Source organism: Rhinolophus sinicus, linkage group LG06 (genome assembly GCF_036562045.2).
Source record: "Rhinolophus sinicus isolate RSC01 linkage group LG06, ASM3656204v1, whole genome shotgun sequence".
Lineage (NCBI taxonomy): Eukaryota > Metazoa > Chordata > Mammalia > Chiroptera > Rhinolophidae > Rhinolophus > Rhinolophus sinicus.
This window is the reverse complement of record NC_133756.1, coordinates 13101913-13162860: the sequence shown is the minus strand read 5'-3', so window position 1 is coordinate 13162860 and position 60948 is coordinate 13101913. Positions and strand designations below refer to the sequence as shown.

The 60948-nt window shown below is 48.7% G+C and overlaps 1 protein-coding gene and 1 long non-coding RNA gene across 5 annotated transcripts; one reads left to right on the top strand and one right to left on the bottom strand.

Annotated features, from left to right (window-relative positions):
• The first annotated feature begins 8067 nt into the window (after positions 1-8067).
• RIMS3 (regulating synaptic membrane exocytosis 3) lies at positions 8068-45919 on the top strand. 4 transcript variants are annotated; one of them, XM_074334490.1, is made up of 8 exons: positions 8069-8394; positions 23558-23734; positions 27888-28135; positions 33540-33702; positions 35980-36092; positions 38048-38149; positions 38518-38657; positions 40134-45919. In XM_074334490.1, the coding sequence occupies exons 3-8, from the start codon at positions 27919-27921 to the stop codon at positions 40344-40346; spliced, it is 948 nt and encodes a 315-aa protein (XP_074190591.1). In that variant the 5' UTR covers positions 8069-8394; positions 23558-23734; positions 27888-27918; the 3' UTR covers positions 40347-45919. The 4 variants fall into 4 exon arrangements, with proteins under 4 accessions (XP_074190593.1, XP_074190591.1, XP_019592671.2 ...); XM_019737112.2 differs by having other exon boundaries at positions 8070-8394; positions 33540-33681; XM_074334491.1 differs by lacking the exon at positions 8069-8394 and adding an exon at positions 21805-21929.
• On the bottom strand, positions 20070-21756 carry LOC141572079 (uncharacterized). The gene is made up of 3 exons (XR_012497189.1): positions 21332-21756; positions 20783-21181; positions 20070-20569 (listed from the first exon to the last, which is right to left on the bottom strand). It is a non-coding gene; the product is annotated as an uncharacterized LOC141572079 (long non-coding RNA).
• Positions 45920-60948: the final 15029 nt, after the last annotated feature.

The window sequence follows — 60948 nt, the reverse complement described above, 5'->3', positions numbered from 1 at the left end:
GCCATCTCATAATTTCTTTCTGTTCCTTGGTTCAAGAGAAGCCTCTAATTGTCCTGTCTCAGATTATTGTGCTAAGCCATTAGTTAAAGGTTCCCAGCTAATATATGAAATGGTAACCTTTGGCTCTGGTGCTGGATCCATCTGCTCAAGTCTAGAGGCTGGAAGGCCCAGTGGCCCCCGACAGGGTTTGTGGTCTGGGCAGCTTTTCTTCAAAGTGGATGTGAGTTGGGCAGGCACTGTGCCATCACTGGGACCACGTGACTGGAGTCCAAGACTCCAGATTTCCTGCCCAGAACTTTCCCCATAGAATTTGTCATTTCTTTCCTTTATTTATGCAGCAGACATGTCTTAATGCCCGTTAAATGTAGTTCACTTCTTCCGTCTCTCCTCTTCCTCCTCCTCCCTGCCCTGAGGAACTTATGGTACGGTGAAGATAAAGGCAGGAAAATAATTAGACTATCTGAGTGCTTTAGAAGAAGTATAAACAAAGTAATAATAGCTCCCACTTACTGAGTACCCTCTGCCAATCACTGCTAATCACTTTACGTATGTTTTCTCATTTTGTCTTTACAGCTTCCCTGTGAAGTCCGTGCCACACTTCACACATATGGAAACAGGCACAGAGAGGGACACACAGATAATAAACAGCACAGCAGGACTCTGATGCCAAAGCCTGCTCTGTTAACCACTGTGCGATGCAGCCTCTCTCGTGAGGTTCCAGCATGGAGGACCATCTCGGCCTAAGGAGGAAGCAGGGATAACTAAGGAGAGCAGTAGACTTCCAGAAGGAGGTGGTATCTGAGCTGAACCTTGGAGCAGTACGAGCTTTCACCAGGCAAATGGGGGTAATGACTGAACAGCAAGGTATGAGCACGGAGGAGCCCCTGAAAGGCTCGAGTCAGGGTGTGAGCTGGGAGGAGGGCCGGGAGAACATTGCATGCCCCTGAGAGTAAGTGCCTCCCTAAATTTGTGCCCTACGTATCTCGTTTACCCCACCCTTGTCCAAGCCCTGGTGGGTAGTGAGGAGTTGAGGCCAAGAGGAGAAATGAGAACAAGGACGTGGAAGAATACACATGCAACAGACCTTAAGAAATTTAACTACTATCGTCTAGGCCTTTGTTCCTGAAATGGACTCAAGGTGCATACGTAGAGTCCTGAGTGAAAACCTCAAAGGAGATGAAAATCTTTAAAATACCCAAACAAACAACAATCACACTAACAACCCTCCCAGGCCCAGATTTTCCACAGCTTTCTTCTGCCTGATTTTCAGGTCTTGACTTTGATGTTACTTCCTCTACAAAGCATTCCTTGGTCTCCCGAGCTTGCCTTAGGGCACTTGGTTTTGACAGAGTGGTTCAGGGGGATTTTTTTTCTCTCTGATGAGAGCCATATCTGTGGGGCTTGGCAATAGATTCCTTCTCACTCACAGCACCTCAAGTATCAGTGTGCAGATCACACCCAATCAGTAGGCCCTGAACTGTTTCAGCACCGGGAGTCTGTGCCCCAACGCTACATATTCAGAGGGCACTACAGCCACCCCAGATCTACCTCGATGGTCTACAGGGTACATTGCTGTAAATTCTTGGTTGAGGACCTAAGATCTTGTACCAGGACACAGGCCCACAGGAGCTGCCTGAACAAGTGTGAAGCGCCACTGCCACTTTAATAAAAGCTTTCTGTGGTCATGTGCAGCCAGCCTGTCCCTGGACTTTGGAAATATTTTCACATTGTAATGATGTAAAGCATAAATATGTTTTATTTCTTCATCAGTTCAATGCCAGAGAGAGCCCTTTGTGCCAGGTAGGGTCAATGGAATCAAAACAAATTTCCAAAATCAAATTTTTGGGTCCTCAGTTCTATACCCTCTCTAAGTAAAAGACAATCTGGCTCAAATATAAAGGAGGTTCTTTTTTTTTTTTTAATGAACCCCACACAGTTCCTTAATCTGACCATGGCTCCAACACGCAATAGCCAAAACCGCACTGCCGTGACAACCCCCTGTGTTCCTTTATCTCTCCATCTTGGTTTCTTATTCTTACTGGTCCTCAGGCCACCTTTCATTCCCTGCTGACAGTCACTGTTATGGGGATCTTGGCCGTACCCAGCCGGTTTCTCCTCCATATTTCCAATCTATCCAGCCCACTCCCTGTTCATGGAGCTGCACTGACATCTTCAATATTCTATTTCTGACCCTGTCGGAAGGAAGCAGGGGGAGGGTTTGTGGGACACTGTTTATAAAGTGGAGAGCAGTGGACAGTCCTGTCCTGGACCTTCACATGCACTCACCACTCATTCACTGACTCACCCAGAGCAACTTCCGGGCCTGCATGCTCCATCCATGGGAAGTGCCCTATACAGGTGCATTATTTTTTATCTTTTACACTGTATTTTTACTGTAGCTTTTTAATGTTTAGATACACAAATACTTATCATTGTGTTACCATTGCCTACAGTATTCAGTGCAGTAACACACTGTACAGGTTTGTAGCCTAGGAGAAATAGGCTATACCATACAGCCTAGGTATGTAGTAGGCTAGACCATCTAGGTTTGTGTAAATGCACTCTATGATATTCCCATGATGACAAAAATCACCCAATGATGCATTTCCCAGAACATATCCCCATTGTTAAATGGCACATGACTGTATTCTTATAATTGCCCTTTGCCTTATCTGTCTCCCCACCAGGCTGTGAATACCCTGACTGCAAAGGATGGGCCTTGTTGGCCCTTCCATCCCCAGTAGAGCACATGGCTTATAGTAGCTGCTCAGTAAAAGACAGGCAGATGAAGGAATAATAGCTTCCAAGGAGCCTCTGCCAAGTTTTTCAGGCCACATCGATTTTTCTATCTGTGTCTGGGGTCCTACCAACCTCAACACTTCAAATCCTACACATGTTGGAGCCAGGAGAAAACTTCCTCCTGCCATTTTACATATGGGATGATTGAGGTCCAATTTGCATGTATTTGCCAACAATCTCAATTTAATATCTCCAGTTATAATTTCTCCTCTTAACTCCGGCTCTGGTCAGCTGTTTCTGCAGCCCCTCATCCAGGATGCCCCCACAGTACCTGTATCTAAACACATCCAGAACTGGACTCAGCTTGTCCCCAGGCCTGGTCCTCCTCCAGGCTTCCCTAACTTGGTGAAGAACACAACTACCCACCCTGCTGCTGGGACCAAAATGCTGGGAACCCTCTTGCCACCTCCTTCATCCTCCTACCACCAATCAGACACCAAAGCCAGTAGTTTCTACAATCTAAATCACAAAATCTATTCAAGTCCTCTCTGCCTCCTTAGTTTAGATGCCCCACAGCACTCAGTTGACCCCTGCAAAGTCTCCTCATTAGTTCCTCTGAATCTGCTCTTTCCTTGTTCTAATCCATGCTCCTCACTGCAGCTAGAGTCACCTTTTAAAAATGCTACTTTCTCATTTAACTCTTTTGCTGATAGGCCTTCAATAGATCTCTACTTTAAAAAAAACTAATAATAATAATGATAATTATTGTTATTATAGCTAATACTAATGGAAATTTTATTACATCCCAGGACCTGTTCTAAGGACTTTATACATATTAACTCATTTAATCCTCACAACGCTAATTATCCCCATTGTATAGATGAGGAAATTGAGATTCAGAAAAGCACCTTCAGAGCTTTTGCATAAGCTCTTACCCATCCTTGACTCTTTGATCTGGTTGACTACTGTTCAAACTTCGGAAGGTGGGCTACCTTGGGGAGCATTCTAGGACCTCCCTGACTAGGTCAGGCCTTCTATGGCATGTATCCCAATTTGTAACTACATATTATTTTGGTGTGTGTGTGGGGGGGGTCACTTAATTGGTGTCTGCCACCCCAATAGGTTTTACATTCTATACTTTGCTCATCATGTATCCTTAGTACTCGACATATAACAAATGCTTGCACAATATTTGTTGAATGGATCAATGAAAAAAGCGCTTTTAATAGGAGAGGAGTTGTGGTCAAATTTGCTTTAGAAGGGTTTCTCTTGCGTGAAAGTTTCTCTTGCGTGAAAGTGAACCCAAGTCACTGCCAGCAGCTGGATCCAGGAGTGAGAGGAAGGCAGTCTTCATGAGGGCAGTGGCCATGGGGACAGAGAGCAGTAAATGAACCTGCGGAATATGTAGTAGGTAGATTGGGCAGGCCCTGATAATTAACTAGATGGAGGTGAGGATGAAGGGGGAGTCCAGGATGACTCCCAGGTTTCTGGCTTAGGCAACTGGTACCTTGAACCCAGGTGGGGAGCATCTGTGAGGAAAGAGGCAGGTTGGGTAGATAGAGCAGGTGGCCACTAGACCAAGTCAACAAAAACATGGAAAAGTTCTCAGAATCTTTGTACCCAAAGTTCTCTGTGGCCAAACTCTAACTTGGTCCTGGTGTACTTGTCCAGCCTCACCTTCAACTTAGCCCAGACCGAGGGCACGCAGACCACCGCTCCTCCCCTAAGACCCACTCTTCCTCTTCCCAGGCTTGTGAGTGCTATCCTGCTCTTTCACCCCTCCCTCAAACTCCACAAAACTCAGCTTGAAGGACATCGCTGGGATCCCTTTCCCACTGCCCTCACCCCTTCCTGAGGTTAACATGTCCTCTGCTGTTTCCAGAATTCACCTTATCAGAAATGTTTCTCTCTGCCTGTCTCCTCTACTGGTTGTTTCTCTAAATTCTGAATCCCTAGAACCTGGGACAAGGCCTGGATCAAGATGAACCTCAAAAAAAAAACTTTGTTTTATTGGCTTCCCCCACATGAAGAGTGGGGCCAGGAGTCAGACACTGAATTCAGATGCCACCACTTAGGGTTTGGAAAGTTGCTTGTCTCTCAAATCCTGTTTCCTTGTCTGTCAAATGGAGACGGTCCTACCGACCGTGGACCCACCTAGAAGAGTTGTTTTGAGGATCAAATGAAATACTCTGTTAAGTGTTTATCACAATGCCTGGGACGTTGTTAGCTCCCTCAGAATTGTTGCTGTTATTTATCCTAAGAAAAAAAAGTCCCGCCTTATCGTCGGGAAGATGCATGAAGCTGGAAACCGAGGATTGCAGTTCCCAGGATGGCCACACGAGAGAAGTGGCGAGCAGCCTCAGGGCGGACTCTGGCTCCGCTGTGCTAAGGCACCTGCTGTGGACCCAGATGGCCTGGCGGGGATTCCCGGGGCTTCCCGCCCCTGAACAGGTGGGTGACGGCCAGGGCGCCGTGGGAGGAGCCTTGGCGAGGTGCTCAGCCTCAACTCTCACAGTCACCGCCGTCCCTTCTGTTCATTCCCTTCTCAGCTACAGGGAGGGGCTGGGAGGCCAGAAGGTGCAAGAGTAGAGGGCAACTGGGATTTAACCCCTCCCGCTTGTTACTTGTCTTTCAAACTTAAGTATGATCACTTCTTCTCTATAGCAGTTTTTATAGTCAAATTTATTGCTGTTTTCCCTTTGGCGTCTAGGTTCATCGTGCTTAGAATGTCTTCCATCTCCAAGATTACTAGAACATTGCATGTGTTTTCTTCTGGTATGTTATAGCATTATTATTTAAATATGCACTCCACCTGAAATTTATTTCTAGGTAGGAAAAGGACACAGCTTTCTTTTATTTTCCCAATGACTTGCCAGTTATTCCACCCATTTGTTGAAAGGCCTATATTTCCCCGTTTACCTGAACTGCTGCCTTTCTCATACACCGAACTCCCTTGGGTAGTTGTCCATTTCTATACTCCACTTTGTTCCACTGATTCCTCTAAGTCTACTTTAATACATATGCTTTAAGTACATTGACTTTATGTTTTAATATCAGGTAAGGTGAATCCCTGTCCATTACTTTTCTTTCTAGATGTTTAATTCCTGCATGTTTATTCTTCTATATGCCCTTAAAAATCAACCCCTACCCCTAACACCACCTGCCTCCACCCAACCCTTCTGGAAGCCAAGATGGAGCTTTGAAGTCCCTGAAATTATATAGAAAGTGTACATCTGTGCGTTTCTCCAGAGGGAAAGCCCAAGTTTTCATCAGATGTGCAAAGAGGCCAGGAGTCCAAACGGAGCCCCTGGTTTCCATGTCTCTGTGATGGGATGCCTCGCCTCACGTCTTGATTCCTCCCCTCTCTCTCCTGTCTTCACAAGCTCTGTTCACTGCATCCTTCACCTCCACCACTGTGCCAGCTACTTCCCAGGCCTCCTTCTTGTTCCCCCAATCTAATCCCTTTGTTGCTCCAGAGCAATTGTTCTACAATACAGACCTTAGTTCTAGACCTGATGGAGATTAGATAATAATAAAAGTTTAGTTAATACATTCATAAAATTGTGTGTCCCACCCTCTCATTCAGGGGTGTATCTTCACTGGTTGGCTCCAGGCTGCCTGGACCCAGGCCCACATCACCTTCTCTGGACAGCTCTGCCTTGAGAAGTGGGCTTCTTCCAGTATCCTAAGCCTGGAAACCCAGGGAAGGCCCACAGCTCCTGTGGTGACCAGCCGTAGGACCAGATGTGGGCTTTCCACACTGTTGGGTCTCAGTATACCCTTCTCATAGACGAGTTGAGAAAAGGGAAGAGATAGGGTGAGGGGTATGTAGACGATACAGCTAGCTATCCCAAGAGTGTCATTTAATCCCAATCATTTTCCTTTTCCCCACACCTTTCCACTCCCCATTCACATTTTAATCCACACCCTCACCAGCGAATGCTATTTGTTTTGCCTGCCTCCAGCAAACAATTGGGAAGGCAAATAAATACTAATAATATTGTCTCCTCTGTAAATGAGTGGAATTAAGAACACTGGAGTCCCAGAGCGGAACTGACCACCTAAGCAAGGTTAAACACAGCAAGATGGGGGCAGACATGACCCTCGTAGACACTTGATACAGCATCCTCCTCAGGTCCCAGTTGCCAAGGAACTCAGGACTCAGGGAACTCACTTGGAATTTCGTTTAGGCTGATGCTAAGTCCTACAGCAGGGCTTCTCAACCTTGGCACTATTGACATTTGGGGTCTGATAATTCTTAGGTGTGGCACTTTTCTATGCATTGGAAGATGTTTAGCAGCATCTCTCGTCTCTTTTCACTAGATGCAAGTAGCAATGCCCAGTTATGAAAACCAAAGACGTCTCCAGACATCACCAATGTATGACGGCAGGGAGAGGGGGGCAAAATCACCTCAAGTTGAAAACCACTGTTATAGGGCTGGCCTGGTGACTCACTCAGGTGGTTGGAGCTCCATGCTCCTAATGCCAAGGCTGCTGGTTCAATTCCCACATGGGCCAGTGCCAGATGGCTCAGTTGGTTGGAGCACGGGCTCTTCACCACAAGGTTGCCAGTTCAACTCCCGAAAGGAATGGTGGGCTGCGCCCTCTGTAACTAACAACGGCAACTGGACCTGGAGCTGAGCTGCGCCCTTCACAACTAAGACTGAAAGGACAACAACTTGACTTGGAAAAAGTCCTGGAAGTACACACTGTTACCCAATAAAGTCCTGTTTCCCTTCCCCAAATAAAAACAAAAACAAACAACAATAACAACAACAACAAAAACCACTGTTATAGCAGAAGAAGAGACGGCAGGGGAGGGAAGTCAACTTGGGTCTCAGGACAGGACACTCTCTACAACCTTATTATATAAAAGGGACATCATAAAGTCTTTTTCCTCATAGCAGACACTTGGGCAAGTCTTTTCTCCTCTCTGGCTTCAGTTTTTCTATCTGTAAATTGGATTTGGTGTTTGTAAGTCGATTCCCCTTCTCTCACCATGTAACGTTCCTGGTTCTGGTTCAGGGTGGGACAGGGGTACTGCGGTGCCAGTTAGGCGCCCCAAAGAAAAGGAGGGATGAGTATAGAGGATGTGGTGGAGAGAGGGGACCAGGTATGGAGCAGTAGGGTCCTAAGGTTGTGGAGAGGCTCGAGGCATCTTCTAGACCCTGCCCACTTCGAGCCTTATTAGCGTAGGTCGCAACCAACCAGGCAAACCCAGACTCTCCCTATTCCCCTAGGCCCCGCCCACCACTAAAGGTCCCGCCCGATTGACCCCGCCCCTCCAGTGACCCCTCCCACCAGACCTTGGCCCCGCCCCAGCAGGCCCCGCCTCCCTCTTCTCCTCCGGCCAGCCGGGGCTTGGGCTTTGCACCCGGCGGCGGCTGAGAACCGTGGACGTTGCACAGCCGGTAGCGCAGACGGGCGGAGCGGAGCTGCCCAGCCCGGTGACGGGCGATGCCCCCGTGAGCCTCTCTCGCCGCCCCTCCCCGCCCCGCGCCCCTATCGCCTCGGAGTCCGCCGCCCGCCTGGGACCGGGCCGCGCCTACTGCCGGGTCCGCGGGGCGGGGTCCCGGGGCAACACCTGCCCCGCCTTGCAGAGCCGCCTCGGCCAACCGAGACCCCTTCCTGTCTGAACCCCAGGCCCACCTACGGGTAAGTCTGTAGGCCTTGTTCACCTGGGAGTGGACGTGGGGAGGGGCTGCAGAGGTCTGGGGGAATCACCGGAGGAGGGAATGGGGGCTCCGGCCGGGAGGCGCCACGTAGGGAACTGTGCGTGCAGGGAGGGTCTGGGGGGCGGGGGCCCGGGGGATGAGCACAGTGTGTGTGATGACTCCGGGGCGGGGGCTAAGGTATGAAAGGGGAACATGGGGTTGTTTGGGGAAGCCTGGAAAATGAGTCTTGAGTTGTTTGCTGATGCTCAAAGCATCTGGGGCCCGGTCTTCAACAGCATTGCCTCGCATGGCATTTTTGGAAAGTGCTTAAAATCCCTCCTGGAAAGGGAGCTGGAAGGCAGCTTGCCTTCCTCCCTCCTGCCCGTGCCCTGGTTGAGAAGTGGTCACTGTCCTCTCAATGAGACACCACTGTGGTGCCTAGAGGACCCCTACTCCATGAAGGAAAAGGGGGGGTGCTCCTCCAGCCCTCGGATGGGAAGAGGGGGCTTCCGGGAAGCTGGGAAAGGCAGCTTGGACTCTCCAACGTGGAGAGTCCAGGGTGCAAGGAGACTTGGCAAGACCCTTGGTGAGCAACTTCCACACTCTCTCATTCAGGGGTGTATCTTCACTGGTTGGCTCCAGGCTGCCTGGACCCAGGCCCACATCACCTTCTCTGCACAGCTCTGCCTTGAGAAGTGGGCTTCTTCCAGTATCCTAAGCCTGGAAACCCAGGGAAGGCCCACAGCTCCTGTGGTCCTAGATGGGGTGAACAATGCCATACCCCAGGCCAGAGAACAGGGGTGCTGGCTGGCACTGCCACCTGGGGGCAGTTTGGATGTGGCCCTATAGGGCTGGGGAGCCTGGATGAATGTCAGTGACCAAGCTCAGCTCCAGGGGTGTTGTCTGGGTGTGGAGAGGAAGGCTGCTGCCTCTTTGATCCTATCCTCTGCCCATGATGACTTCTTAAGTTTAGGGTCCTTGGGTTTGGGGCCTGAAGTTGTGGGGAAAGGACTCTTCTGGGCTAGGCTTGGTCACCAGGGGGTTAACTAGCCAGCCCTACAGTTGCTGCCAGCCACCAATTAGTCTGTAATCAGGCAGCTGCCAACTGTCCCTGGGGGCATGTGGGCAACCTAATGGGGCATTCTCTTGGGGGGGGGGTTGAGGAAGGGGCCTGTGAAACCTGTGCTCAAACCAAGCACCATGCCCTTCAGAGCCTGTTTAGGACCCCAGACCCTTCCCCTGCCCTCTATGCCACGCTGTCTGGCTTAGGATCTGTAGCCCTGGGTTTCGACACCTACCTGACCCTCTGTAGGATGTGAAGCCCAGAATTGGACAAACTTGGCTTCAAACCCAGGTTGTGCCACTTTCTGGCTGTCGCCAGAAATCACTTCCCCTCTCCGAGCCTCCTTCAGTAAAACAGAACCACCTTTTAGGTCTGCTGGAGGGGAGAGTAAATAAAATGGTGGATTTGAGCTACTCAGCACAGTACGTGGCACTCAGGGAAACTCAGTAAGATAACTCACAATCAACTCCTGTGCCAAGGACTTGACAGGACAGGTAGGCAGGAGTCAGGTGCTGAGGACCCAGTAGGGACCAAGGTCCCTCCCTCTGGGCATGTGGTCTCATGGGCCAGGCACTGTCTCTATCTTATTATCTTTCCCTCCCATCTTGCTCACAGATACTTCTGGTCTCTGGACGTTAATTGGATTTCCTCTGTAGAACTCAGGGCTGAGCTGCTCCTTTCTGAGCTCCCGCAATCTCTAACTAGGTGCTAAGCTCTGTGGGGTCTGTCAGGGGTCTGGGTGATGTCTGCAGCTGCAACAGCAGCTGGCCCTTTAAGGAGGGACAAAAACAATTATCCTGCCTGGGCATTGCATCAGCTGGAGCCTGGAGGGTCCCTGGGGATGGAGGGGGCAGGCTGGTGGTTGATTTCATTAGTGCCATGTGAGAACTCTCACCCAAGTCTGCCCTACTCCCCAGCCGCAGCCTTCTCCCCCAGGCAGCAGCAGAGCCCCAGATACATTGCCCCCCCCCCGGAGCACCACCTTGGAGCACTCTGTCTGTGCACCCCCAGACCATGGCATGGGCCGTGGCAGAGGGGGAGATATAGGGAAGTGTCTCTCACACTGGTCTTTGGCCGACGGGGTGCAAGGTATGCCTCCTGTGCTGGTACTTTGCTGACAATGACAATGGGGGTACCTCCCCCATTAGTGTTTGGCTCACCTGGGGGTATTTCTCCCATTGTGGCATTTTGTTGACCCAGAGGACTGACTTCTCCACTGGCCTTTACACTGGTGTTTTGCTGACCCCACAGAGCAGTTGTGCTGCCGGGGGAGTTTGGGAGCTGAGGGCATGGGTGAGAAACAGTTGCTCTCTGGTTGGAGGTGAGCTGGTTGGGAACCGTGAGTCACAGGGGCAGAAAGGACACCAGGTACTTGGGTAGCAGACAGACATGGGTTCAAATGCCGCATACGCCACTTCCAGACTCTGTTATCATTTCAGGCAGGTGGTCTCAGACTCCTCTGGAAAACAGGAAGAATGTATACCTATACTGCCTCACGCCCATTTGGAAGGTGCTCAGGGGATTAAATGTACCAACAGGATGTACAGCACCCAGCCCAGGGCTGGCAGGGGAGGGTGCATACCGTGTGATGGTTCTCTTCCCTTTGTAAGTTTGGGCTCCTCACACATGGTGTTCAAAATGCCTGGATAAGAAAAGGGGGGTTCGGGAGGAGTAGAGAAAAGGGGAGAAAGAGCGCAGGGCCCCCCTGCCTCTGTTGAGGTGCATGCATTCAGATACCTGATGTGCTCACACACCCAAGCTCTGGGAGCCAGGCAGCCCCTGCCTCTGGGAGCCTACATTCTGGCCAGGAGACGGCCCAGAGCAGGTGACGTATGTTGAAAGGAGGGAGTCAGGGAGCCTAGGGTGACAAGGACTTGAGGAGACAAAGAAGAAGGGATGAGGAGAGGGAACAGTTTGTGCTAAAATAAAGCTTTGATGATGGTGAGAACAGGCCTGGGGTGGTAGGGGGAGGACAGCAGTAGTGGAGGGAGGAGAGAGAGTGGGCAGGCATCAGAACTCCCTGGTCTAGCAGGATACTAAAGATTTGGGAATGATGCTGAGGCCACCGGCAGCCCCTAAAGGGTTTTAAGCAGAGGAGGCAGGGTCCGATTTCCAGAGAGTGCGGGCTGGGGTCTCTGGCCCTCAGGCAGAACCTTCTCAGCAGTGACCTTTTGCCCTGTGTTACCCACTCCCCTGTGCAGCAGCCCTGATCCTCCGGGAGCTGGTTGTTTACACGGCTCATCCCAGGAGGGAGGGTGCCGGTCCCAGTCCCTCCAGTTCCCTCTCTCTGGGTCTTGTTGATGAAGTTCATCCCTTGGGGTCAGGTTCTCCCTGCGGAGCCAGAGGGCACGAGGCAAGCCTTTGGCACCAGCTGGCCTATATTCACATCCCAGGTCTGCAGTTCATGAGGTAGTGATTTCTGGCAAAGCACACTCCATCTCTGAGCCTCGGTGTCCTCGGCTATAAAATGGGTTGATGTTTTATCTTTCTATGGGAAGGATAAAATGAAATTCCAAATGGAAATCACAAAACCCTATCTCAATGTCAGTTAGCATTTTTACTCTATTGCAAGGGGGCTGATAACTACTCTGGCCAGGCCCAGGGCTGGCTGGGGGTGGGGTCAGGGCTGGTTTCATGAATGTGTTTGCACAGGTCCCTGCGCTTAGAAGGACCTCACACTGGGTTTAATGTGCTGCTGTCACCTTCTTGAAATTCTTAATAATTTTGAATAGGGGTCCTGCATTTCCATTTAGCACTGGGCCCTGCATGTTATATAGCCCCACAAATTGGGTGGGGGTAGGAAGAGGCAGGGAGGGACACAGACCTGCAAATAGTTCCCAAGTGGAGGAGGTATAAGGTGGAGGATGTGACTAACTGTCCCAAGGTGGGTGGGATGTTAATAATAGTAACATTTATTTAGTGCTTACTGTGTGCTAGGTTCTCTGCTAAGCACTTTACATACTCGTCTTCAAACAGCCCTACGAGGTTGGTACTATTATTATTTCCTTTGTACAGATGAGGACAGTGAAGTTTTGTTTCTTGACCAAAGGCACACAGCCATCAAGTGGCAGAGCTGGGATTCAAACCCAGGTTGTCTTACTGGAGAACATGTGCCTAGACCAGGGACATGAGGAGGGCGGCCCCCTGAGCTGGGTCAGAAGGATAACTTGGAGTTTGCAAAGGAGGAGGGTGTTGTGGGGAAGGAAGGGTTGTCTCAGCTGGGAAGTGCCTGTGCCAAGGCGTCATGCTTGGCCAGGAAAGGTGGAACCAAAGCCAGATGCCTCCCAGGGCTAAGGGAAGTACCCTTTGGATTTCATGGTTCTGCTTTTCCAAGCTCAGAGCTCCTGGTCATCTGTTCCCAGGCCCTGCTGCTACCATGATTCCTCAGAGCTGCCCCAGCCCCTTTTTCTTACTCTGTTGCACACTCCTCCCCCACTACCAGGTAAACCTCTTGACTTTAAATATCTCTTCTGGGCTCCAGACCTGCAGGTACAACTGCCTCTGGGCTGCATTTAGATGTCCCACGGTCAGCCTTAGGTCCAAACCCAGGTCCCCAGCTCTGCTTGCCAGCACCTGCTCTGCCTCCAATGTCCCCCGCTCATCCTGCCAACACCATCCACCCACTTGTTCAAGCTGGAAAGCTGGAAGTTATCCTGGACACCTCCCTCTCCCTCACCCCCACATCCCACAGCCGGTCCTATTAGTTCTCCTGAATCTCTCTTGAATCTGTCATCTCTCTCCCTGCCCACCGCCCCATTCCAGACCACCATTAGCTCTCACCTGGACTGCTGCGACAGCCTCCTAAACTGGTCTCCTTTGTTTCTGTTCTTGCCCCACTTCATTTCATTTTTCATAGTATAGCCAGAATGATCTTCTAAACATAAATGTATCATTTCCCTGCTTAAGATCCTTCCAAAACTTCTTGGAATAAAAACCAGCCTCTGATGTAATCTGCGAGGACCTGTGTAATCTGGTCCTTGCCCACCTTTTTGTGTCATCTTACACCATTGTCCCGCTCCCTCAGCTGCAGGACTTTCACACGTGTGCCCTCGTCCTGGAATGCACTCCTCCTTTTCCTGCAGACAGATACCAGCTTGAACCTCATTTCCACAGCAGAGCCTAAAAACTGGGAACTGGATACCGCCCTCCTCCGTAGGACCTTGTGCTTCTTCACGGCACTCACCACACTTGAATTGCTTTCTCCTCGTCTCTCTTTCTTGCTAAACTGTGAACTCTGTGGGGTCAGGAATCCCATTTAGCTCTGGCACGTAGTAGGTCTGCAGTGAGTTGTTCAGTGAGTGAAGGAATAGATGGATCAATGCTGCCACATCCTCACTGGCCTCCCTGCCTCCCTCCCGACCTGCCTTCTCTAGTCCTTTCTCATTCCAGCCTCAGAGCCATCTTTCTAAAACACAGAACTGACCTTTCACCCCCTGCTACTTAAAATACTTCAGTAGCTCCCCATTGCTGACAGGAAAGGCCTCAACTTCTTAGCATGGTATTCAAAGCCCTTTGTGATCTGCACCCCACTGCCTCATCTCTGCTCCCCCACCACACTTTGAACTCCCGGCAGTTCCTCTCACACATCAGCTGTTTTGTGCCTCTGTGCCTCTGCACTTGCTGTTCCCTGGGCCTGCAATGCCTCCCCACCCCTGCTTTGTCTCCCTGGAAAATGTCCTTTGTTCTTCAAAACCAGCTCAACTGCCACCTTTGCTATGAAGCCTTTGCGGAGCCCTTCTGCCCCCTTGCCCGGGCAGAGTTAGCCCACGTCCCCTAGCCACATCTGTGCAGAGTCTACGTCACTTCCTCGTCTCCCGTTAAACTGAGCTCCTCCAGTGCAGGCACAGTGATTATTTTTCTCAAGGATTGTTCATCTTTGTATCCAGCTCCCAGCTTCTCCACTGTCTTAATTAGCTCTTTGCTTGTATACAGAAACCCACTCAAGCCAGCCTCAGTAATACAGAAGGGTTTATTACGAGGACATAAGGGATTCCTAGGAACGGCGGGACAGAAAAGTTGTGAGCTTCTGGGAAAAGGGGCGTGTAGGCCAGGAAAAATTGGAGCAGCTGTTCTCTGCAATTTGCCGGCCACCTTCACCTTTCTGTCTCCACAGACTCGGTTTGCTCTGCTTTTCCTGAGGCTGGGCCCCCTATAGTTCCTGTATTGTGTCCCTCCGTTCTAGCTACATTCCGAGCTAGAACCCAGGGCTTGACAGATCCAAGTCCCGACTTCCAGGAGAAGGTCTGATTGGCTCTGAGAGGGTCAGGTGCCCACCCTGGTCCAATCAACTACAGCCTGCTGGGAAGGATCACAAAGTCAGATACGTAAACATGGCTCTTGATCCCCTCAGAGAAAGTGGGGGTCTTTGTTACCAGGCCAAAAGCACTTCAAAAGACGTCTGCTAGAATCCTTAGAGTACCAGGGTGGGCCTGGCCCCCAACCTTCCTTCTGGACAGCATGTGGAGGAAATGGACTGGGCATTGTGTCTTAAAGGGGAGTCTTTTCCTGGGGCGGTATTGCCCAGAGCAGGCTCTGAAGAACCTGTCAGATGTCATTCAGAGTCCTGAGCAGAGAGATTGGGAGCTGAGACCCTGAGTTTTCTAACTTCTCTTTGGAGTGGTGAGAGAGGGAGGAGGAGGGCATGAGCAGTCGGAACAGTTCTCCCACTAAACTCCTATTTATCCGCTAAGACTTAGCTCATTTCCTTTCCTCAGTGAAGAACCATGCCATACCTACCCTCCCTTCCCCCAACCAGTCATTCTTTACCTGCATTAATTCTATTCTTTGTACTTTCCTAGTAATAAACATTTTTGAGCACTTATTTAGTGCCAGACACTATGCACATACTTATTTAATTTAATCCGCATACCCTATGAGATAGACACTATTATTATTCCCATTTTATAGACCAGGAAAATGAGGTTCTGAGAGGTGACATTACAAGCTAGGGACACACAACAGTGTGACTCCAGAGTACAAGCTCTTAACCTCATTCACTTGCCTAGTGGCCTTTCAGGATTGTGAGGGCCTAAGGGGAGGTAACTGAACACCATCCTCCCTCCACTCCCCACTGCCTAGATGGGCCAGCCCAGAGCAAGGGCTCCTGAGTGTGGGACAGACGGATGCAGGTAGAGTGGAAGAGGCATCTGGGTGGGAGTTGAGGGTCTCCTACTCATGGACCAATCCTGTCTAGCTGCATGACTCTGGAAAAGTCCCTTAACCTTCCAGAGCCTCAGTTTTCTCATTTAAAAATCGGGATGATAATTCCTGCTATAAGTCTAGTATTAGATGGTAGGTGTAGGGACAATTTGTAAATAGGAAAGAATTGAGAAATTTCTAAGGATTGTTATTACCAGAATGGACTGTGGCAATAGAGTGCCAGCTGGCCCAAGCTCCTGCAGGAGGCGGGCAAGCCTAGAGCTTCCCAACGTGGAGAGTGGTACCTTCACTGACCTGAGATGACTTTCAGTGGCTCGTGGACCTGCCATTACATAGCACTGGCTCTCAGAGTGAGAAAGTTTGTTCCCTTTTAACTCTATCAAATCCACGTTTGTCCCAGGGAGAACGTGTCAGTGTAGTGTTAGTGTCTCTTAAACAACTTTCCAATATTTGCTGCCCTCCCCTTTTTAACAGCGATCTTGACTGACAGGTCCATATAACTACATTTTACTACTGTATTTAACTGTCATATTCTACTTATTAAAAGTGATACTGGCTTTCTGTTTATAGTAGTAACACAAAGTTTCCACTTAAAATAAATGCATTTCAGTGAAAAGTGTAAATTTCTAAATAAATAAATAATGAGCACCTCAGAAGTATGTAGATTTGGCAGACATCATCGAGGGGCACACAGTGTTATGTAGATAATGCAAAACTGGGAGATGGTATGGGGATGGCAGAGCTATGGACCACTGGCCTAGATAATCTTTACGGTCCCTTCCATCTACCTGGAAAATTGGGAGTCTCTCCCTGCTTCCCTCTCCTCACCTTGTGCCCTGGTTTGGCTTTTTTCCGAGAATCCTGCCATGGTTGTCCTGTAGACAGGAGAATTTGTGCCACTGTCCCCTCAGCCTGCTTGAGGTGGGGGTTGGCTCTTGGAGTCGGGGTGTCTGGATGGGGGTAGGGTGTCCCCTCTTCTATGCGGCAGGGCTCGGGCACTCCTGCAGGGGCAGGAGTGCAGGCTCCACCGTTCTCCTGGTCTCCATGCACCACGGGGCAGGGCCTCCCAGAGGCTTGGATGCCCAGGGTGCACTCGGGCTGTGGGGGGTGCGAGACTGTCCCCGGAGCCTCGTGCCCCAGAACTTGGGGCCCAGGGACAGCGAAGCCAGGAGGCTTTTGGGTCTCAAAGGTCCCCTTTCACCTGCTCCCCCGTTTTCTACTTCTTTGTGTTGCTGACTGCCTGTTCCTAGGAGTTGGACATCAACCCCAGGAGGCCTCAGAGGACCCAGGATTCATCCAAAGGGCCCACGACCTGCCTGCCCCTTCCCCAGTCCCATGTCCACAGTGGGAGGAAAGGCTTTGGCTCCAGGAGGGTGGAGAGCCGGGGTAGTGTGGGGCGTGTGCTTGTGTATCCGAGATGCATGTCTGAGGGTCTCTGTGAAGGCATGCTGTGTGTACATGTGCATGTGTGTGAGTTTCAGTTTGTGTGTATGTATGTGTGCGATGTGTGTGTGTCCGTGGTGAATGTAGCTCTGAGCAATATGTCTGGGTGTCTCTGAGAGCATGTGTATGTATGTGTGGGTGTGCGTGGACATGCGTGCGTATGTGGGGCATGTGATGTGTGTGTCTGGTAAAAGCATCTTCGCATCATGTCTAAGGAGGGAGTTTTTGTGCAGCGTGTGTGGCAGGGTGTCTTGTGTCTGTGTGTGATGTGCATGTGGGTCTGTGGTGAATGCATCTTTATGTAATGTGTTTGTGAGGCGTATGGTGTGTGTGTGTGTGTGTGTGTGTGTGTGTGTGTCTAGGTGGCTTGTTTGCTGGGTGTGGTGTGTGCCTGTTGTTTGTGTATATCGTCGTATTTGTACAGCGCGTGTCTGGCTATGTGGTGTGTCAGAGTGGCTGCATGAAGATGTGTGGTGTGCACGCGGGTCTTTGTGCTCTGGAAAGGGATGGAGGGGACAGGGAGAGGGCTGGGAATGCAGAATGCATTGAGGGCGGCATCTATTTGGCCTGGGGATGCGAGTGTGCTGAGTTCCCGAGGAGGGTCCCCAGGGCTGGTGGCGGGCGTGGGTGGCGCCTTCCGGCTTGGCGCGGAGCTGGTAACCGGAGCCCCTTCCCCCATGAAATATTGATCCGGCCTAGCGGTGGCCCTGGCAAAAAAGCTGGGCAGGCCGGGAGCGAGCCACGGCTGGCCGCTGTCCTTGGTGCTGTTGTGTCTCCCTAGACCGCGGCATCGGCGCTCAGGCTGGGGTGAGGCAGGGAGGAGAAGACTTCTCCATCTACCAGCACCCTCAGCGGAGCCCCTGCCTCTGAGGGTGAGCTAGCCTGTCTCTACCGCCTGTCTGTCAGTTCTGCCACCCCATCTAGAAAGAGGGAACAGGGACCAAATGGGTATTTTGTTGAGATCCAGTATTCCCCAGAGCTAGCGTGAGCATACAGCTGGGTTTACCTGGGACAGTCCTAATTTACACCTGTGGTCTATGTGTGATTGTTAGTAGTGCCTTTGCTCACTCTCAAAATAGTCCCAGTGGGATGATAAAGTATGTGCTCCCCAGCAATAGAGCTTTGCTTCGAAGACCTTTTCCCCCACCTTCTCTGCCCTGGGGGTTCTGCAGCCATGTGGGTGTGCAAATGCCATGTGTATGTTTGGGTGGGGGCATTGTCATGCTTACGCTTGGGTTGAGCTTGAGTAAATGGTCGGGAGCCCAGGATTCTTGGGATACTGCTGCAGCTCAGACCCTCCCCGGGGGATCTAGCCCCCTTCTCTACCAGTCCAAATTCTGCTTTCCATTTAAGCTGTGCTCTTTTTCAGGCCTGGGCTTCCCCTGCCCCCCTAGGAGAGAGTCAGGGTACCCCCCACCCCTGGCCTCCCTCCTGAATCCTGGGCTGGGCAGGCCTGTCCTTGGTCTCAGTGTCAGGGTGTGGTAAGGCCTTCAGGCTGTATTCATGGCGTCTTCTCTGAGTTCTCTTACTTTCAGTCGCCAATTCACCGTCCTTCAGTGGATTCCATTTTCCTCCTACCCCTAACTGTGAGTATTACCTCTCGCCCTTTCCTCCCTCTGTACTCCTTTCTGGGTGTTCTCCTTCCTTTCCATATCCCACTTTCCCCTCTGGGGAACATGCCCAAATCCTGCTCACTCACATTGCTCTTCTGAGCACCAGTGAGTCTGCTTACCTGCCCAACAACTCAATGTGGGAGTTGCGGTATTATCTCAGACTTATCACATCTAAAATGGGGACTCATCTGCCCCTTAAGCCAACTTTTTCCTCTGGGACCATAGGCTCTGTTGATGGCACTTCTCAGCCCCTACCCTTCCTGTAAGTCCCCTTGGATTCTATTTTATTTGCTCTCCTCAACCTTGTCCCATCACTAACTCCAGGCAGCCCTCCCTGGACTTCTGGTCTGCCTTTCCTCTCCACGTGTACTACCTGCAGCAGTGCAGCCCTTCTTACCTGCCTCTTGACTGCTCTTCTTGCTGTCAGGCTTTCTTCTAATTCTGTACTCAGTGTCAAATTGATCTCTATAAAATATTACATCTAAGTCATGTCAGATTTCACTCCCTTCAGGATTAAAGCCAAGCCTCTTAGCCCTGCATTCAGAGCCCTTCGTTGGCTGTGCCAAGCCTATCTTTTCCAGCCTTCTTCCCACAGTCAACTAACCTCCTGCTCCAACTGTACTGCTCTATTTACCAGCCTCTGAACATAGACTTTTCTCTCTGGACCGTCCCATCTACCTTTTGAGTTGCTCTGCAGTGCATTCCTCGTGATGCCTTTTCTGGTGTCCCCGTCCTGAAGTGTCTACTCCTTCTGCAGAACAACCAGAATATGTTATCTTTACCTCTCAGTGCTTCAGGGTGGTTTGTGGACCAGCAGCATGGGAGATTGTTAGAAATGCAGAATCCCAGGCTCTACCTGGGACCCATGGAATCAGAATTTGCATTTCAACAAGATCCCCAGGTAATTTTTGTGCACATTTAAGTTTGAGAAGCACTGGACACTGCATTCATGGAGGGCAGGGGCTTGCCTTCTGCCAGGGTGGGTCGTGTTCTCAAGTGCCAAGTCTAGCAGCCTGTCAGGTGATAGGTGCCACATCTGACCAGATCTCATGACAGGTAGTGGATGGTAGAGATGGCTGAGAAGCATGCACACCCTGCCCGGACCCTTTCCACCTGGAATCTATGTCCCACAAGGCCCCAAAGCTCAAACTCCGTAAATCTGACTCCAGAAAGCACTCTAGCAACACAAGGAGGAATCAATTAATCAGTAAAAAAAGGAGTTATCAAGCATAGAGAAGAAGTTTTCCCTTTTCATAATACAGTGGTATAATGCCTGTTATTTTCATGTATGTTTTGCAAAGAAAAATATGTATTTTAATTTTTCTTTATAACATTAATACAGTTTCTAAAGTGGTAACTTTAGAAAATGCAGTATTTCACATGAAAATAAAAACGACTCACAATTCTACTCTCCAGCTGTAAATACCAATAATTTTATGTTTGTTTTAGATCACCATTCATTCAATAAATATTCACAAAGCTTACTCTGTGCCAGACTCGGGCCAGGCCCTGGGGATTCAGGTGAAGAAGATGGCATGGTTCCTGTTTCCAAGCAGCTCACAGCCGGGGGCACATCGGTTAGGAACATCCGTGCATTCGGCTCCCAGGGAAGCTGTAATAAAGCGCCACAGACTGGATGGCTTAAACAGCAGAAATTTATTTTCTCACAGTCCTGGATGCTCGATGTCCAAAATCAAGGTGTTGGCAGGGTTGGCTCCTTCGGAGAGCTCTGAGGGAGACTCTGTTCCACGGTTCTTTCCTGGATTCTGGTGACATCGGGCCATCCTCGGCATCCCTTGGCTTGTTGCTGCATCACTCCAGTCTCTGCCTCCATCGTTGCATGGCATTCTCTCTATGCGTCTCTGTCTTCACAAGGCCATCTTCTCAGGGCACCAGTCCTATTGGATTAAGGACCCACTCTCCTCAGTATGACCTCACCTTAGCTAATCACATCTGCAATGACCCTATTCTGAGGTCATATTCTGAGATGCTAGGGTTAGAACCTCAACATATCTTTTTTTGTGGGGACACAGTTCAACTCATAACAGGCAGAGACAGTACAGAGTCTGGGGGAGCATGACAGGAGACTAACCTTGTCTGGGAAGACTCACCTAGGAAACGACATTCACACTGGAACTGAGCAATCAGTAGGGACCAGCCAGGCAAAGGTGGCATGACAGATGGATCCAGGGGCCACAGAACATGAGGGTGGGTTGGAGAAGAGCATTTCAGGCAGTTTTGAGGAATGAAAAGAAGGCCAGTGTGACAGGATTACAGAGAAGGGGCCGGAGCGTGGGGTGAGCTGGGTCCCCGGCTCGTGGGTCTCAGTGAGGGGGTTTTACTTCCTTCCAAAGGCAAAGGGGCGCTACAGGAGGCTGTCACGCAGGAGTGATTCATTCTGCTTTGTGAGCTGTCTCTTCAGAAGACGGAGCTGTCTGAGGGCTGTGTGGTTCCTCTGTGTCCCCAGTTCTGATGGCAGATGCATGGCCCTGTCCTCAGGAGTGCCCTGGCTGAGAGAAGACACATGGCAGCCCTGTCCAAAGAAGGAAGGCATGGCTATGCCCCCAGCAGTTCCTAGTCTGACGGGAGAGGACAAGCCCTGCCCTCAGGAACCTTGTTCTGAACAGGAAAGGGCTCATCCAGCTCTGGGTCTGACTTACCCTTCGGTGTCCTGAGTCCTTGGAGTCTGGGGGACACAGGTTTGGGCCTGGCCAGCCCACTCCTTGAGGACTATATGAGAATGTGGTCAGGGCAAGTGCATGTCCCATGTGGGTCTGAGGCCAGGGGCGCCAATCCTGGGAGAGACAAGGCGCTAGGCCTTGCAGGGGCCATCTCCTCAGCACTCTACTGTCTTCAAGGGATGTCTGGATATTGCCTTCTTATGCAGGACTTTGCCTAGCTAGCGCTTAACCCGGCCCTTACCACACCCTCACAGGCCCTCTCCGTAACTGTGTGTGATGGGAGACAGCTCCCCTGCCCAAAGCTGGCTGTCCTCCCTTGCCTGGGCTGGGTGGGCCAGACTGGGTGGAGGAGAAGTGGGTCAGCTCGGTAGCCATGGTGACAGCAGCTGCTCCCTGCCAGCCTTCTCATCTCCTCACCACAAACCTCACCGATGAGCTCCTTTGTCCGGCCTTCCGGGATGGGGGCCGGGAGAGTGAGATTGGGGGCTGGAGCATGTATGAGTGTGTGTGTGCGAGCTCACACGCACCTGCTCAGAGCTGGTGTGTGTGCCTCAGCCAAGGGAACCCACAGATCCAGGTAAGACACTTCCCAGTTCCCTGCGCACTGAAGAGAGGGGACTCTTCCTGCCTCTCTGGGCTTGTCAGGGGCCAAGGGGAGGGTGTGCGTGTGAGTGTGTATGATTGTGTGAAGGCCTGAGCCTGTCCGTGTGGCTGCTTCTGTGTGCCTTTGTGGGGATGAGGACCTTGAAGGGGTGTGTGCATATCTCTGTACACATGTGATTGTGTCTTTAAGCGTGTATCATCTGTGTGAGTCTGTATGGTGTGTGATGACACATTTGAAATTCTGTGCCCTGTGTCTCTCCATGTGCGTGTGTGAGAGCCTGCTTTGGGGGACATAAAGGTTGCAGAACAGAAAAGGAGCTGGCACAGTGTTCCCCACTGGGTGTGCTCCTTCTGCCCAGCCTACCAGCCTTCCCTGTCACCCACCCGTGTGTCCCTGAGGGGGAAAAAGAAAGGCTCCAAACAAGGGAAACCTTCTCCCCTCCTGTGGATGCAGGCACTGGCCTCTGACATGGGCACAGAGTGGCATGGGTGATATGATGGACAGCCCTGGTGCTGGATCGGGGTCAGGGCTGGGGTCTCAAATGCCAGGCTCAGCAGCCAGCGAGGGGCCGGGAGACGAGATGCTGGAAAGAAAGAGCACAGCCTCACATGGCAGCTCCCACCCCACCGGAGAGGTGCCCAGCCCCGGATCCCACACTCCCACACTTCCTGTGGGCTCTGGGTGGGAGCACCCAGGGCTGGAGTGGAAGGTGGTCCCTTGGATCTCTGAGCCTTCTCACAAAGTGTTTGCACCTGGTATGCAGTCCGGACCAACAAGCATTAACACATGTATCGTCCTTCACTGTTTACAAAGTCACCATTATGAGCAGTAATAATGCAGCTGCCCAACTGAGCATGTACCAATCCTTATTTTGTACTGTTTCATCTAAGAATCCTCAGGCTGTCATCATTCTTCCCGTTTTAGACACAAGGCATGGTAGGCTGGGTTTGTTAAGGAGATGGCCCTGTCTCATATAGCTTGTAAGTGGCAGATCTAGGTTTTGCACTAAGTCTGTCTGCCTCCTAAGCCTGTGTTTTTAATCACTATGCTTTCCTGCTCCTCAGTATCTGGCCAGGGAACCCTGGAGGGTCAGGCTGGGTCCAGGTGGCCAGTAGACTCATCTTATAGCAGAGGGATGGAGGTTCAGAGAAGCTGAGTGGCTTGCTCAGGGTCACATGGCTGGGATGGAGCCAGGAGCCCCCCGCACCCCCCCCACACACACACTCCTGACTACTGGGCATGTCACAGAGTGTCTGGGGAGGGACACGGCTCCATTAATCGGGGAGGACAGAGGAAGGAAGAATAGGGCCTGGAGCTCCTTAGAATTTGGACCTGGATGAGTCGTCCCTCGTATGTTTAAAAGTTGTGGGTGGGGCCTCAGCACAAGCGACTTGACATCAATGTTCCTAAAGACAGATTAGGGGAGCCAGGAGCTTGGACAATGTTATGGAGGAGGAGACAGCAAAATAGAGACTTGAAATGATTTGCTCAAGGTCACACAGTTATCTCCAATTCTATCTTTTTACTTTACAAACTACTGGCAGTCTTGGAGGGCAGACGTCTTCTTTAGCTCCTCTCTAAGCGCCCCCGTTTCCTTCCAGACTCTCGTCACGTCACCTCCTCCTGGGAGCTACCCTGATTGCCTTCACCTCCTTTCTTGAAACCTGGTGTCTCAGCGGAAGTTAACTGAGGCCTCCTGTCGGTGTCCTAGGGGAGTGCTGTTGGGAAGGCACAGCCCCCTGTGATGCGGAACCCCACGCTCAGATTCATCAACTTTGGTGAGTTTGGGTTTTCTTTAAGATGAGATGTGAGGAGGAAGCACTGACAGGTGAAGTGGAAGCTGGGAGTTAGGAGATGGGCTGGTGCTCTGGTTTTGTCACCAACTTCCTGTGTGACACTGGTGTGTCTCTTTCACATGCTGGCCCTTGGGCTCAGGCTAGAACAGGGATGGCAAATCAGTTTTAACTCCTCAGCTGCTTCTCATCAGTTGGTGCTAGAGCACAGTGTTGAGAGGGATTGTGAGGTTAAATCTGCCTCAATGGGAAAGAGATGGATTAGTGATGTCTGCTGTGGGTAGAGGATGGGGAGAAGTGGTAAGAATGTATTTGCCATCCCTTCTGGCCTAACAGTCCATCACCCTGTGACAGGCTCCGTGGTCTTCCCTATTGAAAGTGTGGGTGGCTCGGTTCATCTTAGGTTTTTGGATGTTCTCATTGACTCAAAAAGAGCTCATCATCTGGTTAGACACTTAGTCAAAGGGACCCAGGTCCTTAGTGGACTGGCAGAGCTCTGAGACCTGCTGTTATCAGGGTTCAGGAGAGGGTGTGGGGAACCTTTGAGGTACCCCAAGGTAGAGGCCAAATATTGAGGGCAAGAAAGAAAACACTAAGCTTGTTCCTTGGGGAGCTTGGAAGGTATCTGCTGGCATGGAGCTTTGGCAGGAGTGGGGGCAGTGGCTTCCTCCCTGGGGGGTAAATCTGAGCTGCAGTCACAGATGCTATTGAGCCATACAGCGGGATCAGGAGGTCCCTGTGACCCAGTGAGGTCGGGGCAGAGTTCCTTTCCTTGGGGTGATCTGAACTTGGCTAGGAAAGGGACAGTCCTGCTCAGAGGCAGGAAATTGTTGAAGTGACTTTTGTGGAAAGATGTAGTTCACTTAATAATCTTTGAGAACAACCAGAATGTGAGGTGCTGTGTGCTGTGTCCTGCCAGCCTCTTACCACTCTGCCCCCCTCTCTTTCTGCTGCCCCTTTCCTATCCCTGTGGTCTGATGGCTCTGGGGTTGCTGTGCAGTAGGACTTCCCTCCACATAAGGGCCAGGTGGCTGGCTCTGTCTGTCTCTCTGTCTTGCCCTTCTTGAGCTAGACTGGCTGCCAGAGAAGCAACTAGAGCCCCACTTCTGAGCCTGCCACTGAAGTATGTATTCATACTTTCCTAGCCTTTGCTTTCCACAGAGATCACCTATACTCTTTTGTTTTATATGCAGATGAGGCAACTAAGGCCCAGAGAAGGTGACGCAAGGGATCTGTATGCATTCTAATCCCACCTCCTGAGTCTTAACACGTTGCGTACGGCGGGGTTTAAATCCCTCGTGAAGATTCTCGTGATCCGTACGCAATGTGTTAACTCTCCCAGACTGCCTCCCCAGGACTCCTATGCCAGGGGTCAGCCCTGAGACCTGTGGGTACAGGGTTTTGGGTTTGGCTCCTCCTACCTCCTTCAGGTTGGCCAGACAGGCTGGGTGCTCCCAGGCATTTATCAGCTCTCCAGGCCCCTGGGTAGTTAGAGATGAGAAAGTGGCTCTGGATGGTGCAGAGTCCTGGATGTCAAACCATCTGCTTGTCAGTTCTATTCATTATTCATGAGGAAACATGAGACCCTGGGTTGGCAGGGTCAGAAATTTTGTCCCTTACCCTCTTCTCTTCTTGTCCCCTGGGAGTGCCGTTCTTGAGCTTCCTATGGGCTGGCTACTCGGGGGGAGGGCTTGCTGCTCCAGGTGTGTTCTGGGTGGGAGCTCTGTTTCTCCTCAGATGCGCTCGCCAGCTGTGGGAACGTGGGCCTGAGAAGCTTTCCTCATAGTAGATGCTTCCTTATACTTTATCCAAAGAGCCCAGAGACCAGGGCAAAGCCTAAGCAGGAGGGGTGGGCCTACTTCTTTGGGTGAGTTCTGGGTTGAAGGGGCAAGGGTGGCACAGTGTGTTTGTCTCTTTGTGGAAACAGGAGACCTGGGTTTGAGTCCAGGCCTTGCTACTTCTTAGCTGAGGAGGATGGATGAGACCTTGACATCTCTGAGACTCAATTTTCTCATCTGTGACATGGAGATAACTACACACCTCACAGAAATACTTTCAAGAGTAAGTTAGGCTTACACTGTAGCAGATTCAAAGTATCAGATAAGCACTCTCCCACCATCCACCAAAAAACCATGCAGATGCCCACCTCCCCCACACACAAACTGGCACTAGAATTGGAAAGTAAAGAGAAGAGATCATCATAGGCCCAAGTCCAGGGGACTTTCCATTAGCTGCAAGGTTGATGGGGGATGGACGGAGAAATACAATCCGGGGCTCTGCACACATCACAGGGTGAACGAGAACAGTCCAGACAACCACAAAGAAGGCAAAATACAGCTTTGACTCATCCCCACTGTCAGCCTTAATTCACCAGCCCTGCAGGAGCCACACTGCCCAGGAGACCAGGAGGCTATTCTTGGCCGTCTGGGGACTGTCTCCCTCATTAGCTGGAGGGGGGCCTTCCCTTTCCCACCCCTTTCTAAGTCCTTTTGAAAAGTTGGATTTCCTCAGGGTGATAGGCCTAAGGGCAGAGGGTCAAACAAAGTGCCCTGAGCCCTGGGATAGAGAGCTGCCCTGGGCAAAGCACTGTGGGCCAGGACAGAGCCAGGAAGGGCTAGGTGCAGACCATGTGGGGTGGCAGTCTCTCTGATACTTGGCCCGAGTATCAGACTTTCAGCCAAGCTGTAGGGCCAATAGCCGGAGATCCCACCTCTTTACAACACAGAGCATACATTCCTGCTGCCTGACTCTCCCAGAGTGGCTACCAACGCCCTCTGTCCACTTCCCTAGCACTCATGGGAACTATCATTAAATATTTAATTGCATAATTAGTTATTTACTATCTGTCTCTCCTCCTGGACTGGAGGCTTTAGGAGGGCAGGATGAACTTGGCCTGGCTCACTGTTGTATCTTTGGCATTCAGTATAGGCCTTGGAATTTTAGGGGCTTAAATATTTGTTGAATGCAGTTAATGGGGGAGAATCAATTTGTGTACTTTGGAAAGGAATTTGGCAATATATTTCAAGCATCAAAAAAATGTTTATGGCCTCAATATCAGGTAGGATACTTTTGGATGGAACAGAGAATCCTGATTCAAACTGGCTTAAGCAAAGGGAAATACATTGTCTCACATAATGGGAAGGCCAGAGAAAGGCAGGTTTCAGGGTGGCCCAAGGTCCTTTCTGTCTCTGTGCTACGCTGCCCTCAGAAGCACTGGCTTCATCCTTGGGCTGGACCCTCTCAAGGGGGAGGAGTCTTGAGGGACGGAGGTGGTGGATTGAGAAAGAGACAGAGAGAAGAAAGCTGAACCTGATCTAAGCGGTAACTATTGAAATATTTAAGTCAGTTATGCTACCTCCACACAATGGACCATTATGGTGGCATTAAAACATGTATACAAAGTGTTCATGACATTGGGAAATGCTTGTGATATAACGTTAAATGAAAAATACAAGGATATAAAATTGTATTTGTAGTATGAGTTCAATTATTTTTTAAAAATGCCTAAAAAAGAGAATAGGAGGAAATAGGTTAGAATGCTTGTGGTGGCTGCCTCTCAGTAGTGCAATTAAGGGTGATTTTTGCCCGCTTTTTTATCCTTTTCTGTACCATCCCTTTCAAGCAGGAGGACCCCTGCCACAGTGTGCACAGGCTGGAGCCAGTTTTGTCCTCCCTGTTCTTGTTGGCTATGAAAATAACAGTCGCTAACGCTGATTGAATATTTACTCTATGCCTCACACTGGTCTAGGCACTTTCATATGCACTGATTTAATCCCTACAGTGATCCAATGAGGTAAGTGCTGTTATTTCTTGCTTTGCTGAGGCATTCACTGAACCCCCAAGATGTTTGGTCACAAGGTCACACAGCTAGTGTGTAGAGGCCTTTGGAATTCAAGACTGGGCCATACGATTCCTTTGTCTTTACCACCAAACCAGGTCACTTGCCAGGGCGGCCATGTGCCAATAAGAAAGTTCAATTTATTGATCCTGTTTTTATAGTTATTTGTTCATTGACTCCTCACAACCTCAGAGAGGCCAAGTGACTTGCCCAAGGTCACATAGCTAGGAAGTGGTGACTGCAGTAGAGTGGCCCTGGGGTCTGATGTGGGACCCCCTTGTCTCTTCATCTCCCCCACAGAGTTGTCTGAGGCCCTGCTGCTCCTTGGACCATGTTTAACGGAGAGCCGAGTCCGGCCTCAGCCCCAGGCCCCAGGAATGTGGTTCGGAGCTCCAGCATCAGTGGCGAAATCTGCGGATCCCAGCAGGCTGGGAGTGGGGCAGGAACCACCACTGCCAAGAAGCGGCGCAGCAGCCTTGGGGCCAAGATGGTGGCCATTGTGGGCCTGACCCAGTGGAGCAAGAGCACGCTCCAGCTCCCCCAGCCTGGTGAGGGCGTATGGGACACCCAGGGGCTGGGCGGAGCCCCTTGCAGTGACAGGGCACCTGGTGACTCCTTATGGGTACACACGCCCACACCCACAAACACTTGTGTAGTGTCTACCATGTACCAGGCACTGTTCTGGGCGTATGTGTTCTGACTCGCTGAGTCCTCATGTAACTCTATGAGGCAGATACTAAAGCACAGAGAAGTAAGATGCCTCAAACTACATAGCTAGTAGGTGGTGGATCCTAGACTCAAACCCTAGTGATTGGGCTTCCAAATTCATTACCATTCCCGAGCTGCTAACCATTGCACTCTGCTGCCTCCATGCACAAACTTACACACTAATCAGCAAGTATTTAGTAAACAGCCGTCGTGTCCCTGGCACTGTGCTAAGTGACACAGCTTCACAGACACACACATACATAAGATTCAGTCTCACCTGTAATCTCTGAGTTTCCTAAGTACAAAGAGCCACACAAGTGTCATTACACAGTCACACACGTACATTACAAAGTCACAAGAGAGACATACACAAAGACACACCCCTTGCACAGTTATGTAAATAGCATGCACCGTCGCTCAGGTAAGCCACTGCCCTCCCGCCAGGAAGGGATAGTACAGTCATGCACCATAGGTGGTCGCACATAACTCCAGTTGGACAAATCGCATGAACACAGTCCTCAGATCCAGACAGACCCAGATCACAGAAGCACCATTAAACATGCACCCCCATGGACCCTGGTCACAGAAACACGTGGCACCTGTGAACACACATGCTTCATGAAAAACCACATTCACACACCTTAACAGCTATATCCTGATAAATATATTATACTTTCTCAGATACCTAGTTATGGAATCCCTGTTATGCTCAGACAGGTGGGTGACCAACCTGGTGACACAGCCACACCTGGATGGACCCCACATCACAGGAGGCATCAGCCCTCCCCACCAAGACCTCCTTTGTGGCATCAGCCTAGACACCAGCTGGTTGTGTATTAAAATCGCTTCCTGCTTATTTTGTTCAGCGTAACAACTTCCCCAGGAAACCTTCAAATAAGCAGCTGGATGGGGGTGGTGAGGGGGCGGGGGCACCGGAGGATCTGGGGAGAATGCTCATCGAGACTCCCAGTTGGGGCTGGGGGTGGGGGACTTTTCCAGGCCTTAAAATAGATTTTTACAAAGCCCTCCACAGGAGCACGTGGGATGGTCTTTTCTAGCACTCAAGCTGCAGTGTGGTTTGTGGCTCAAGGAAGTGCTAAATGGGGAAGGGGCTTGTGGTTATCAGTTTGTCAGCATGGGCATAGCCTCTGTGAATATGCATTGTAGGTCTGACACTAGGGAGTCAGGAAGATGGGGACCTAGAGATCCAGGAGTTATGCTGGGACAGGACCAAGGGGTGTGATTAAGGTTGGGGGATTAAGATCAAAGAGGTGTTGGGCTTCAGGAGACCAAGCCCTACTGATCTCTGGCTGAGTCAGCTTCAGACCCAAAGGCTTCTTTGTGCCCCAAGTAATTTGGAGGGACAGGTCCAAGGCCAGGTTCTGCCTGGGGCTGTCCACCTACCTACACTCCAATCAGCAGGCAGGGATTGGAGTGGACACTAGGGAGACCTCTGGCCTCCAGGGGAGACGAGTGATGACGGGGCTTCTGGGTCACTTGTCTCTGTGGTGTGCGGGGCGCAGCTGAAGGCCTGGCGCCAAGCCAGGGACATTGTCCAGCTGCCCTTCTAACGAAAGGTCTCTATGAATCATCCAAGCACCAAATGTCAGAGCAGTAAGGGCCCCTTGAGATCATCTAGTGTGATGTATTCATTTTATCGATGAGGCTGAAGAGAAGGCACTTTCCTGAAGTACAACCTCAAGGTGGCTTTCGGAGTCACACCCTGTCACTTACTAGCTGGGTGACTCAGGCAAGTTACTTCACCTCTCTGAGCTTGCCTCCTTCTTTGACACTAAGGGCAATAATACATGCCTTGCAGAGTTGTTCGGGGGATTAAATGAGATAGGGGATGCAAAGGTACGCAGGCTTGTACAGCCTTGTTATTACCCATGGTCACACAGTAGGGAAAAAAAACAACCCTGAGTTCTCTGGCCTTCACAGCACTGCCCCTTGCTTGCAACATACTCCTCTCCCATCTATAATTCCTTGGCCCCATTTTTTTCTCCTAGGCCTTGAGGTTGCCAGTGTCCCACCTTGGAGCCCCGTCCTGGGTGGGAGAGGGATGTATAGGGCTGACTCACCGTGAGCATCGGCCATGGAAATTCTGTTCTGGCAAAAGGTCTCAGTAAAGTATCCGCTGCTGTCCTCAGGCGCGATGGCTCAGTTCCCTGCAGGGCTAGGCTGTGTGAAATGGGGAGGAATTCCTCCCCGGACCCAGTCTTCTGGGCACTGGATCTGCCTTCCCAGGGGCCTCCTTCCTCCTAGTTTATCCATACCTTACATTGGCTTGAGCTCTGCCCATTCCCTCTTCTCTGTTTCAAAGTCTGCACCAGTCTTCCTTCTAGTTCTCCAGTCTCCTGCCTGCCCCTTCTAGTTTATTCCTCACATTGCCCTAGAGTGGCTTCCAAAAACTTACCCTGAAACTTTAGAGGACTAGTCCTGGCTCTAAACTCCTCATGGCACCTTGGGAAAGTCACTTTCCCATTGGGCCTGTTTCCTCGGTAAAATAGAGCTAAAAACACTCTCCCAGTTTCCTTCTAGATCTAACATTCTCTAAGTTGTGGGAGCAGTGAGGAGGGTGGTCAGGGCATTGGGGTCCCAGGACACAGGTAGCTTCTGGCCTAGCCTTAGGCTGTGTCCACATGGGGCCATCTAGGGCTGTCCCAGCCCCAGCCCAAATGGAGCTCCTCTTTTCAGTACCAAGGACAGCAGCTCCTCCTTCCTGGGCTCTTAGGCTCTGGGTCAGGATGGGGAGAGGGCTCAGGATTATTCCAGGAGATGCCATGAGGAGTGCTGTTGGGAGCTGTAATTGCCTCTCCCTTGGATGTGGTAGGACAGACAGGATGGTTCCTGGAGTCTTTCACTCTGCAGGGACCACAGAATCATTGCAAGCAAGTTGGCCTGGTTCTGTAGCGAAAGGGGCTACATAGTTACTTCCCAGATCAACAGTATTTAGAGACTGGACAGGTATGACATACTAGAGGAAATTTCTCTAAGATTACAATACGTTTCTCCCAACCCAGAAGACATGTAATTTAATCTCTGCTGAATCACATCTCAAACCAATGTGGACTTGGTGGACGGGAGTGAGAAGTAGCACATCCGTAGATGGGGAGTCAGTGGGCCTGGGGTATAGCCCCAGGCTATGGATGCCTGCACCTCAGGCTCCGCATCTGTGAAATGACAGGAGCAGAGGGCTAGCCAAGATGTCTCTAACATTTCAGGATTCTGTGACTCCTCTACCCACACTGGCTTGGACAGTTCTGATCAAAGAAGGTAAAATTTTCTCCTAAAGGGGTGAAAGCTTTCCCAGGCTCTAGAAGATCCTGTGGTCAGGGTTCAGCTCCGGGTATGTGTTGGGAGGGTGGGGGGGATTTGAGTGTAGGGAGGGTAAAGTGCAGCTCCCACAGACCCCTCTGTCTGCTCACTGAGTTAGAGGGGATTGGCAGTGAGGAGCCAGGGACAGGGCAAGTCCCCTGACACCCACAATTACTGCCAGCCCTCTGTGTGTGGTGGGTCACACACCAGGGTTTGCATCTCTGTGTGTGATTGAGTGGATGGGTTCCACTCCCAAGTGTTATTGGGTGAAGGTCACATTTATATGGCAGAGTATGTCGTGTGTGTACATGACTAAAACCTGGTAGGACCACTGGTGACTGTTGTATGAACACACACATGACCTTGTATGTGAGAGCACTATCTTCATACGCATAAATATGGTTGGCAGCACTCCTGTGTGTCTTCTCATGCCTGTCCATGTGAAAGACATATGTATGAGCTAATGTGACTATGTGTAAGACAGAGAGACAGACAGACATATTGATGGTCTCATTGATTCCCGGATAACTAGCTATTCCAATATCCTGGACGCTGGGATGGTTTCAAAGAAAAGATTCCTCCTCCCCACTTAGCACTCCCAGCTGGCCAGCCCATCCACCAGGGATGCTAACCCTCTTAGCCTTCCCTCTCCCAGCGGGACTTCCTGAAAGATAAATAGGACAAAGCAGGAAGAATGAAGCCCCTCTTTTCCTGGGCTAAGATCTTAAACATCCCTTCCCTGACCCACCATTAGAGTTGGGTGGGAGAAAAGTTTGTCAGGGTAATCAGCTCCCCTCTCCCTACTGCTTTGGGTGGGGGGACTGCACTGCCTGCCCCACCTTCAGCCTCTTCCCACCCCTGTAGGCAACTTCACTCTTAATTTGCCTGGGTCTCTAACCAGCGATAGCAAATGGCTCCTTTGGTACAGTCCCTATCTGAGCACCACTTCTCTCCCCATTAAGCTCCTCAGGCAGCCAAGCTTCAGCAGGGGAAGTCCCTGTAACCCCTCAACCCCTCTTCAGCTCCTCCTGCACCCGCCTCAGGAGGAGAGTGTGTCTAGAGGGACCAGGCTGCAATGCTGAGGAGGTTGCCATGGAAACCCAGGCAGGATGGTGCAGCTGCTAGGAGAGGCAAAGTGCCCCATGTTTCCCGCAAGGCTGAGGAGAGGGGCTGCGGTCGGGGGAGAGAGGCCCTCTGAACAGGAAGCTCAGTGAGTCAGGGATGAGCTCTCCGCACAGCTTCTAGGGTTCTTACTCAGACCTGTCTCTCAAAACCAAAGTCAATTCAGGGCAGCCTAGCTGTCCCTCTCTCAGTCTTGCTTCCCTCATGACCTCTCCATGTCCAAATCCACCTTGAGAATGCATGTTAGTTTGAGAGTGGCCAGGCTTCACATGGGGTTTTTATAGGGCCTGTGAAGGCTTCAGAGAGGTGCTTTGTGAGGTCTGATTGTGATAGGGTACACGAAGGAAAGCAAATCTGGAATCCCACAGATGGAAAACTTTCCAGAAAAGAGAGGCCGGAACACAGCCTTTTGGGGCAAGGGCTGAAGTGGAGTGGGAAGACGGCAGTCAGGGTAGCCTGGCCAGGACGAGGGTGAGGGCCAAAGACTGCAGGGAGGGGTCTCTCTACCTGGTGACTCCACCCCCGCACCTCTCCCACCCTCACACCCCGTCAGGCCCCCCGCCCCACCCCACTATCCCGATGCTGCCTCCAGCCATCGTTCCAGTCTGCTTTTCTGTGTCACCGCCCTGAACAGAGCCAGGGGTCAGGCTGCAGACCGGCTCTAGAGGTCATCTCAGCAATGCCCCCTGCCTCCAGTCACAGCCCTGCCCATCATGCCCCTCCCCAGAGGCCACTTGGGGCAGAATTCTCAAGCCACATCGGTGATCTGACCTTGTTCCCTTTCTGTGCTTCGGGGGGTCACAGAAGGGACCACCAAGAAGCTGCGCAGCAACATCCGGCGGAGCACGGAGACCGGCATCGCGGTGGAGATGCGCAGTCGGGTCACGCGCCAGGGCAGCCGGGAGTCCACCGACGGGAGCACCAACAGCAACAGCTCCGACGGGACGTGCGTGCAGCCCAGCCCACGGTGGTCCCCACCCTCCTCCTCTGTCCTCTAGTCCCTGAGCCAGGGGCAGGGCAGGAAAACCTCCAATTGGGTTGTTGGCCCAGATGTCTGGGTTTCCCTGTGTCCCTGCTTCCCTGCGTCCTCTCCCCGGACAGCCGGGGGCTGGGCCCCAGTCTTGCTATTGCTTCCACTGCTGCTTCTTATCCAGATGCCGCGGGACAGTTCATCCCTCCTCTGTGTTTCGTGCCTCCCACCTCCCAGCACCTGCATACTGCCCCACTCCCGAGGGGTGGGCTCAAAAGGGAAATGCGGTTCTGAAACCCTTTCAATCTAACCATTGTTATGCCTCAGATAAAGGGAGTTCTCACAGGTAACCTTGCTTGGAGCTTAGGGAAGGAGATTGGACTAGATCCGTTTTTCAAACTGTGGGTGGTGACTCAGGCAGGAAATGAAATCAACTTAGTGGGGGGGAAACCAGCATTAGCAAAAGAAATAGAAATTCAAATGTATGTGTGTCCTTATCAAGTAAGGATGAATTACCTTGTGAACTTTTGTTTCCGGGTTTTTAATGTATGGATGCATGTAGGTCTATGACATTAACTGTGTTTCTTAAATTTGCATCTGGGTTGAGTCAAAAATTGGAAAGTCACTGTGCTAGATATTCCCTTGGATCTCTTCTAAATTATGAAACTATGGTTATATGACTAAGATTTTATGATTTGGCTTCATTAAGGTACAATGATTTCAGGATTCCCTAGCTCGGTTATTTAAGATTCTCTGATCATGTATGTCGCTAGTATGCCTATGTCCATGAGTGTAAGTAGCCACTAGTATTTATTGTGTCTTACCATACACAGGGAGTTGCTGGGCGCTTCAGATCAGTATGTCTTACTCTGGGATCTACCCAGCCGCTATCAGGCCAACTATCATTTAACACTCACAACAGTCCTGAGGGATGCTGGTACTCCCCGAGAAACAGACACAGGAGCAGGGTGAGGTACCTGACCCAAGGCCACAGCTATTAAGTGGTGGTGGACTCAGGATTTGAATTAAGACCATCTGACTTTATAACCTTCGTTCACAATCTCTACACTATCAAGCTCCTGAAATTCTGTGACCTCCAGAATTTCTTTCTTTAACCTTCTCAGATCCCACTGTCCTAAGAATGCGATATTAGGCTATAGGTGACTGAAGCCCCTTCCCGGGAGTGGGGAAGAGACACACAGGCCCTCTCCAACAGCATATGCTATCTGTCTGCCCCCTGCCTGTCACTGGCAAAGGGGGACTCAAGGCCAAGCTGTCCAACAGGATTCGTTCTGGGACAACTTTTGGTCTTTAGCCAGGAGCCTGAGCTGTTCCAGGAGCTCTTAGGACTTTCCTTGGTCCATTGTAGCCCCTGAGTAGAGCAGGGCCAGCCCTCTCTCATCTGTCCTTTCTCTGCTGGCCACACCCAGCACACCTGGGCTTGAGGACATGAACAAGTACCACTTTTCCCCTGATGATAACAATGGCAACAATAACTACCATTTATTGTTTTCTGTTTATCTGGAGCTTTTCATGCACCATCTGCCCTACTTCTCACCATAACCCTACATGAGTTGGGCATCATTCTGTTTTGCAGGCACATCTCTAACCTCTTGAAGCCTCTGCTTTCTCATCTGTAAAATTGGATAATAGTTCCTGCTATACAGAGTGGTTGTAAGGATTAGTTTATACGATGCATGTCAAGCATTTAGTGCACTGTTGGCATCTGGCCAACTTTCAATCACTGTCAGTTGTTCTTGTTACTATTTCCAAGCCCCCCCACGACCATGGACCACCTAAGATCACTCATCATTAATCTCAACCCATTTATAATTGTGTTATTTTGGTTTCAGTTGGTGTTTTGGACACCACCTCAGGTTAGTGACTTGATTTCAAACTTAGGGTCAACTAAACTCAGTTTTTGGAACTTGCTCTAGGCGTTGACATTTCTGGCCTGTGTCTCTGGTTCTTGGCATTTACATGCCCTGGTAAGGACACAGGGGTCCAGCAAGCGGTCACCTTAGGAATTCTGCAGCTTGAGGATTAAATACCATCATTATGTTAGGTGGATTAGTCTCTCTTCTCAAGTGACATCAAAGTATTTTTCTTTAATGTGCAGAGATGAACAGTTCTGTCTGTCCCCAGCCAAAGTAGTACTCTCACTATGTAGGGGGAAACTGAGGCACAGAGGGGCGTGCCCAGTGCCCCAGAGGCGGAGCCACTGCATTCCCACCAGCCAGATTCCCTCATGTGCCCCTCTGCCTACTTCCCCAGGTTCATCTTCCCCACTACCCGGCTCGGGGCCGAAAGCCAGTTCAGCGATTTCCTGGATGGGCTGGGACCAGCCCAGATTGTGGGGCGACAGACGCTGGCCACCCCACCAATGGGTGAGTCTTCTTGAAGGCAGGGTGAGTCGGGTGATGGCGGCCATGCAGCGGAAGAGGTGAGCTCAGTGGGGGCCCTATGTGACTGAAGCAGCAGAAAGGAGCCCTTACTCGGTTTCTGTGCCAGTGAGGAATGAGCACAGCACTCATGAGTGCCACCTTCCTCAGAGAGCAAGGCCACCCAGCAGCAGCTTTTCCAGCACATTCCCTCCCTTACTTCTCCACACACTCACACTGTCCCACCACCGACTGTGTGCCCAACAGTGCAAAGTGCTGGATGTAAAATGGTGAATGAGAATCATCACGGCCTTAACTCTTACGGAGTCTGTTCTATCACCAGTTCTCTGTTTGGCCTTTCGCACGTCCCTTTTTTGAGCCAATTTCCTCATCAGTAAAATGGAAATAATACCTGCCTTAGTTCTGCCATCCAACAACCATTTATTGAGTTTTTCTGATGCTTTGCATGAAGTATTTCATTTACTCCTTAGGAATTGTGTCTTATTTTCTTCTAATCATGCCTTTTAGTAATTCCTCATCCCTCTTCCCTGCAGCTAGGAAGTACTTCCTGAAATCTGTACTCGGTCCTCCGAGCTGCCATTCTGGCTCCCTCCTCTCTCTCCTTAGATAGTGGCTGTGTTGGCTTCAAGCAGCATCTCCCAGCCCCAGCTTCCCCAGAGATGCCTCCTAGCCTCCATCCCCCTGCCCATCAGTCCACTTGAGCAGCGAGTGCGTGTCTGACCCAGACATCCGCAGACCTCACAGCAAATGAGGAAGCTGAGTGCAGACAGAGTCCTGCCGTGAGCCATGCAGTGGGGCTGGGATTTCATTCCAGGCCAGGACTATTCCGACTGCACTACCCTTGTCTTCCTCAAATGTGCTCACACAGGAGCCTCTGTCTGTTGGAAGAAGGTCCCATGGGGATCCTCAGGGAGTGAGTGTCAGCTCTTCTCTGGCACTTGGGTTGGATTTTGCTAATTCCCATCCCTTGCTTGTTAAGGGCCTGGGGAGTCTGCTTTTCCCAGCCCTAGGCCCAGCCAAGGGCTGGGAGGCAGTGAGGAGTCAGCCACGTCCATAAGGCAAATGCGCCATCACAGCCTAGAACTGTGCACGTGGTGCCCTCTGGTGTCCCAAACTGGGAAGGACAGGTTTGCGTTATCCCATCTTGGGGATGTTAGTGAGACTAGGAGGAGATTAATTCCTGAGACATCCCCTTGCCCCTTCCCCTGGGAATGTTAGGCATAGCTGGAGGGAGGGGATGAATTCCGAAATGTCTCCTGAAAATAATAAATCCCCATCTTGCCAAGTATGGAAATACAAAGAAATCAGTTAACTGATAAAGACTCCACACACAGAACTTGCCCCAGCTGGATAACCTGTTTTGTGGGAGCACAGTGAGCTGTTCTCAATTCTCCGCTGCCTGGAAATCTGCCAGCCTTCCCTCTGTCCCCTGGCAAGGGTACAAGCAGGCCCTCGTTCCCTCCGGTCCCGGGCAGGCTCATCTCTCAGCATCTCTTCAAACTGATACTCTTTAAATATTTGTTTGACATTTGTTTAGGGGAGTGGCCAAGGGTTGCTGTATAGAAAGTGAATAAGAGCCACCGAGCCCACAGCCTCCGTCTTGGTGACACAGAAAGCTCTGTGCTTAAACTTATGTATTCTGCTCTGTAAAACAGAAGCCCCTCAGTTAACCAGACTAAGATGGGAGTTTGGCAGCCATTTGTTGTTCCCCGTGCATATCCCTTGAGGGTCATGCCCCTACCCCTCCTCAAGAGACTTAGCAAAGCATTTCCCAGCCTCTTTAAAGTGGTCTCCCAAGGGCAGTGCTTACACATGCAGTTTTCTCCATCTTTGCCCTTTCCAGTGCTGTGGCGTCCTCTGTAATCTGGCGTCCCGCACAGTGCCTGGCTGGCCTGCCGCTGGTCTGCCTCTGCCTAAACTATCCTTCTTCTCCCTTGCAGGGGATGTACACATTGCCATCATGGACCGGAGTGGCCAGCTGGAGGTGGAAGTGATTGAGGCTCGGGGCCTGACCCCCAAACCTGGCTCCAAATCCCTCCCAGGTGAGGCCGAATAGCTGAGAGAGGGATTTTGGAAATGGGGTCCTTCCAGTGAAGGGTATGCAGCTGAGCTCTGGGTCTAGCAAGTCCTCAGCTCCCCATTGGCCTAAATCAGTGTTCTCAACACTGGAGGCACACAGCTTGCCCAGAAAGCCAGTGAACGGGGGTGGGGTAGGGGAAGATGGCGGAGTCAGTGTTTGAGTCTTCTCTTCCACCTGCTGTCCACTGTCCGCTCGTCCTGCTCACCCTGCTCACCTCCAGCGTCACCTGGAGGTTGGGGCTGGGGTAGGTCATAGCAGTCTCTGCTGTACCCCACCCATCACGTAGTCTCTCCTGAACCCCTCCCCCTCATGCTTTCTCCTATCCCTCAGCCACATATGTCAAGGTTTACCTGCTCGAAAATGGGACCTGCTTGGCCAAGAAGAAGACAAAGGTGGCCAAGAAGACCTGTGACCCCCTGTACCAGCAGGCTCTGCTCTTTGATGAGGGGCCCCAGGGCAAGGAGCTGCAGGTGAGTGTGAGGGTAACTTGCAAAGACTGCAAGTCATAATTTAAAATTTGTTTCACTTATGATTTCTTGTGTTCCAGGCACTCACAGGTGCATCAATGCACATTGTCTATTTACTTTCACAACCTGTGAGGTGTTTTTGCCCCCCCGTTGAGTCATAAGGAGACCAAGGTTCGGTGGGGAGGGGCGGTAACTCCTTGCCCCCAGGTGGTACCACTGGTAGGAAGAAGCAGGATTTGTTTGACCTCCGCTTTCTCCTTCCACCTGGTGCTGGTGTTTACTGTACAGCGGCTCCACCCTGCTCTGTGACAGGTGCTTTCTAATCGTGACCTAGCTTTATCCTTGAGATGGTCGTGTGAAGCAGGTATGATTCTCCCCATTTGACAAACGAGGTGGCAGCCTCAGAAAGATGAAGTGACTTGTTTGAGGTTTCAGCTAGAGATTTGCAGAGCCCAGTTGAGCCCAGGTCAGGGGGACTCTCACCCCAACGACGTGAGGGTGACAGCGCCCTTCACCGCAGCCCTGGGTGGGAGGGATCATCACGCCCATTTCATAGCTAAAGCGCCTGAGGCACACAAGTTACAGAGCACCGCGGCGGTCAGTCTCTGGGTTCAGTCCTGGGGTCAGGCTCTAGCTCGACCACTTACTAGCTGTACTATGCTGTGAAGGTTAAACGAGAGATGCATGTCGAGGGCCTCACAGTGCGTGGCACAGACAGGTACTCACTACGTCTTAACGGTGGTAGGGCAGGCTGTTGGCCTTGCCTGAGGACACGTGGGTGGCAGAGGAGAGGCTGGAGCCAGGGGCTGTCTGGGCTGCTCCTCTGGGCTGAGGTGGTTCCATAGCAAGGGCCCCTGGAGTTGCAAACAGTAAGAACTGAGGAACTCTACAGTTCTGTGGGGGAAAGGGTGGTCTTGGATATAGATATGAATTCCATTTGAGAAAAGGATTCATCGATAAAACACAAGTTTGAAAATCCCTGAGCTAGTCTAGTCCCCTCTCCAACTTTGACGGGTGGGAACACTGAGGTCCAGTGAGGGCAAGGGGCTCGTGGAAGAGCAGGAGCTGTGACCCGGTCCTGGATGCTCAGTGTGCTCCTTCCTGGGGATGGCTGTCATCTGGGATACTGGGAGGCTCTGGCAGTCAGACCCAGGTTCCAATGCAGCTCTGCCACCAATTACTGTGTGTCTTTGGGTTAGTTAATTAGCCCCTCTGAGTGGCAGTTTTCTCTTTGTGGAAATAATAATACACAGCACCTCTACCTAGATGGTTGCAACAGTTGAGATGATGTATATAAAGTCCATAGGATGGAGCCTGGCACTTCCTAAGTGCTCAGTAAGTTGTTGCCCGAAATCAGTCTAAATTCCTGCTGTCTCTGTCCCATCTGTGCCCTGGCGAAACCGTAGGTTACGGGGCCCACCGCCCAGCCCTGGAGTCAGGGAGGTGGCTCAGCTCCTCTGCCTTCCTCCCCACTGGCAGGTAATCGTCTGGGGAGACTACGGCCGCATGGATCACAAGTGCTTCATGGGCATGGCCCAGATCATGCTGGACGAGCTGGACCTGAGTGCCGCCATCACCGGCTGGTATAAACTCTTCCCCACGTCCTCCGTGGCAGACTCTACGCTCGGATCCCTCACCAGGCGCCTGTCCCAGTCCTCCCTGGAGAGTGCCACCAGCCCCTCATGCTCCTAAGGACCTCAGGAAGAGGCCGGGAAGGGGGTGCCTGCTGGCCTCCCACCTCCTCCCCTGTACATAGTCAGGTCTTTCTGGCCCCCTCACCCTGCTGCATGCCTGTTGGCTACTGGGCCCATCCCAGCTGGCAGTGGAGACTGTAGTGTGTGTGCGTGTGTGTATGTGTGTCTGTGTGTGACCATGTTCTATCTGTTCATATGTCTGGTTATAGTCCATCTTGGTGACTACGTGGGCTGAAATCCATGTCTCTCTGTGTCTTGTTGGAAAGAAACCCAAAGGACTATTGTGTGGATATGACTCCCCCTCAGTCAGGGGACTGAAGAGCGGGATGTGGCCATTGGTCCATCCTGCCTGTTCCCGTGCCAGGAGAAGAGCCCACGTGTCTCCACCTGTGCCTCCTCTTGGTGGTCCCTGCTTAGTTTCTGTTCTGTTCTTTGTTCTACCTTTGCCTCTCCTAGCGCTGCTGCTGTTTTCAAGGAATGTAGCGTCCACTGCAGCTGGCCACACTGAGGCCCCTCTGGGAACCCTGACACCCCTCCTCCTACCCAAGCGTTCTGGCAGCTTTTCCCACTGAATGCATCTGCGACATGTAACACGCTCGTCTAGTACCCTGGCTAGGGCCCCGGGGAACAAAGATGCCTGGGGAGCTGAGGGCTTGGAGATGGCTTCCTCCCTTGGGCTGGAGCCACCTCCTTCCTATCAGCGAAACATGAGGCGGTCTTAGTTCCCAGGGTTGTTGGCCAGATCCCTTAGAGGGAATTGCCAGTTCCTCCGTTAGCATTGCTCTTCGCCTTCTGTCTCCCTCCAAGCCACCTCCCCTCCAACATGCCAAAGGAGCCCTCCCAGTGGACCCCAGGTGGTGTGGACTGGAGGGTCTTGACATCCAGGAAGCTGGCCTCAGAGGGGATGTAATCTGCCAAAGCAGGCCGTCCCTGGAGGCACCTGTGTCCTTGCGGGTCCTAAGGCTGGGCCTGTTCCCTGCTGGGCTCGTCCTGGCGGTCCTGGCCTGTGAGGAGGTACTGAGGGTATGACTTTGCTGGAATAAGGGGAGCAGGGCTAACTTGCTCTGAGCCACTGCTGAGAATCCTGCCTGAGCTTTGGGGATCAGTTGCATGACGTTGATCATTTGGGACTCTATTTTTTTCTTCTTTCCAGGCCAGGGTCCCTGTCTGGGAGCTCAGACACACATGGGCTCCAGCCTCCTAGCTCCCTGGACTCTAGACTGTCACAGTCACCAGCTCTGGACAAGCAATACTTACCCCTCTAGATCCCCCTGCCTCGCTGCGCTCCACGGCTACCCTCTGGAGTGGCCTGGCCTGCTTTAGGCACCAAAGCTGCCTCTGCTTTCTTTCCACCCGTCTGGTTGGAGCTTCCCAAACCCACTCAGACTGACTTGATCTGACAGCTGGGCCTCGTGGGTGGAGACCAGCGCCTGACTGGATCTCATGTCCACTAGGAATCCTGAAGTCTGGCTCAGGAATGCTCAGATTTGTCCCTCTCCCTCCTCAGGTCCAGGGTGAATGGTGAGAGGTTGCCCAGGAGACAGACGCAGCAGCCCTCGGGTCCATGTCTGGTGCAGAGGAAAGAGGTGGCCGGAGGGTCACGGTATGGGCCCAGCTCTCTCTGCCTCTTCCCCAGACATGGCTGTAATGACTCTGACCGTATATGCCAGGGCTGATCACAGATGAATGTGTCATACGGGCAGTAAAGAAACAAACACAATGAGCTGCTGGGCTCCTGTCTCCTGCTGGAGCCTCTGTTCTTGTGTCACAGACGAGAACCGTTGGGCGCATGGAGGAGGGGAGGAGGTGGCTGGATCCTGTTTTCTTTCTGCAGAAATTCTCCCCCGTTGTCGGGACTGGGTAATGCATGCATTTCTCATGTTTCTAAAATGAGGTAAAGGGCTGTGTACTATTTGATCCCAGGGTGGGAAGAGGGCGGAAACTTGCTCACATAAGGGTGTTTTTATATCTGGTCTGTGATATGTTCACCTCTAGAGACACCCTCAGGATGGTGTGAAAATACACCTTGGGGTGATGGGATTATTCGTGACAGTGTAGACATTTGCTGATGTAGCGCTGAGTGATGAGCCCCAGACCAGGCAGTCACCCCGGGAAAGGAGGGATATCATTGAGCGATATCACCCTCATTCTTCCAGGGGCCCTGAAAGACCATGAGAGAAGGCGGGAGCTGCCAGCGGAGAGGCTGCCTCTGGGTAACTGGAGGGGCTGGTGTCCTTTGCCTCTGTGGGAAGGCTGCTTAGCACAGGGGAAGTTACAGCCAGAGGTGGGGCCTGACATATTGGTAACTTGGACTAATCTGCCTGCAATCCCCAGCTGCCAAAACTGCCCAGGGCTGGGGCCACTCCACGATTCCACCTCTCTAATGGGAAGTAATTCCCATCCCCAAGTTGACCTTGGGAATTATTCTTTTTAACCCTTTGCACCAAATAAGCAATTAATCCCCACCTGGATTTTTCCCACATGGGGGTGAAGTCGTGTGAGGCTGATGTTGTGTGATGGTGACTGCTGGATTTAAAGGTCTGTTTCTCAGCATCCTGAATGTGGGGGCTTGTCTGAGAAGCCACTCTGGAGCTAGCCTGGCCCAGGAGAGGAGGGAGTTCAAGTGTGACTCATGGCCTTCCCTGGGCTGGGGAGCATCTGTCCGTTGAAGAGAGGATGGTGGGGAACGAAGCAACATAATCCCCCCGAGTTCTCCCTAACCTGGGACTAACTCACTACCAGGTACCTGGCTGCAAATGCCCCCTAACCCCAGGAGAAACCAAGAGCTGCTTGCAGGCTGGTGCTCTCTGACATTCCATCTTCTGTGTTCAGGCAGGATTCATGAAAGTGGTGGCAAAGACAGAAATGGCCCTGCAGCGATGCTGGGCTGTGGGCAGGAACCCTGACGAGTGATTCAGAGCATCTGTCTTCACACTTCTGCTCTGTTCAGTCTGTCCCACTTCCTTCATAGACTCCTTCCCTACAGGGAAGGCTGTGATTGGGTCTGTGGTGTGAAATCAGGCTCCACTCCGTGGGTCTTGGTTTGACGAGAGCGATGAGATCCTTCAGGGATCACAAGCATCTCCAAAACTACCCCCGTCTAGTCTCTGCCGCCGCTCAGCTTTCCTAGGAGAGGAGCACTTCGGTGGCTCGCGGTATGCAGGCACGGCCAGGAGAGGGCGCCCGGGCAGGAGGTCCCAGGCACGGCCAGGAGAGGGCGCCCGGGCAGCGCATCGCTCCTGGGATCACTGCCGGTTAGACACGGAGATCAAGCCAGTTCTCCCAGGGGCGGGACACCCACGCGGGCAAGCATGCCTGAGCTCTTCTTTACTGCCAGCCTTGCGGAGAGCAGAATCCACCCCCCACCCCCGCCTTTAAAGACAATAGAACCCTCCAAGGGTACTTCTTTGGAGACAAAATGTAGCACAATCTTAGACTGCGTTCCAGGAGCCCTGACACGCATCCAGGGTGCCTGCTCCGCGCCCTCTGCCCAGGAGACCTTTGTTCCTCCCCCTGGGGCTCCAGAGTTCCTAATACCTCCGATCCCCATCTTCCTTGGCCCAGAAAGCAGCAGGGCTTCAGTAAGGCTGCTCTTCTGTTTCTCTGATTGCTTCCTGCACTGTGCAAACTGCAAGACATTTCTGCCTTTGCTTGATGTAATGAATTGTCCTCCACCTGGGTGGAGAGAGATGGCCCATCCTTCAGGGCCAGGGGGTTGTCCGGCAGCCTGTCTTCAGTGGCTGCAAGGAGATGGAGAAGAGGCCCACTGGCCGGTCGACCCCTACCTTTATCTTCCTCTCCTCAGCGTTTTCTTCTCCAATATCCTAACATGTAAAGAGGGTCTTTAAAATGCTGCTTCCTGTAAGGGATTATCTTTCCCTAGATGATCAGGGAGGACATGGGAATGTGGACACGTCCCCTGCCTCCTCCCTCAGGTCTGCTTTCACTCAGGTCAGAAGAGATTGGGGCAAAACAAAACAATCATGACTGAAGAGCAGGGGAGACCCACCTGATCAGGTGAGGCCTGATGGGGGCTGGACTGGCCTAGTTTGGCTGGGAAAGGGTTATTTTGAGAGTGCCTGAGCATCTCAGAGCAATGTCAGTGATGCCAAAGAGAGCAACTTGGCCTCCTTGGGCACCAACTCTGTTGGCCTGCCTGATGGTGGGACCTTGTTCTCTGACAAAGGGCTTAATCTTTCCATGTAGCAAAGCAACTCCCCCTTCCCCCAACCCTGAGCTCGGGCTTTTGTGGGCCCAGCATGGCTGTGCCTGTGAGGGAAACCACACCAGAGAGGGAAACTCGTATTCTCTCAAGGGCCTAGACTGGCTGGGAGCAAGTGCTCGTTGAAAAGCATGAGTGCTTTGGCAAAAACCTTCCAGTGCCCTGGCTGGAAACTTGGCCAGAAAGGACAGGGGCCTTGGGCCCCCCAAGGAGTTCATGCCAATGCCCGGAAGAGTTCCTGGGACTGGGTTCCAAAGATCTTGGCTAAGAGAAATGAGCCCTGGGAACTCCAGAAGCAACCACATCCACCCCATTGGTCAGGGGCCTACAGAGCATCAAAGGCTGTTACATAAAATTTGCCAGGAACTGTGACCACAGGCAAGACTCCTCACTTTTCTGGGCCTCAGATTTCTCATCTGCAAAATCAGAGTATTTGCCAGTTGTTCCACGGTTCCCTCCAGGTTTTAAAGTCTGATCTGGAGTTGATGAGGGTTGCAAGCCTGGTGCACGTGACACCTGGTTCCATGAGCTGGTTTCTTCCAGCCCCAGGTGCCCACGCTGGGTACAGGTCCTCATCCGTCCACACCCAGATGCTGCTTCTGACGAGAACTCGGGGAATCCTAACAGACTGCTTCCACCTCTTCGTGGTTTGTTCTCGCTCTTTTATTCTTGTATAATGATAAAAGAAAAAATAAGGGGTGTCTACAATGGACAATTTTCAAGGTGCTGATGTGATGTCACAACCTCAGCTGCATCCTGTGTAGGTCAGTATCCCCACCAGCCGATGAGGCTGGGTCGGTCCTCATTTCTGCTTCTAGAATGAATCCGTGGGAGAGTTGAACATCTGAGAATTTTAAAGGAAATGCTCTCTGATAGGAAGAGAGAGGAAATTTATTTCCCTGCAAAGTATTTTCCATAAACCACTCCTCTCTCCAGAATATCCTTCACCAGATGACATCTCAGCAGGCAAAGCGGCTGCTTCCTTAGGAAAAAGTTGGCCTGATGGTTCTCTCTACTCCTTTAGAATGTAAATTCATGGGAGGCAGGAACCACTTTTTTTAGAATTTCCAAATGCATCCTGCAAAGAAATAGTGGATAGGGACTGACAAGCACACTGTTTAGATAAGAAGCAATTAGCCTTTTATATCTGTGTTCTATACATTTTCTATGTGCAGCATCTTTCCAACCTAGTTGTGGCTCCCGGGTGGCAGGTGGACGGCTGGGAAGGACTTGCCAGCTGCTCCATACAATGTTCTTGCCAATTTCCTTGAGGAGGAAATTCTTCACATGGCTTCTGCATGTACAGTATTTGGGCAGCAAAACGTGATTAAAGTTAGTTTGAAAATCGTTTCATGTGTTACTTTCTGAAGATGGTTCTTAATTCTAGGAGAGAGAGAAAACAGGGTTCCATGTGGCTAAAACAAAGGGGAGGAGGACGCCTTGGCTGAGAGGCAAAACAGAGCAGTACGTCTTAGAAAAAGGCCTGAAAAAAATAGGACCTGGGCCTCTGACTCTTGTTCGGGAACTCTGTTACCACAATGATAGGCCATAGAATCTGACTGGTCCAGGCAACTTCCAGGCTCTGACTCCTTGGGTCCCTGCTTATAGACCCTCAAAGCTCCTGTTCCCACAGACTCCACAGAGATGCCCAGAGCCACATAGAGGGAAAGGAAAGATGGAGCAAAAGCCACTGTTCCTTTCTGTCCGAGCTCTTGGGTCTAGCAGCTCTGCTCCGTATGGCTGGGGCAGTCTTGCTTATTTGAGCCACACCTGATACAAGCAGGAAACATAGCAGTTGACCTCCAGTACTGTGAACTACATTAATCTTTGACTCCTGGAGCACGCCTCCTTCAGGGAGGGACAGAAAGCTATGTTAACATTTAGTCCCTTCTGTGTAGAGCCATTGTCCTCCTAGGGCTGGGTCTAGGGATATAGAAGATGGACAAAGGAAGTGTAGGAGTCAGAGCACTTGATTGCCGGGGAAAGGCTGGTATTTTCCATGTCAAGAACCTTCCAGGTGACCTCCACTGCGTTGGCTCTGGCCCTTGGCTTTGCAGTTCCAGCGGGCACCATCTCTAACGGGAAGGCTCATGAGACTGGTATATGCACTCTGGTGCTCCCCCAGGGTTCTTTCTTTTACAGTGTTCCACTTTGGCTCTCTCCCTGAGATGCCCATACACTTTCATGAGCTTAAGAACTTCTATGCTTCTAGGCAGGAAAATTCTTTCCCAAAAAGGAAAAAAAGTGGAAACAACAAAAACTGAGATCCAGAGAAAGAAATTCTAAAGGATGTTCTTTAGACAGAAGAAATATAGTCCATACCCTATAGGATTATTGGGGGATTAAAATAATATGTTTCAAGTGCTCAGAAAAGTACCTTGGAACATAGCAAATGCTTTTTGCTATTAGTAAGAAAAATGATCCTAGATGGAAGGGCTGAGATGCAAGAAGAAAAAGTGAGCAAAGAAAGAGGTTTTTAAAATTCCGAAATATTAACATACTTATATTGTAAACTATAATTAAGTTGTGAAATTAAAACATATAAGTATGAATTAAATATTGGATAGCAATAGCATGGAAGTTGGTCCTAGGAATGACCTTGAGGAAACTGAAGACATTGGACAACCTCAAGTATCCATTTTTAAGTATCCATTCTAAAATCTAGAGTAAATGCTAAGAAGATAGAATCTAGTACATGCAAAAATCCTAAATTCAAACTGAAATCCAAACGTATATTAAAAAATAATAAAGGATAATCAACTGGTATTTATCCCAGGAATGCAAGGATGGTTCACTATTATCAGAAAAAAATCATCACTGTAATTCACCACCTTAATAGACTAAAGGAGAAAAATCATAATTATTCTAACGCAGAAAAAGCATTTTATAAGGTTTAATCCTATTCATAATAAAAACTCTTAGCAAATACAACATAACCTTATTAATTTGATAAAAGTCATATACCAAAAACCTACAGCAAATATGTTGATGGAAACACTTTAGACACATTCTCTTTAAGATTAAGGTCAATACAAGGAGGCCCACTATTACTACTAACGCTTAACATAGTTCTAGGAATCCTGTACAGCGCCTTAAAGGGGAAAAGGAGGTGTCAGCATTGAAAGAGAACAGGTAAACTCATTTACAGATAATTTGATCACTACCTAATTTTTAAAAAACAATCAATTATTAGAACTAATAAAAGAATTCAGCAAGATTTCTGGATACAAGGTCACCTTACAAAAATCAATTGCATTTTTCCTATAGCAACTATAACTAATAGACAACAAGCAGATATCCACAACAGCAATTTAAGTTATTAAGTATTTAAGAACATATAAGATCTCTATAGAGAGAATGTTCACATTAATAACAGCGTTGATCTGAATAAGTGAAGAGACATTCCCTGTGTTTGGATGGGTTTAATATAAAGATATTAACTCTCCCCATATTAATCTATAAATTCATTGTAATCTAAATAAAAATTTCAATTGGTATGTTAAGAACTACTTACTCTACCACTTATATGCAATAATATAAATCCACAAATAGTTGAATAAATTTATGTTTAATGAAAAAAAGAAACTCAAAGACTGACACATATATATCTGAGAAATTAATATATGACAAAGGGGACACTTAAAACAATGGGGGAATGAATTGTTTAAAATATATACTAGGAAAACTGGTTCACTATCTGGACAAAAAAATAATCCATACTTAAACCAAGATACAAAGATAAGTCCTAGATGGTTTAATAGACCCAAAAATTGAAAGGAAAAATGTAAAGTTAATAAAAGGAAATGTAAGAGAACTATTTTTATGAACAAAGGGCAAGGAAGAACTTTTACTATATCAAAAGCACAAATCATACATTAAAAACTTTGTAATGTGATTACATTAAAGGTAAGGATTTCTATTTAATGAATGACATCATGGACAAAAGCTAACAAACAGATTACAGAATAGTAATTTACAATGTCAAAAAAATGGCAAAGGATTAATAGCTAGAATATGCACGGAAGTCCTTCAAATCAACAATAAAAAGACAACAACCTCAATGAAAAAGCGGGCAAAGGAAATGAACAAGCAAACTCCAAAAACTAGTAAGCATATGAGAACCTCAGAATCATTATAATCAGGGAAATGCTAATTAAAACAATAATAAGTTATCACTTTACACCTATAATAGATGGCAAAAATTAGAAAACTGGATAATGCCAAATGATGACAGGAACATGGAGATACTGTGGGTGCAGCCAGATTGACGGAGACCAATCTCACATTACCTGGCTCAATTCTATGCACTGTTGGTGGTAAATTGATGCAGCCACTGTGGAAAACAGTAGGGAGATTCCTCAAAAAGTCAAAAATAGCATTACCATATGATCCAGCATTCCACTTCTAGATATTTATCCGAAGGAAACAATACGAATTCAGAAAGATCTATGCACGCCAATGTTCACTGCAGCGTTATTCATAGTAGCCAAGATATGAGAACAACCTAAGTGTCCATCAGTAGGTGACGGGATAAAGAAGATGTGGTATATGGTATGTATAATGGAATACTATTCAGCTATAAATAATAATAGAATCTTGCCATTTGTGACAACATAGATGGAACTTGAGGACATTATGCTAAGTGAAATAAGACAGAGAAAGACAAATACCATATGCTCTCACTTACATGTAGAATCTAAAAAACAAAAACAACAAAAACCAAGTTCATAGATACAGAGAACAGATTTGTGTCAGAGGTTGGGGGTGGTTAGGGAGTAGGGAGCGGGCAAAATGGGTGAAGAGGGTCAAAACTTCCAGTTATAAAATAAATAAGCCATAGAGAAGTAATGTACAGCATGGTGACTGTAGCTAATAATGCTATATTGCATATTTGAAAGTTGCCAAGAGAGTAAATCTTTAAAAAGTCCTCATCACAAGAAAAAAAATATTTTTTTCTAACTGTATGGTGATGGATGGTAACTAGACTTACTGTGGTGATCATTTCACAGTGTACACAAATATCAAATCAAATATTGTACACCTGAAACTAATATAATGTTATATGTCAAGTATACCTCAATAAAAAGCACTAACCCTAAAATAAAAAAAGATAAATTGGACTTCATCAAAATTAAAATGTCTTCTCTTTGAAAGACACCATTAAGACTCGTGACAACTTAGTAAGACAACCCAAGCAAAAACGGACACAAGATTTGAACAGTTGTGCCACAAAAGGAGATACACAAATTATCAGTAAGCACATGAAAAGATATTCACTACCTGTATTCATCAGGGAAATGCATACCCACTAGAATGCCAAAAATTAAAGACTAGCAATATCAAGTGCTCGTGGGGATACGGAGCAGCATTTTTGATGGAAATATAAAATGGGACAACCACGCTGTTAAATACTTCGGCAATTATACATTTCTTTCACACTTACCGCATGACCCAGCAATTTCATTCCTAGGTGTTTCTCAGGAAAAATGAAAACATATGTCCATCCAAAGACAAAAATGCTCATGGCAACGTTATTCACAATTGCCAAAAATTGGAACCAATACAAATGTCTAACGTATCTGTCAGGGTACAATCACAATACAGAAGCCACACAGAAATTCAAACAAGGACATTTTAACGTTAAAAGTATTAACACTAGCAGGGGAGAAACTGCGAAGGTGGAAAGGGCTCGAGAATATTCAAGGAAGGAACAAACTGGAAAGGGGCCCTCTCCTTCAAGCTGGATTCAAATTTGCTGGAAAACATGTAATATGATGTGAAGTGTGCTGGGAGCCCAGGCCAGGCTGTGCCCAGGCTCCAGACGAGCAGAAAACAACCCTCCAGGGAGCCGGTGGGCAGAGGCTGGCAGGTTGGCGCGGAAAGGAATCAGAGCGCCAGGAGCCTGCTCACCAGCAGGGTTGGTGCAAGCCTGAGGTGCTGAGTACGCGACGGGGAGTGAGATGGCCACTAGGCTAGGCCTGGGGCTGTGAGCTCACAGGCATTGTGTGCTCTGAATGCACAGCGGGGGCAGGACGCTAATGGATGTTCACATGCGTTTGGCAGCAGTGCCATGGCAAGAAGAGAAGCAAAACAGAAAAGCGCACCGGACCGGAAAGAGGTTTCTTCACCTGCCGTGTCCCTCCAGCGCCATCTACTGACACAGCTCAAATGCTGTTCTCACTGCAAAGGAGAAATGCTTGAAAGGGCTATCCCACTACCGCAGAGCAGCTAACGAAGCGTAAATTTGGAGTTTGAAAGGCAACAAGTTGTTAACTGTCACATCTAGTGACAGAGGCAATGGTAAAACAATTTGTGGTATATTAGTATAATGGAATACCGCTCAGCATGCTCAATAGAATGAACTACTGATATACTCAACAACATAGATGGATTGCAAAAACAGCATGCCGAATGAAAGCAACCAGACACAGAAGGGGAAATACTGCTATACGAAATTCTAAAACACACTATAGGGACAAAACCTATAGGGACAAAACGTCAATCAGTGTTGCCTGAGGATTTGGGGTGGGTGGTGTTGACTGCAAAGGATCACAAAGGAATTTGGGGTGATGATGGAAATATTCCATATCTGGATTGTTGTAGTGGTTACATGAGTGTATCCATTTATCAAAATGCATCAAACTACCTTTAAAATAGATGCATTTTATTTTATATAAATTATACCTCAGTAATGCCTATTTTTAAAATATTATCTATAAATCAGATGCCTATGATTATGTAGGATCTAGACTACCAGTGTCTCCAAACCCTTGTCCCTTGTAAATTCCAGGACAAGGGCCATTTGAGAGGGTCACAGGTTTGATAAGAACATTGGAAACACATCTTCCTGCACGAGGTGGAGTCTCTGAACAGGAAAGCCTTGGTGTTCATAGAGGATTATTCTGTATTCCTGGGATACAAATGAGACGGTGCACCTGGAAGAAATGTACTCAGGAAGCTACACTTTTATTTTAAACGCCTATCACATACTCACCCATGCTCTTCACACAGTTCAATCCTGGAACAGAATACCTCATCCACAGCCAGTCGTATTAAGTTCCCATGTGGAATTTCTTGGGGAGGACTACAACAATTGCAAAACGCATGTAAGAACTGTTTCAACATTTTACAGGGAAATACATTATTAGGATAACAAAATCTACAGGTCAAGTCATTATTAGCAAATCAATTATAGCCTCTGTTACCATCTTTGTATTTCTTGTAGATAGTATGCAAACCAGTTGAACTTAATAAACGTTAATGCGTGAAGCTTTCCAAGAAACATTAAAATCTTTCTGTAAACTGATCCTGAAATATGCAGTTGTTGTTACTTTAAAATTTTTTCCAGAGGATTCAATGGAGGGGATTCTGGTTTAGGGGGAAGAAAGTAGGACGCAGAATCAGGATAGCAGACAATTAGTTACCAGACAAAATATAAGTGAAGCCATTGTTGGCCTCAGCTACCTGATTTGTTTTAAAAAGTTTTTTTTTGTATACTTAAAAGGTTGTTTTAAATATAGGATTTAAAAAAAATAGGCAAAAGCTTTAAAATTTTATAGAGTATGATAAAAATATTAAGGCAGCATAAATATTAGTATTAATATAGGGTTATTCATATTTCATTATAGTTTCAAAACATATATAAATTAAAATACTAATAAAAAACAAGACAAATTTCTGAAACGCTTTTGAATCCATGATGATTTAGAGTAACAGCACTTTTTCCCCTGATGGAGATTTCAAAATTGACATCCTTATATCAGCAATGCAGGAAAATAGACAAAATGTATTCCAGAAAAAGAGATATTAATTGCTAGACTCTAAAAAGGATAAAATATCTTCAGCTTTCCATAAGTAGTATGCTATTATATTAAACTAAATATGCTATAAAGAAATGTGAATTTAGTAAGTTAGGGTATGTGATGTATATCCCCCAAAGAGAACACTCTTATTAGGTTTTGTTCTGGACCATAGGGCCAAATACACTTTCTGACAACAACGTGTTTGGGTCTTTTTGTCCTGTTTTCCCCACACACACACTAGTAATTATCCCTTTTCCAGCTCATGCCCCTGGGGTGCTTTAATATTTCAAGTCTCTCACAGGGTAGGTCCCTGTATTTTTCTCTAGCTCAGCCATCACCAGTCCTGCATCTTCCATGGTTTGGCCATAGGCCCAAGTGGTGTGAGGGGACAATTACAAAGGGAGATGCCATTCAAGACTGGCCAACCAACCAGGCATGGAGGAGCGGTATAGGAGGAAAAGGAACTTGCTAAAGATCCCAACAGCCTCTGAAATTGTGAGGCATTGTGGATTGACATGTAACAGTAACAACTGTAATTAGTAATTCGGATGGTTGTAAGAACAAGTTGTAAAGAAGTTGCAGAAGAAGTCTGGGAGGCAGCTCCTTTAGAAATAAAGTGTAACATTGGGCATTGACCCATTAGCTAATGTTTGCTGGGCTGGTGGTTGAGAAGTCTACAGTAGTCTTGATTCATGTGTGTGTACTTGTCTCAAAGCTCCTGAGATTGGTAAAGAACATCTACTGAGGTCCAGGAAGATCTGTAAAACATAGGCTGGCTATAAAAGTCTTCACCTCCACAAACTAAAAGATAGCTTGTAGGTTTGATAAAATGATTTCACTTCCTAGGTCTTGGGTATAGCAATAGCCCAGAGGCAGCTTGCCTTATGAATAGTTTCTCATCCCAACTTATGAACAGTTTCTCATCCCAACAAGAACACTTGTACGTGAGTGATGGAAGATTCGACTGGAGTACCCTTTACCTCAGTGTTCCCAGAGCAGGGCATCTGTTCCAGAGAACTCTCACATGGTATCAGAAGTGGGCATGTATAAGGAGGGTCTTTTCAGAATTGTCCACCATGATAGAGAGTTAGAGGAAATCTAGGTGTCTGTCTGTCACTGGGGAAATGGATGAGTATTATATGGAGGAGACACTTGGCAGGATACAGTGAGAAGTTAGAAGCACAGATGACATACACACACATAGACAGATCTTAAAAATAGAGTGCTGAGTGAAAAGTAGTGAGCAGAATCGTCTAGTGCATAATATATATGAAAATTAAAAATACAGCTCACAAAATAATGTTACATATTTTGCAAGAATGCATGCACACATGTATCAAAATATTTTGAGACAATTTTTATGAGGGAAGTAGAAGTCAGAAATGGGCATAGAAGTCAATAAAACAAGAGAGGGGTCTTGCACAGGCATATAATAAAGCATGTTATGATCTGAGAAATCTTAACTCAGTCCTCTTCTCCTGAGGTTAAAAAAAAAGGGGGCCCCATACCAAGAAAAATGTATCCTACGGCCAAATGGACCTCAACTGACCATCATGATACAGAAGCAAACCGAGAGATCCAAACCAAGTTCATGGCTTGTATATAAAAGGGCTGGGAAAACAGAACGTCTCCGAAGCATTCCAATCACACCACCATCACATCACCTCCTCCTTTCACGCTGACACCTGCACAGGTTCATGGTGACGGGGATGCTGGTGCAGGACGGTGTGTCTAGATGTGCATCTGTGCCCATGACGTCAGTGCGGAGATGAATGGGGATAATCAGGATTCAGAGTCCACTTGCAGTTTGCCCTAAGCTTTGCTCCCTGTGGAGTTTCTTATGTAAAAGTAAGAAGATCTCCACTTATATTTGATACAGAAATGGGAATGGAGGCATACACTAAACTCAGGCAGCAAGATAACTAAGACATGGGGGTGGTGAGAACCCCATCTTGGGAAAGAGGCCCTTACCTGAGGGCAGTGCCCCTCCAGGTCATATTCCTGGTCATCATCCAGTGTCCCCATGTCCACCAGGTCACCAGGATGCTGGGTACTGCATTCTCAGGAGTTCTGGGATGGGCCAGGTGCCCCACTGGTAGGGGCACGAGGCCACCACAACAGAGTGTGGGAATCATCAGGTCTGTGAGGGCTGGTTGTGGCAGATGTCCTAGCAGGAGCAGGGGAGGCCTATTTGGGCCCAAGGCCCCTGCCGGTGGAGGATAAAGCAGAGTGAGGAGGAGGGTCAGGCGTGTGGGAGAAGAGGGGAGCAAGTCGGAAGGGGCGGCGAATGGAAGGGAGAGGGAGAGGGCGTGTGGTAGGAGGAGCAGGAGGACAGGCAAGGGTGGAGGTGACCCAGGCAGGGAGGTGGGAAGGAGTGAAACTGGTAAGAGGGGGGAGGTGGTCTGGGCATGAGGTTGGCAGAGGACCAGGTTGGTCTGAGTAACTGGTGTCTGAGGCTGGCACAGGGCACAGAGACAGCGAAGTTATAGGGACAAGAGGCAGGACAGAGGGAAGGGAAGGAGTTGGAGCCTGAGCCAGGGCTTGGGGAGAAGTACGATGCAGAGGAGGCTGAGCAGGAATGAGACAGGGCAGCTTCTGCTGCATGGCTCTCAGTTGAGAAATGAGGGTCTGTGTGATGGGTTCAGTGTTCTGCATTCTTTCTTTGCTTGATTCCATTATGACTCAAATTCCATTACAGGGAGTCCAAGATTCTCTTTTGACTTGGAAGAGACCTTTGAGATCCTCGAAGACAGCTTTCTCCATCTTATAAATTGATATTCAGGGGGTTAAAGTGAAGGCAGGCAGTGTTGTGTGGCCTTTCCCCAGCAACAATCGGCTACTTGAGTACAGGGCCAGAAAAGTCAGAGTTAGGTTATCAAGGGTTGGGGGTTTTCTAGGTTAGTATGATAGATGGAGAGAAGGGAGAGGGTTAAAGCTGTTTACATAGATCTCTAATGATGAGTCATGGAGTCTATGTTGGGAAAAGGTGGAAAATGGAAACATGTGGATGGGGATGTAGTGGAAAGTGGTGGGTGTCAGTCCTGGTAATGCAGGGAAGGCGCATTTTTCAGAAGAAGGAACTAGGAGGTTGGATTCCAAGCCTGCTGCCTCTGTACGTGCTCCAAGTCACAGAACTCAGGAAGACGTTAATTGATCACAGAACAAACTCTCGAGAAGACTAGATTCCATTAGGACCATCCCTGCAGTTGAGCCCACAGAAAGAAAACACAGGTTGTGCTTTACAAGAGTTACAAACAAACCTGCCCCTATTCTTCTTGCATCTTACTGAAGTTAAAGAGAAACTTACCACTGTTCTTTCCTCCTTTCCCCCCGTACCAGTAAATGTTCCATAGAAGCAGAAAACACATATAAACCCTCGCCCGGGGATGGAGGAATCTCTCTTCCGCTAGTGATTAGACACCTTCCGTCTATGAGGTGGCCTTTGGTTTCTTACTTACTCTGTGCTAAATAAACTTACTTTTTCTTTAAACTCACATTCAAATTCTTTCCCGTGTGAAACTAAGAACCCTCTTTTCCTGTAATACTGGGGGGCCCCAATGAGGTTGAAGAATTATTGGAGTGTGGGTACCAGAGAAGCCAAACGGGAAAGAGGAGGTGGCGGTCAGTGATGTTAAGTAATTTCTGTAAAGTCCTACAGCTGCCAAGAGGGGAAGTCAGTGAGAAGCCTGCTAGGAGTTAGACTGGTAGTCCAAAAGTCATGTTCGTTGTTTCTGTGCTATTCAAAACCCTTGGAATAAATCTAACCTCTCCATCTCCATAACATTCTCTCCTAGAAACTATGGAGTCAGGTTGAATGAATATTATATTTTCTACTACCAATTTTCCCCTTGTTTTCTATCATTTGTCTAGGGAAATAGCTCTGAGATCCTCGCATACTCTCCCTTCCCAATGTACACTGCTGAGTTAGGTCTCCATCCATCCATGACTGAAATACTAAATTTCTTAATAGCATTTAGTGCTGTCACATACTTTCTAAATAATCTTAATGTCTGCCAAAATTTCTGCTTGAAACATCCACCTTTCTTTATTCCATACCTGGTATAAACCCTTGAGTGTTCACTGCGTTAAGTCCTGGACCTCTACCTAATTTTCTAGGCCACCCATACTTTATCCTGCTATGAATGAGTGCCTTCCATGAAATCTGAGTTCCAATTGTTTATAGAAGATGCTCTAAGTGATCTCATCGATGTCCTCCAAAATAACAATTAATATTGAAATTCCAGAATGTTCCAAGCGACATACAGAGCTGGCGCTCGCTAACCTTGGCTAATTTACACAGAAGCCAATGACCACGTTTCCAGTCCACACAGAGGGTCACGTGGAGGAGGAACGAGCAGGCCAGCATTTACACATCAGATTGCCTGGCACAGGGCTGGCACTCGATGAACACTTTTCAAGTGAATGTTAAATGAATGAATGGCTGAAGGCGGAACGTTTACTAAATATATCCATCCAATTAGACTGTCAAGGACAATTCATGGTTAAATTGAAGTCAATTTTAAGCAGTAAGTGAAGTTCTGGAAATTTTAAGAGCAAGTGAGTAAAGTGGCTCCAAGGACCTTATGGCTGGAAGGTTAACAATATCTGGCATGAAATGAGTATCAGGTTATACAAATTCATTTGGAGGATTGCAATTCATTTAACTAGAACAATAGGGCTAAATTAAGCAAATCTTGGCTGTGTCCCAAGTGTAGAGAGGTGCTAAAAATTAGATTCAGAACTGATGGAGAGGGAGATGGGAGGGCTGGGAGAGAGTGCCAGCTCCCTGGTACGACCCAGGCTGCCTTCTGGGTACCATTTTCTTCTACTTAGACCATTTTTAAAAAGAACTTATTCAATGCTTATTTATTATTGTCTCCACTGAGAGTCTTTGAAATAAGCCACAGTCATCCTTGATGTTTGAGAGAAAGAATTACAATCAGAATTCTGGATGGTACTAACCAATGTCACCGCCTGTACATTTAATAAAAATTTTTAAAAAGTTCTGGATGGGGAAGGGACGAAACACAAGAAGCTACCCCCTTAGGGATGGTTTCGAAGCAGGACAGCCCTGGTCTGAAAGATGCTACTCATTTCCAATTCTGGAGGTCAGTATGCAGGCGAAGGGCAGATGAGAAATAGATCAAAAGTAAAGATGACAATTTGAGTCACTTGAGGGTAACAGTTCCAAGATTTGGGAAATAGCAACAGTGGGAGAGGAGAGAAGTAAGTCCGTCAGTGAAACCTGACAGCCATTCCAGGGCTTAGGTATTAATTTGACAAGGTTTAACACAAACCAAGATTTCAAAAATAGCTATTGAAGAGGAAATTTTCAGTTAGGGAAAAGGCTTGATAAACAAATTGCTTGAGCTGCCTATGGATGAATCTGAATGAATGAGTACACTTTGTTGTTCCCGACGTCCCGAGTTAGCCGGGAGAATCAGAGGAGGATAACGGGAAAGCTATGTCCTTATGCTCTATAACCTACCCATGGGGTCTGATCAAAGTAGTTGCGTAATGGTAGAATATTAAAATAAAGGCTTATTTATTGGGGTACACTGGCCCCTCCAAAATAGTGTTCCCCCCTACCCTCACCCCCACATTTCCCACCTTTAGTCTCAGACAAATGTGCTGGCAAAGCCTTTGGTGACCATGGCTTGTCTCCAGAAGGGACCTCACCCCTAGTTGTTTGCTGGTTTCAGGGAAGCCAAGGTGTCTTAAAGTGTCACCAAAGAAAGATGGACACCACAGTGGCCCTGCACTTGACAACTGCTCAGTTTTTTTGGTCTCTTCACCCCTCCTCAGCCTGTTTTCACAAGCAGACCCCTGATCTTTATTGATCTCCATTGAATATCTCTGAAAAACTATCTTAAGATTTCCATAGAGAAGCTGGGAGTGGGTGCTCAGATACTATTGGTGCACTCGTTCCTATGATACCATGTCAAAAAAAAAAAAGTGTGCTTATTTACACAGAACAAACAGCTTCTTATTTATAGAGCAAAATGTTCCAGTACCAGAAACATTTTTCAGTGAGGAATTGCTGACAATCCACAATTATTTTTATACTCTTTAAAGAATACTTGTGGACCATATTCATCAGCCCTAAGGCAGGGCGATCAGAGGTCGCTTTAACAACTCCACTTGTCATTGCATGACCGTATTCATAAGTAGAATCCCTCTTCTTCTCTGGTTCCTTAACTTCCCTTAATTGCTATACCAGGGAACTCTGTGAGCATTAGTACCTTAACACGATGCTCCGGGTCTCATGGTAATTGCCATGACGAAGACTCTGAATTAGCCAGCCGCTGGGAAGCTCAGGGTCTATTTTAAAAAGGTGTGTAAAGCAGCAATTCCTAAACCTGGAACTTAAATGCTTAGTCAGGACTTCTCACAGAAATGCTAAATCACACCTCCCGGAGTGGAACCCGAGGTAACTAGATTTTTAACAAGCTGTACAGTTGATTCTGACGCCCAGCCACGTTTTGGAACCACGGATACAGATTCAGATCAGAGCATAAATTGCATGTTTTTGCCATTCCGTGTGACCACTTGCGATAAATAAGCTGATGCTAGAGGTGACAAAAATTATTTCAGTGACATTGAATTTATGCTGATGTTTCTGATTTAATCATTGTCGCACTAAGGATAATTTAACTAACCATAATCCTACTGTAATATAGGAATTTCTTGATGTTTTTATTTTTCATATATAACAGATTCATACCAGACATTCTTTGTCAAATTGTATATTCCCATGCAAAACCACATTTAATGCTTGTTTGAAGCTTTGGCTATAACATCATTTAAAAGCCCAGTTGTGGCTGTTTGTCCCCATTAGTTTTCATTTGGATCATCATCCATCTCATCATGGGTGACGTCAGATAGCATTTGTTAATATTTCCATGGGCCAGCTGATGTGCATTTTCAAGTCTCCTGAATTTTACTTCCTACTTTAATCAATTTATTGGTAAAAATATCTTTATTCAGTGGACTCAGCACACTATCAAAAGTGCCACCTAAGATTTTGCTTCTTTTTCTTAATGTTATATAACATTCCATAGAGCAGTAATTCACCAACTTGAGTATTACACAGTAATCACCTACAAGGGGAGGAGTAGCTTTTACAAATGCAAGTCCTTGGTTCCTGCACTTACAGACATGGCATGAGGCCCAGGAATCTGCATTATTACAAGTCTCCCGCCCCCCACCCCAGTAATTATGTATACAGACATTTTTGTACAGTAAATACTAAAGTATTATTTACATTCTAGTACTCACCTTGAGAATTTCTGATATAGGTGGTTTGCAAACCACACATTGAGAAACAAGAATATGTATGTAAGAGACGTTAAAGTAGACACAATCACACATATCAAGACAAGGTCTTACATAGAGCATGGAACACCACTGCCCAGGAAAAGTAGCACTGTGGGCCTACGTCCACAATCACTTATATTCTTGGTAGAATCCTGTACCACTGGAGTCATGGTCTGAACCCAAACCTTTATGAGAAATGCTTTATGAGGTTTTTTAGTCTCATAATGGGTCCAGGATGTCCCATAGTGATCATTCTTTTCAACTCCTTTTATTGTTTCTTCACAAACAGAACCTTAAGGTAGCTCCTACATCCTGTAACATTAAAACACTTGACAAATAATATTTTCACTTAAATTTCATTTAGGCTATTTGTATGGTTTATTTCTTATGTGTAATTTTGTTATGGGTTTTAAGGTTCTGGGTAACCTTTCTCTCCCACAGTTAATTGTCACATTTATAGTATCTCTTCTGCATGTCTGTAACTTGCAGTTTTGACATCCTTATTATTAGATTGATTGTGTAAGATTTCTCTTCTAACTGACGTCCATATCACACTCATTAATAGCAATTTTCCCTTGTGTGGATTCTTTGATGAATGTGAAGTTTTGACGCCTAAGAGGAACCCTCACTACACTATTCTCATTTATAGGGTCTCTGTCCCTTGTGGACTCGCTCATGAATGCCAAGTTTCGCACTCTGAGAAAAATCCTTTCCTCACTTGTCACACTGATATGCTTTCTCTCCTGAATGAGAAGAGTGGAGTGCCCAGTGAAGCCCTTACTGTGCTTTCTCTCCCGTGGGGACTCTGATGAACTCAAAGATCTACAGCTCTACAATAACTCTTATCACCTTTTCCTCACTTATAGGGATTCTCTTCCGCATGGATCCTTTCAGGATTGCAAATATTTTTGTACTGGCTGATACCCATAACCCACGCATCACATTTTCAAGGCCCTTCTACTGTGTGAACTCCAAGATGAACTCTGCTGAAGCTCTTAAGGCATCCTTCACATACACAATGTTTTGCCTGTGTGGCTTGTCTGATGAACTCAGAGATCTATCATCAGGCTGAAGCCCTTACCACACTCACACATGTGGGACACAGTGATATATTGATGATGATTTAGAATGGGTAGAAAAGACGTATTTGTTTATTGTCTAGTCAATGCACATGAAGATTCTTCATCATGTCCAGGCACCATCTCTTCCTCTTCAGATTCAGAGACCATCTCTTTGTGCTTTTCACTGTCACATGCACT

Excerpts from the sequence above, each read along its gene's own strand:
- RIMS3 (XM_074334490.1), top strand. The coding sequence starts at position 27,919 with ATGTTTAACGGAGAGCCGAGTCCGGCCTCAGCCCCAGGCCCCAGGAAT. Across the intron at positions 28,136-33,539 it reads GCTCCAGCTCCCCCAGCCTG|AAGGGACCACCAAGAAGCTG; the intron begins GTGAGGGCGTAT and ends GGGGGGTCACAG. Across the intron at positions 36,093-38,047 it reads GCTGGCCACCCCACCAATGG|GGGATGTACACATTGCCATC; the intron begins GTGAGTCTTCTT and ends TCTCCCTTGCAG.